The sequence below is a fragment of the Cyanistes caeruleus genome, chromosome 14, assembly GCF_971803275.1.
Source record: "Cyanistes caeruleus chromosome 14, bCyaCae1.hap1.1, whole genome shotgun sequence".
NCBI lineage: Eukaryota > Metazoa > Chordata > Aves > Passeriformes > Paridae > Cyanistes > Cyanistes caeruleus.
Window position 1 is genome coordinate 15,438,270 of NC_141714.1, and position 70,079 is coordinate 15,508,348.

Consider the following 70,079-nt stretch of genomic DNA (forward strand, 5'->3'; position numbering starts at 1 on the left):
TCCTCAAGTATCCTAAATGCCACTGATCCATCATACTGCTTATCTCTTTACTGCAGGATTTCCAGACAACTTCCTAAAATCCTAAATACTTCCCAGAGTGGATGAAAAATCCCTCCAGCATTGGCAACTTCTTCCACTCTGGCTGTTTAAGAAGGGGAGAGCAGAAAGGTGGGGTTTTGTGAGGAAACAAACATCTTAACAATGTTAACAATTCTCTTTCCTTTCCTGAGACTTCCCAAAATAAGCCCTTTCTCTTGGAATCTCATGGGATAAGGATGGTGGCCCAGACTCAGACTTGCCCCAAGATATTTGGAGTGGGCTGGGCTGTGTGACACTGGCAGGGACATCCCAGGGACAATGTCAGCTGCAGGATTTCTCCAGAAAAGCAGGACTGTGGCAGTATCTGAAATCAGGCATGGAGATTTGGGAATGCTCTGCCTGCCCTGATTAGCTGGACTCGGGCAGCCACACCTGGAATGTGCGTGGCTTCAGTCATCATCCCAGGAATGTCCCTCCTGGAAGTAAAGCACAGGAGGAAAGCAGAAGGGAGAAATAAAGAGAGGGAAGGAGGATGGAAAGCTCTTGGTGGGGATAATGAGGGCAGTGCCCCTGGATCTGGCAGGGATGAGTTTCCACGGCACAGGAGTGGGAAACCAGAGGGAAAGGGGAGGGCTGGAGGTGTCCCCCCGGTGTGAGCGGAGATGGAAAGCCTTCCAAAGCAATAAATTCTGTGTCCTGAAGGCTGACAGCCCACAGTGGTTCTGGAGCAGGTGGGTTGTGCTCTGGGAAGTGCTGGGACCCCCGGAGCAGGGTCAGCCCTGGGCTGGCAGGGTCGGTGTTTGGGTGACACAAAACCACGCGGAGGAACGGCGCTGTCAGCAGCTGCTGTGGGATGGCTTCGGATCCCTCCTCCTCTGCTTCCCCTTATTCAGAGAAGCCATTTCTGCTGCTTGCCAAGGATGTGGAATCCCTTTGCTGAATCAGCTTCTGCACAGCTCCCTTCCCCCAGTGGGGTCTGCTTCTCTGGGAGATCATCCCTTATTCTCACCTGAACCTGGGTCTGTTTGCTCCCTGGACTCAACACAGGGAATTCACAGAATCACAGAATATTCTCAGCTGAAAGTGACCCACAAGGATCAACTTTTAAGAGAATGGCTTATCCAGGGATCAAACCCACAACTTGGTGTTACCAGCACCCAGCTCCAACAGATTCCCAGCAGATGGAATCTGAGTTGTTCTCACTCTTCCAACACTGTCCCCATCTCCCCTTGGTTTTTAGGGATTGATTTTAATGCCACCCCCGCTGGCAGCTGTGAGAAGCTGCTCCATCCCAACCCATGAGGCCAACAAAGCTCCCCATTCCCTGCTTTTCGTGGGAAACTAGAGCTGGGGAACCTCCTGTGAAGGGAACTTCAGCCCTTGTCACTCAGCCCATCAAATCCTAATGCAAATAAAACTCTTTAGTGGCTGCTGAGGAAAGAGAACTGAGGGGAGTTGGGGAGATGGTTGGACACCTTCAGCATGGCCTCCAGTCAGCATTTTTTGTGATAAAGCACTTGCTCTGCTGAGATGAAGGAAAAACTCCCAGACTGAGTGCAAGGACCACGTTGAGCCCTTGTTACCCCAGACATTTGGAGAATGCTGCTGCTCTCTCACAGGGACTGATCTCTCCCCAGAAAAGGAGGTGGGAATGGAGATGGATGGCAAATCTGGGAAGGACCAAAGGCATAGACCAGAGAAAACGGATGGTTTCTGTTTTGCTGACAGGATTTCCTCTCAAAAACCCAACAGGGAGAGTTTGTGTGGCCTTTTCTGGGAAGTGGAGCTGCCACGGTGTGGGGACAGGGACAGGGCTGTCCCCAGTGCTGCAGGTCCTCTCCTCCCTAAACTGATGCACACTGGGTTTGGAGGGATCTCTGGGACAGAGGTCGGACATTGCAGGTTCCTCTGCCAAAGGAAACTTCTGGAAAGGATGTTTCAATCAAAGGACAATTCGTGAGGCCACAGCTCCAGACAAGGACCCTGAGCCATCCTTCTGCTGTGGTGAAGGACAAAGCACAAGAACTGGCCCATGTGCAATCAGCTGCTCACACTCTACATGTGGTTTTATGACAGAGAAGGCTTGAATTTGTACATTTCCAGAGTCATGATGGGATGGGCTCCACCAGGCTCTGAACACCTCTGAGTCCAGCAGTGCTGGGTGCCAGGAAAAGCATCCCAAGGTGATCAACCACCTCAGAAAAATGTTAAAACCATCATCACAAAAACTTTTGAACTCCTGACTTGAAAAGCTGCATTTCCTTGATTGTTATTTTTTTTTTTTTCATGGTTCCAACGTGTCAACCTGTGAGAACAAAGAGCCACTCTGGCTGGAGATGCTGTTCTGATAGAGCCAATTGCTGCTTCCCCTTCCTGTTTTGTACGTGGAACGAGGGCTGCAGCAGATGGGGCAGATAGGGCTGGCTTTGAGCTCTGCCTCCAGCATTTCACAAGTCCCATCACCGAGAAACCGCTCAGGGAATGCGCAGTGTCCCTTCCAGATGAAACACTCTCAGGGAAAAACAGCCTGAAAACATTTCCCCATCCCTGGTGGTTCGTTTATGTGGAGCTGGGGAAATTCTATGAATTCTCCTGGTTTTGTAGAACCAACGGGAAATCTGTATTTTATATCCAAATCTCTCCAAATTATCCATTCATCCTAATATTTTTTTCAGAATGGGGGAAACCTAAAGGTGCATTATTGACCCTCAGGCTGGAACTGCGTGTGAAGGTTCTTGCAAGTCACCAGTGACTTTAACCCTCCCAACTGGGGCTACTGTGAGCCTTCCTCACCCACAAAAGTGATATTTTAGCTGTCTGATGTTCATTTTTTGCCAGCAGAATTTTCTCATACCAAAACCCACCAGACTTCTTTGTCACTGGAAGATGAGAAAACAAACTTTGGCCCAGAAAACTCAACAGGTCAAAAGCAAATGTTCCTCATGGAGAAATTCTGCTTTAATCTTCTTTTGGAAAGTAAACTGAAAAGCCCGAAAGAGCCTGTGCAAATTGGCATTCTCTTCTGGGAAAGGGTTTGGAATAAACAATAAGTGGATTTTTGGCATCAATGTTATTTTTAAGTCTTGTAGCACTTAGAAGTTTGCTCAAATCTAAACAGAGAGGCAAATTCATGTGAATTAATGAATCATAGAATAACCAAGATTGGAAAAGAGCTCAAGGATTCCCCAAGTCCAACTGCCACTGGTGACAGCTGGAGCCTGTATTTATTTAGTGCACCTTGTGATATTAAATGGATGCTCAGGATTTGAGGATGGCCAGAGAACTATCCAGGACACAGCACACACCAAGTATTTTCTACAGAATCCCAGAAGTCATGTTCACCATCCCATGTTGGAATAAAACTGCAGCCCCTGCCAGAGGCTTTTCTAAGGAAAAATCCATCAGGATGCAGATCCTGCTTTGCATTTGAACAGCTCCATGTTAGCTGTGGAAACATCCATGCAGAAATCAGATTTTCCTTAAAAGCTATTAAGAAGAAATTCCGGGTCAATTAAACCTCCACAATCGATCTTTGATGATCAAGCACACCATGCCGTGGGATGAACCTTTCAATTATTCCCATTTTATTTTATTTGCACCTGTGCTCTCTGTTCTTATTCACAGTTTTGCCCTGGGGAGACACGGGGAACACAAGGCCAAGACCAACTTCTGCCCAGGAGAAACCTCATTTTTCAACTGCAACACATTAACCACCTGGGGAACTGGAATCATGGAATGATTTAGGTTGGAAAAGACCCTGAAGATCATTTATCCAGCCATGATCCAGCACTTCCAAGTCAAGACCATATGCCCAAGTGCCATTTTACTTCTTTTTAGGACAGTATTCCTGGATTTCTGGGCTATATTTGGGTGGTAAAATGGTCTGGACCAGGAAGATGATTCTGTTGCTGCCTGACAGGGAAAGCCTCGTGTCCAAACTGAGATCCCTTGGAGCAGCCGTGGAGCTCAGTCCTGGGCTGTTAATTCCCAAAGGAATAAAACAGGTATCAGGTGGGCCCTGCATGGATGGGGACAGTGATAAGAGCTTGGAAGGATATAATTAAAAACCAGCTAAAGTAACATGGGAAAGCCTAATCAAGCTGTTGGAGAAAGGAGAAGGCAGGATGGGACCTGGGGCTGGACACGCCCGGGTTCTTCAGCCAAGGGAAATGTCAGGGCAGCCGAGGCCAACCCAAAAATTCAACTTTGGAGCAGAAAAAATTGAAACACACAGCAGCAACAACATTCTGGCTCCCCTTCAAGGAATTCTTCGTTTCCAGCTCTTCAGGGGCAGGGTTTGCAATTGCAGCATGAGAATTGGAGACAATGACAGATCTAGAGCATCAGATATGCAAAGTGTTTGGTTAAAAACACCACAGGAAAGGGTATCAGAAACTTCCTGTTCTTTGAGCGCTCAAGTTCTCATCTTGATGGGCTTTTTGTTGTGTTGTTGTTGTTTTTTTGGTTTTTTTTCTTGTTGACCAGAAAGGAAAAATGCAAAGAGAAAGCCCCTGATGAGGGATGACTTAACCAGGCCCTTTGTGCAGAGCTGAGGGCAGATAAGGACACCCCACATACCAGGAATTTGTGAAAAGATGTTCCTACAGCACCAGTGCCCACCTCCAGCCCTCCTGCAGCTCTGCTTCTTCAGCAGATTGCAGCAGATATCACCAGAAACCTTTATGAAATCCAAGTTTTGGTTTTAATCGTTACAACCTCGCATTTCCTGAATGTCACCCGTAGATCTGCCTGAAAATAATTCACATTTTCCATCAGAGGGAGGAGTTGTGTGGTCTGAACCATCCTACAGCACCACACTCAGCTACTTTTGCTCCCATCTTTTGCTCCAAAACTTCTGTCCTAACATTTCTGCTTGGATTTCATGGCATGTGCTCTCAGGCCAGGCTGGCTATCAGCTCCTGATCAGCCCAAAAATGCTTCCTCTGGGCTCTGAATCATCCCTCAATGATATAACTGCCTGCTCTTATCTTATGTGGTGGAAATGGCTCTTTGGGTTTTTTTTAATGCTCACTGGAGAAGGTTTTACTCTTTTTCTGCCATGATTCAACTTCTCTGTGCAGCCCAGGCCCATAAAATGCCAGGAATGGGCTTTAAAATGGATTATTCACCTGGACTGGGAAAGCACAGGGGAGCAGCGATGGCAGCCAGTGGGAAAGCTGTCTTACTGAAAATGAAAATATAAATAAAATTATATCACACAAAAGATCATCTCCCTTGTGATCAGTGATGTCTCAAACAGTGCTCCAGGGGGTGGTGGAGGCTGGGGACAATCCCAGCCCAGGCTGGGGACAGTCAGGACTGGGATCAACACTCCAGAAAGGGACTCGTGAGTGTTGATCTCCAGCTCAATCCAGCTGTAATTAAATGCAGAACTTAGCAACTCAAATATTGATATATAAATATGTTATCTTGAAGATTTGTGACCATATTGAGGCTGAGTTTGGGCAATTTCAAGGCCAAAGAGGATGTGGCTGTTTCCATCCATCTGGACATCCCACAAAACACAAAAATACTGCCTGCAAAGAAAAGCTCTGATGGGGGGGATGATAAATAACTCTGATATCAGTGGAGCTTGAGTCTGTTGGAATTAAGGACTTTTTGACCCTTTCCAATGGATTTCCAAGTGCTGAGAAGCAGGGAGTTGAAGGATTCCTGTAATTGCCACCTTGTACAGCCTGGTGTTCATCACCCATTGCCAAAAAAACACCTTAAATCCCTCCCAGTGCTGCTTCTGAGCCATCATTTTGTGAGCTAGAGAGCTGCAGCTCACTCCAGTCAGTGCCACTGGTGGATTTGGCTCTTTTCCCCACTTTCTTTGACCTCCCTGAAATAATTTTTATGAGATTTCGTTTCAATTTTGCCACAGTCTGAGGACCCACAGATATAAATCACCCAGCACATCTTTGCCTGTTTAGTCTGTGTCTGTGCATCAAAACCCTGCTGGCTTTGCAAGGTCAGGCTTGGGAGTGACCTTGGACTGACTCCAACCCCAGCCCCTTCTGGGGAGAATTCAGATTTTTGTGCAAACTCTCTGTGATCTCAGAGATTTCTGGCTGACTCCAGCTCCCTGCAGACCCTACATCATCAAAATTGGCCTTTTTTGGCCCTCTGAGTCACATCAGCTCTGCTTCTGTTGAGCTTCCAGGCTGACAACTGATTTCTGCCTTATCTTATAATTAATCCATCCACACTCAAGTCACTCTATTGCTTCAAAAATCAAATTTCAGCCTCTCATCCTTGTCTTTAAATATTATAACAGAATTATAAAAGCACCAAGCAGATGTTTTCCCAGCTCCCAACCTTTCCCTGCAGGAACCACAAGCCATTAGTTCAGCTGAAGGCATGGCTTGCCTCGTTATTTATTTAGTTATGCTTTATTACCATTATTTTTCTATGCTGTGTTTTCATTCTGATTTTTCCCACAACGCTTTTTCCTGGGGCGCAGAAAGACGCCATGGAACGGGAGCATGGGTATTTGGCTTTTATTTTTGTTTTCCAGACAGATTTGGGAAGGAGCAGCTGGTGCAGCAAACTGTGTGAGCACAAGCACCTGGCTCATCCCTGCCGTGGATCAGCTCCAGAACTGCCAGGAGCAACAGGTGGCTCACAGGTCCTGTTTTCCATGTCCCACTGCTCTCTTCAAAGAGAAGGAAGAACAAATCCCAAAAAACTCCAGGAAGCTGGGAATCCTCCAGGCTTCCCTGTGCAGGTTGTGGTGGTGACCACCGGCGCTGTCCTGGGTTTGTGGGGACACAGGTGACACCACCTGCAGCTTCAGCTGGCAGGGAAAGGCAGTTTCTCCTGAAAAATCCTCATGAGAGGCCCTAAAAAACCCCACCAAGCTTGTGGCAATGCCCCATTTAACAGATGTGGTTCTCCCCCTGCCCCCAGATCTTTCATCAGCTTCAGCAGAGTTTGTGACCTGCCAAGAGATAAGGCCCGGAAATCCTGATACCAGTTTGCTCTGATGAACAGAATTTCTTTGACTAGAATTCTTCTTTGAGCAGAAACCAACATTTTCCTCTATTTCCACCCATTCTCCTGGACCACAGGAGCTAGAGATGTCCCAGCTCTTTGCCATAAAACCCCCAAACCCCAATTGGCCTTTGCCATAAAAAACCCAAACCCTAATTTGCCTTTGCAAGGAATTGAGGATTTTCATGATCCAAAAGGATTTTCCCAGGTTGGCAGCTCGGATCTCCCAAAGTTTTGCAGCAGCACACTTGAGTCACTCTCTTAATTAGGTGATTTTCTATGGAAGTTATTTTTATCCATCTTTGTGGTCCCACTAGGAAACATTTTTCTAATTCCTGTCATCTACCCAAAGCAAACACATTCACTGATATGGGAATTGCACAGAATAGCACAGAATTTGTTTCCTCTTTTATTCTTTCATGCAACAATAACACTTGAAATAGCTCCTAGGATTGTTTGTTAAAGTAATAATAAATTTTTCTTTCTGACAGCTTTGCCCCCACCAGCTGAAGATAACCAGTGTTCCTTCAGGAGAGATTTCTGGGACAGTAATTCCTCATGCACTTGTTCCAGCTCCCTGTGGAGGAAGGGTTGCTTTGTGTGATGATCAGGATGGAGATGGAACATGGCATTGGAGCTGTCCCTGGTGGTTTGGGATTCCCAGCTGGGCTCTGAGGGAGCTCTCAGAGATCCCTGCTCAGCACAGGCTTCACCTGCTCCAATCCTGCCACGCTCCAGTCATTGCTTTACTGTCCTTTTCCAATCCCAAAAGCTCCTTTGGGCTTTTCCAATGACTTTCCATTTACCCCCCACCATGGCAATGAGCGTTTGCTCTGCTCTCACTTTACAACACGGTGTAAAAGCTGGAGAAACCCTACTCCAGGTGAATTTGGATGAGCCATGGCATGACATCACTTCTGCTTGAGCCCCTCTGGGCTGGCACCTCCACCTGGGAGTGAGCCTGGCACCATGTCCTGGATCAATCCCAGCCCCACACTGCCTCTGGCTCCCTCCTGGAGGGATGGGGGAGAGCACTGGAATGGGAAAAGTGACAAAATTTGTGGCTGAGGAAAACCCTGTATGGATATAATTTCCTGCTCTGGGTCCATGGTGGGGATGGAGACAGTCCAGCCTGGATGGGCTGTGTTGGGGTGAGGGTGGGGAGGATGAATGAGTTCAGCAGAAGACAGAGGAAATCTGTGGCTTCCAGGGAAATTCCTGCCAGCCTCATCCCTAGGGATGAGCTGAGCAGTGGAATGTTGTGACTCAAAGGAAAGCACGGAGTTCAACTGGAACCAGGCTGATCTGACCAGGAGCACTCGCACCCGAGCGAGAGGCTGAGGTGAAAGCACGAGAGGAGCAGAAAGAATCCCCACGAGGGTCTGTCCGTGGCACAGCACTGGCAGAAATCCAGGAGCTCCGTGGATTTCCTGGGAGGGGTTGGAGCAGGCAGGGGCAGAGTTCTGCAGGATGGGAGCCCTGAGGAGTTGAGTGGGGCTGGGGAAGCTCAGCCCTCCCTGCACTATTCCTTAGAAGAGCTGCCAGCTGAGAACTTCTGAGCTTGTTCAAGCTATTCCCAAAATTTCAGCTAAGGACAGCAGTGGGAATTTCCACCTCAGCTCCTGGATGAAGGGCATGTCCCAAAGTGCTGTTCCATGATTATTTCCTCACTGGAAGTGGGAATTAGTGAAGGAGGAAGCCAGAACACCCTGAGATTTGCATTAAAAGTCTTGCACTGAGTCCTTCCTCCCAGTTTTATGAATCACCACCACTTCTTTATGCATTTTTTTCTGCAATCTTGATCAATTCTACACCTTAACAAAAAGGATTGTGCCATCAACCTCGTCCCTGTCTCCCTGTAAGGAAATCTTTGCTGCCAGCTCTTGAAAAGGGGCTGATGAAATCCTGTCTTATGGCTGGAATTGCTGCCCACAAGGAATAAACATTCCATTAGTAATGCTTTATCCCTCATTTGCTCTCGTTAGGAGGTAATTTCCTTTTCTACCCTGAAAATGGAGAATAATGGCGATAAAACAAGCGAGATGATGATTTCCTTTCTTGATGAGTTCTCTGAAAAGGGAAAAAGGGAAACTCATGTTCTTGAGAGAGGGGCAGGGTACACCCAGGTCACACATCCCCACCTGAGCCAGCAGGGACAAGGGCTGACCTTTGCCACTTCCTGCTTCTCCAGCATGCAGGATCTGCTGTTTTCCCATCAGGAAGGACATGGAGGTCAGCTCAGCACTTCTGGGCAGCCTCCTGCTGCTCTGCTGCCAGTGGAGCTCTGGCTGTGGCTTGGTGGCAGTGGGAGCTGTGACAGATCACTCCTACCCTCCAGACTCTGTGTCACCCAGACCCTCCTCATACCCACATTTATATTTACCTGGCTTCTCCTTCTCCGTTTTCCAGCCAGAAGAGACAATCATTCAGCTGGGTTTGACTTGGAAAAGAAGCTTCTTGAACTCTGCCAGGCAAGGGAGAGGCGGAAATGTGGAGAACTTCAAGGGGGAAACACAAAAGGTGCTGAAGAAATGCACGTTCTCTGGGGATAATAAAGATGGAAAATGATGTCAAGTCAGATGTCCAAGCAGGAGACACTTCAGGAGGAAAAACCAGGACACCTTGGGTGAAGATCTGACAGGAACTCCTCTGATTTCTCAAACAACCCAAGAGAAAATAAAACCAAGGAAAAGCATGAGAAGAGCAGCCCAGACTGAGTTCCTGAGCCTTTAGCCAGCCCAGGACGGCAGCTGGCACCATCAGGACCAGGTAACTGGATAACCACTAGGGAACAGGGATCAGAACCTGGCTTGTAGGACCAAACTGCAGAGTTACTTGCAAAGAAAATGGTCCTCCCTCAATTCCCTCAGAATCTTCAAGTGTGCCAAAAAAACCTCCTAAAAATACAAAATATTCAGCTGATGTCATTTCCCTGGGCCCAGAGCAGCTGTGGCTGCCTCGTTCCTGGAAGTGCCTAAGGCCAGGCTGCATGGGGCTTGGAGCAACCTGGGCTGGTGGAAGGTGTCCCTGCCTGGGGCTGGGACTGGAAGAGCTTTGCAATCCCTTCCAAACCACCCTGTGATTCCATTATTCTGTGGTTCTATGAGATGGCAAGGGAAGAGTGCTGTAAACCATCATGGATGAAAAGTGAAGTGCTTCAGACAGAAGAAAACTTGAATTTTCTTATGTAGAGCTGAATTCTAATTAAATTCAATTGCTGAGAGAATTAAAAAAAAAAAAAGAAAAGAAAGGAAGAGAAAGTGCTGAGCTGTAAAGGGCACTGTAATCACTGCAGGGAGCTGGGCACAGCCTTCAAACAAAGGTGTAGCACAAAATAAACAGGTTATGGAAAAATACCAGCTCCCAGCAAACAGAAATTAATTGGGAAAGCTGTGCTTGTTCTGTTTGTGGAGGCACCAGGGGGGTTCAGGGAGGAGCCACCAGCCATGGGGAGGTAAAGATAAACTGATTAACTGAGAGAGCTGATTGGAGATTCCAGCACCTTCCCCATGGCTGGTGAAACTGGGCACAGCCAGGGACAGATCCCCCATCTCAGCCTCACACCTGCCTCAAAAAAAGGAGTTTCCTGCTGTTTTCACAAGGTGGGTGGCACAGGGGAAGCTCTTACCCAAAAGGGTGGTGCCCTGGGAGATGGAGGGTTCATCTTATCTGTCCCCAAGACATTGTGAAATTTTGAGCTGCTGAGAAAAGTGTGACAGTTTGCAGAATGCTGGTTCTGTTGTATCATCGTGGCAGGAAAGGAAAATAAGCAAATACAACAGAAGTTGTGAAATAGAATAGGAGTTGTAAAAGATAATAGGAGTTGTGAAGTACAGCAGAAGTTTTAAAACAAGAAACCGCTATGGAGAGTCCCTGGCAAAACAAATCAAATACAAAAATGAATATTTACACATTAAATCCAAGCACAAATTATATTAATTGCCACCCGGCCCAATCCCTGTTTCCAAGGGCCTTCTCTGCCTCTGGGAGATGTTCCCCCCAGTGCCTCCAGGTGAGGAACCCTGGGCTTCCTTCCCTGCACCATCCTCAGGTGGGGACAGCAGTGCCAGAGCTTTGCAGCACCTGGAATTTCCACTGTTTTATCCTTCCACAGCTGTCTATGGCTTCAGGAAGCGCTGAGGGGAATGGTGGGGCTGGTGTGGGACGGGCACTGAACCCTCCTGGCTGACCAGAGACCGAGGAGGCGTCACTGCCTTCCATTCCCTGTTTCCATGGCCTGGTGGGAGGCGTGGGATGGGCACCCGGAGCCCTGTGTGCCTGGGGTGTGTGGGTTTGCTGCTCCCCATGGGGCTGTGGGATGCTCCCCTGCTCCTCACCGTGAGGAAACTTCCTGAAACAGGGAAGAGCCTGGCTCTGACCGACCCTGGAGAACAATGAGGAGCGGGAGTCCTCATTGTCAGGAACGTCAGCAGCACCAAACCTGGGTATCCCAGGCAACACCAACACAAACATCCCGGGATAGCCCAGTCCAGCCGTGCCAGGGACATCCTTGCTTTGCTCAGAGGGTTTTCTCATGGATAACCCGTGCTGGCTCCCGCAGCACCCAGACAAGTCCGGGATCACTCCCTGTAATCTGCTCCAGCCTGTGTGTGTGAGGAAGTGTCTGGGACTCCTTTCCCACTCAGGCCATCAGTTTTTCCAGACAGCTGAAAGTTAATGGGCACCATGATTCAAGTGAGTAATCCTTGTGAAACCAGCTCTGGAGGAAGTTGCCCAGCAAAACAAATCCCGTGGCCCCAGCTGTGACGTGGAGCCGAACACGGGGCGCTCTGTATAAAAACCAGGAATCATTCCAAGGGAAACTGCACATTTCAGCTCTGCTGAGACATCACACAGAGTGCAGGGATGCAGAAAACTATCCCTGGCTGCTTCTTCCAGCAAATGTAAGTATTTTTCCTTTTCAGATGAGGAATAGCACTTCATTACAGTTGGGATATTCAGAGCTAATGTGCCTTTTTAATTTGTTCTCCTCTTCTCTATGTTCTTTGACATCATTCCAGGAGGAATTTTGAAAGGAATTACCTGTTTAAGAGCAGGAGGTATTTTTGGATACCCCTTAAACTACAAGAGTGTACTTATGACAAATGAGAAGTAATTATTAACTGGAATTTGGGAAGTGTGTCAGGAGAGATTTCTGTGGAGATAAAAGGAGTAGTGCACTGAAAACACCAATTCTTGGATCAGGAAACCTTCTGTGAGCTTGAACTGAGATTTCATCTGACCAGAAACTGTCCAAGTTTCCCTGTCCATGTGCAGGAATCCTCTTGTGGGTGACCTGAACCGCAGGCCACAAGAGCTTTGAAAACTGTAAATAAATGGGTGAATCTCAGGTTTCCTCCTCCACTGAGTGTGGCCACTCTGGAAACATTCAGGAAACAGCTCCCCACTCCTGTTCCCCTACCAGGAGTGATCCCACCTGCCCAGGAGCAGGCAGAGGGAAGGGATTGCTCTCTCCTCACCGAATGTCTTTGTGGGCTGGTGGGATTTCCCGGCTGGAGGAAGCTGTGGATGCTGATCCTGGCAGTGGGAGCTCAGCTGAGCCACACAGGAGGAGTTTGTGGCTTCAGCCCCTGCCTGTGCTCTCTTCATGCACCTGCTCTTCACCCAATTTTACCTGTCTCTTACCTGTGCAGAGGCTGTGTCTGACCAGTGCCGTGCCCAGGGTGCTCTCTGGCACTGATTTGGCGACAGGAGCAGGGGCTGTGCCCCCACAGCATCCCTGGGGGGTGGGCAGCATTCCCTGCCTCCTCCTGCCACAGCCCAGCCCGTGTCCCCATGGAGGGTGGGCATTGGCAGTGCCAAAACTCTGCCAGGGGCCACCGGAGCTCTCCATGAATTGAGCTCCAGCACCTGGGAACATTTCCCAGCTCTGCTTCATTCACAAGAGCAGACGAATCCAAACAGGACTTGCAGCAAGTGCCAGGAACTGGGATGTCTCTTCCCTATCAGCCACGTGCAAGTGACTGTGTGGTGACCCATGGGGCTGCTCCTGATCCCTGCCAAGGGTGTCATCTGTTTTCTCACACTGTGCCCAGATTCCTTGGGAGGCACGAGGTCAATCCCTATCCTCCCAGGGAGATAAACATCTCAATCCCCTGAGGCGAAGGAGGAAATCAAACCTTGCCCTGCTGCATTCTGGATGCCAGTTTTAACCCCTAAATTATGGTGTGGAAGAGGCAGAGGGAGCAGGAGGGAGCCCTGGCAGCGATCCTGCCTCGAGGGGCGGCCATGGAATGAAGGGATGGATACCTCTGGTTGTCACCAGCAGGAAGGCAGCTTCCAGCCAGAAGCTCCAGTTCCTTTCCAAAGGACAGTGGTGTTCAGAAAAATGCCGGCAGCACTATGGAAAATGCTGAGGTTTCAAGAAGAGAGGATGGGAGAAACATTTTGAGCTCCTCAGGGTTCTGCCCTGAGCACTTCCTCTGGCTTCTCCGGCTGCTCCTGATTCCTAACGCTCCTCCTTGGACTCATCACCAAACCCTGGGGTAAGGTAGGACCCAAGGTCCAGGAGCTCTGAGTTGAAATGCTCCACATGGACAAGATTCATCCAGTTCTTGGATGGTGGTCCTAAAACAAACAATTATTTTTATCAAGGCGTGTAATTTATCTCCTTAAAAATATAATTAATGGAAATGGACACAGATATAGGTTGCAAGAAAAAAACAATGACAGGAGATTCTTAATGTACCTTTCAAAGGAGGAACTTGCTTGAAGATAAGAAGGTAAATCAGGATTCAGCTGTACATGTCACGGCTTGGTTCTCCTCCTCTTGGAGCTGGGGACTTGCACGAATTCCAGGCTGTGGATTCAGGGTTTGTTCCATTAGATTGGAATTGCTCTGGTGCTCTGTATCAAAACAAAGGGGTCAAACCAATCATGGAGTCATTAAGGTTGGAGAAAGATCTAAGACCATTTGCTTTTACCACAAAATGCAGAATCGTTTTTTCATTTAATCACTGTGGGAAGTGAGGGTAGGATGAGTTGACTCAGCTGAAATATGGGGAGAAATCTTTTCTTACTTCTTTCCCAAAGTAATCCTTCAGCAGTGGATCAGACACTGCAAAGACAAAGGAGAAACAGGCACATTTGAATCTCAGATGAGTCAACCTGGTACCAGTCAAGTCTTTACAAGCAATGGGAATCCCAGCCTCAAAAAACCTGGCTCCGTACCTTTCGCGGGAATCACTCGGGATTATCATTTTCCCATCATCCCAGCAAAATAAAACCCAGGTAATGACTCAAGCAACCACCCAGACCTGTTCAGTAATGCTCTGGAAATGCTCTGTAACACCAGCTCCAAGGTGCTGACATTGGGAATTCTGGGAATTTACATATGGAGATAATTGCTCAATAGGAGAGAAATGGAATTGTTACAGTCGGCTCGATCTCTGAGGATCAGCCTCCCTGAAACTTCTGCAGTGGCACCTTTTTGGGGCTGTTAGCCTCAAAACTGGTCACACACCTTAGTCAAGGCCCAAATTCTGCTGAGTTCATTCTTGCAGCTCATGAAAACCACAAAATGTGAGATCTCTGCAGAGCCCCACCTGACACATCATTCCTCGAATTCCTGAGAATGAGCCTTCCCTGGCTTTCCCATCCAGCTGTGAATGACTTCACCACAGCTTCACCTGGGCCACATTTCTTACCTTGCTCCTCCCTAAAAATGCCTCAGTGAAACAATATTGAATCTCTTCAGAAAATTCAAGCTCTGTGACACAGGCTGGTTCCCACCACGGTTGATCACCCTGCTGCAGGAGGAAGCTGGGTTCAATCAATTTGTTTTATCTGTGAGAAACCCACATTGCTCCTCCTTATCTCCTGTCTCCTATTTAGATAACAATTTCCTTGTTTATTTGTTAGAATTGAATTTGGAGATGATTTTAGTATTTTCTAAGAACTGCAGCTTATCATTTTCTGCCTCCTCCCTTTCAGGGACAGGGATAATTCACACTTACTCCCCTTCAGCACAAGGTTACACAAATTATGCTGCTACCTAAAAATATCCAGACATTTACAAACTTCATTCCTGTTTATGATATCAGTGTGTAAATCCAAGCTCAGATCCTGAGCTGGCATCATCTCCAAGCAGTTCTTGGCACCGGAATGTGGCTGTACAAGTGCAGGTCCACCACAGTTTGCCTGGAATCCATCCTGCTAATTTTATATTACATCACTGGAGGTTTTTTTAATATGTCTTCCAGGTATTCTTCCCTAACTGGCATTTCAATGGAGAGAGACCACATGAGAGATCTCAGAAGATACCTGGCACTGAAGTATATCCAATACCTCGTCCTGTCTTCCTCTAACACCGTCAGCACCCTGCTGGGGCTGCTGGGCAGCGTGTACACCATGATCCTCCTGCAGTCTGCCAACGTCTCCTCCAAGTCCACTGCAGTCTTCATTTCCAGCCTGGCCCAGGCAGACATCCTGGTTTTCCTTAGCCTTGTGTCTGAGGTGGTTTTGGGGAGTTCTGGTGGTGCTGTCTCTCCTGCAGCCTCGGCCGTGGCGCAGATCCTCCTCACGGCCAATGCCCACGTGAGCTGTGTCCTGCTCAGCTGTGTGGCCTTCGAGGCCTATCTGATCACCTTCCTGCCCTCGGAGTCACGGCCCCTACGGACAGTCAGGAACGCCAGGAGGATATCCAGGGTGATCTGGACGCTGGTGGCCGCGGAGTGTGCCCTGTTCCTCATGGATGCCCACCTGAGCGCCAGCGGCCCTTTGGGGCTCCTGTTCCGGCTCTCCAGCGTGGCCGTGGCCCTGCTCAGGTCCCTCAGCTATATCCTGGGAATTCTGCTGAGGATTACCAATGTGTACATCTACTACAAGATATTTTTCAGCATGTCTCCCAGGTCTAGACTCAAATCTAAGTAGGATGTGCTCCTTTTGGGAATGCTGGAACAACACAAGACCCCTCAACGCAATTCCAAATCATTTGGAAACTGTTTAATAACCAGGACCAAGGCTCACCAGGGAGTTTAAACCTTCCTGATTCCTGGTGTTGTTCAGCTGCTATTGAGAAGAGTTTGGGGCTGAGGAGCCCCTTGGCATTGAGACACCACAGCTGGTGTGCGTTTATTTAGACTTTATTCACCGTAGAGGTGAAACAAAAGACATTTCATAGTTGTAAATCAACCCCACTACTTTTTTTTTATATAAAAAGGGTGCTTAAAGGCTTCCTCAGGGTTCTGTTGAGCCAAAAGTTGTGTAGTTGTTTACTGAAGACAGGATCTATGTCCTGTTCCTAACTCAGGTGACCCCCAGGCTCCGCAGGTGGGATGGAGAGACAAGGTGAGCCCAAGGTGGGCTCAGGGCATCAGCCCCACCTGGAGAGTTCCTGGGACAGAGCTGGGCTGAGATGTCACACCAGAACACTCCCAGAGCTGTTCCTGGGAGGTTGTCACAGCAAAGCAGGGAACAGCTTCTCTCACATCCTTCTTCAGAAATAAAGGGGTGGGAAGCTGGAATGCAGCTGTTTGCTTCAGCCCTGGGAGAGAGAGTTTGAGAACCCCCCTGTGTGGAGGGCTCCATGTACTGCATCCAGAGGCATCTCCAGTGATTCCATGGCTGTGGGTTTACAGCCAGGGAGGGATTTGCTGGGATTAGCAGGGCTGTCCCACCTCCCCTGGCAGTGGTGTTGAAGATCACGGCCACCGATGGCCTTCTGACCACACTGGGGCTTGGGTGGATGTGTGAGAGCTGTTCCCCAGCTGGTGATTCCTGGGATTTCCTCAACACTCTGGGATTTTATCAGCAAAGCACAAAGTGCTTCAGATACCTCTGACACTGCCCAAGGCACACATGGCCATGGGAATTTCCAAATCCTCCTGACTTCACATGGGAGCTCCAGGTACAGACTGTGGTGAGGAGAGACTGAATTTCTGCCAGATGTTCTGTCATCCCCAGATGATTCTGCCATTCCCAGGTCATTCTGCCATCCCCAGATGTTCTGCCATCCCCAGATGATTTTGCCATCCTGAAATCCTTGTGCCATCCCCAGATCTTTCTGCCATCCCCAGCTCATGACTGCAGCACCAGCAGCGAGTGCTGAGTGCTGATTTTGCTTCTTAGGAGACTCAAAAGGAAGCTCTGCCAAGGGCTGGGATCAGTAAGAGCAGAGCAGAAATGTAATCAAGTCAATTAAACCCTTGGATGAGCATTCCCAAACAAAGTTGATCCTAGCAGGAAGGATGTCCTAATAATTTGATGCGCTGTGATAACCTGTTCTTGCTCCTGAAGCCTAAAGTGAGACACTCCCAGGAGAGATGAAATGTTACTTGAAGTGCTGTAATTAATAAAAATCTATTTTGTTAAAGCTTGGGTATTATTTATGTATTTTTGCTTTGGTTCTGCTAGAGAGATCTAGAGGAGATGATTACTTTGTTACAGCCCACGTTGGCAAGGTCTTTATAGTGAATATTTAGACCACATTTGACTGCTTGGTTGGCAAAGAGGGACAGAGCGAACCCAGTGACACCGGGGGATGTCCTATCTCCTCCCCTATCTCAGAAAATTCAGAGTTTTGCTGTGGTGCAGTTCCTGGCAGCCAGCCCCCATCAGCCCCAGTTCTGATCACCTTTGCAGATGGAGAGGAAACAAAACCCTGCACAGGATGATCAAACTGATAAAGGGAAGAGTTCCCCTTTCAGCAGAAAGCTGCCAGGGAAGACCCAGGGGCGGCTGGACGTTTTGCTGTGCTGTGCTGTGGGGGGAAGCCCTTCCTGCTGTCCTCCAGGCCAAGAGCTGCCCTGTGCACATCCAGCAGCGAGGGGAGGAAGTGATTTCCCAGGAGAACGAGCAGCCTTTGGCTTTTCCCTTGGCTGGTGCCTCCTCTGCACATGGAACAGCTCAGGTCAGGCTCGGTGATCTTGGAGATCCCTTCAACCTCAGTGATTCTCTGATGACCCAGTGCCCCCCCTGAAAGCAGCTGGGGTTTGTGGTGGTCAGGCTGAAAGGGAAGGAGATGCTCCACAAGGAAATTCTGGGACAGAACACTGGGCTCGGAGAGATCTGCATGGCTGGGATACCCAAAGCACTTTGCAGTCAAGGACAGACCCTCCATTCCCTTTGTTCACATCCTCATCTGGAGTTTCCAAATCCTTGAAACAGAGAGGGCTTCTCGACAGTTCAACTATTTTTATTTTTATTTTCCACTTGGATGTGATTCCATGCGTGGTTTTGACTGACTCCTGGTGGTTGATGTAGCTGCGGCTGTGGGGTCAGGTCATTCTCTGCAAAACAGCTCAGAATCTGCCTTTGCCAAGAGCTTGGAATCACAGAATCATGGGATGGTTTGGGTGGGAAAGGATCCTTGAAGGGCATCTAACCCTCCCCTTGCCACGGGCAGAGACACCTTCCGCTATCCCGGGTTGCTCCAAGCCTCGTCCAGCCATGGACACCTCCAGGGATGGGGCAGCCACAGCTTCTCCAGACCATCTGTGTTTATCTTGGAGCTATTTCCTGCACCACACCCCCCAATCCATCCTCTCCAGGACCACAAAAACCTTTTCTGGGGTGCAGGGAGAGGCACCCATCCCTGCAACAGGGAATCCCAATGTGCAGATCACAGCTGGCATGGGGCAGCTGAAGGAAGGCATTTCCCTCTCACAAGAGGTTCTCCCAGGACATCAGATTTTTGTAAACTTGGCCTCTTGGAAGAAAAGTGGTTTAGATTTCACTGCTTGTGAGTCTCAGCCAGGACTTTCATCATTGCAGCAGCACCATGTGAGCAGAAAGGTGAAATAAAAGAATATTCGGAACAGATGCGTAATGATGGCAATGAAAGGGGAATTTCTATGTCATAGGAATGACCAAAATCCCAAAATTAGAGCTGAGGTTACACAGCATGTTTACCTTACTTAATGATTTAAGCAAGAAAGGAACTTTTTCTCTTACTTTTGCTGGGAAACCTCTTTCAAAGAAAGTTTGATAATAATCCAGGGAGAAGGAAAGACTCAGACACGAAGGTATTTTTCTACAACTATGAAAACTACTGCAACTATTGTATCTAAAAATGAAAACTAATTCATTTTTAGGGGTGAGTTTTCTGAAGCATCGATAATCCAAACACTTGGATTTAGACCTCACACCAACCACAGAGCTGGCTGAATCGAGGAGATGGGTTTGCTCCCTGCAGTAAACCACGTTAGAAGATGTTGAATGTTCTTGGGAAATGTTGCTCTTTCGAGATCAAAATTCCAGAAAATTCGGGACAGTTTGGTTTCTTCTAACAGGTGCTGGCTCCTTTTTCTCGAATTCACAGCTGTTTCTCCGAATGCCATTTAAAGGAGCTCCGGGGGTGTTTAATAACGAAACCGAGCGCTCTCGAAAGCGCAGGACGGTGTTTGGCCCCGAGCTGGGAGCAGTGAGTGGCCCCGGACTCGCCATGTCCAACACGTCCCATCTGAGGGGTTTTGGCTCTTGTTCCTGTTTGCTTCATCATTCCTGGAATCGCTCCTGCCCGGGGATCGCCGCTCTCGCTTGCACTTCGTGCCCTCTGCTGGGAGAGATGGATCAAACCAGCCCGAAGGAAAACCACGCTTCGCTCCAGGCTTTGGGCAAAGGCAGGCAGGTGTGGGACAGGGGGAATGGCTTTAGGGTGAAGGACAGCAGGGTTAGGTGGGGTATCGGGAAGAAATTCTTCTCGGTGAGGGTGGTGAGGTACTGCCACAGGGTGCCCAGAGAAGATGTGGCTGCTCCATCCCTGGAAATGTCCAAGGTTGGACGGGGCTTGGAGCAGCCTGGGATAGGGGAAGGTGTCCCTGCCATGGCAGGGGTGGGGCTGGATGGGCTTTAAGGTCTCTTCCCAAGGGACCAGGAGGATCCATCTGCGATCCAACAGGAGGCAGCAGGTCACAGCCAGCTCCACATCTGGTTGCCAATCATGCCTTTCAGTGGCCACGCAATTCCCCTTTATTCCGACCTTGTTTCGGGAGCTCTCCCTTGCACGGTGCAGTTGCCAAATCCATCCCCCGGGGGCTGTTCACCCGCTCCTTGTGCTCAGGTTTGAGTCAGGACCAGGCACACGAGTCAGCCAGAGCCCTGCACTGCTCTGCAGCCTCTGCCTCAGGCTCTGGCCCTGCTGGAGGTGTCCTGGATGGATATCTCACAGCAGAGCCAGGGAAAATGGGATTGTGCGTGCAGGGCTGGCTCTGGAGGCTGCTCCTGGAGAGCTGAGCTTTGTGTTCAGGCACACAGAGCTGCGAGGATGTGACGGGGATGGACCAGGACTCTGACTGGGGGTGACACATTGAACGTTTTGATTCCTTCCTTTCCCTCACACTGACCCCCGTGTTTTCCTGAAATTAGGCTGGACAGGCATCCAAACCAGAAGCATCTGCTTCTCCTTTTGGCGGCAGCAGTGTAAATAAATTGCATTTGTGATGTTTGGATTCCATAAATCTATTGCTCTTGGCTTTTCCCTGAGCGTGCTGAGGAGCAGAGGCATGGAGTCCCGGGCTCTGATCTGTCTCCAGGCACATGGAAGTTTGTTTACAGAGCCGGGTGACCATGGGGAAGTGTGGGACTCTGCCTGTCCCTCACAGGAACTGCCATTTCCCCCAGCCCTGTGCAGAAGCAGCTCCTGGAACAGCAGCTGGAGCTCCCAGGGGCTGCGGCTCCCAGTGCCCAGTTGCCAGTGGCCACCACAGAATGGTTCTGTTGGAAAGGATTTTAAAGGTCATCTAATCCAACCCTCTCCGTGGGCAGGGACACCTTCCACTGTATCCCGGTATTCCAGTGTCCCAGGCTGCTCCAGGCCCTGTCCCTCACCTTCCCACGCAGCTCCAGCCCCATCACCCAGCGCTGCCATTCCCCAGCCCAAGCCCTGCTGTTGCCACGGTGGGGAGCCAGAATCCTTTGGGAAGGGTTTTGTCTGTCCAGCACGGCCCTGCCCCCAGAGTGGGCTAAATCCCTCCTGGAATTTAGAAATGATGACCTGGGGCACCCGACCTCTTGCCAGCTCCAGGCTGAGTTTGTTCCTGTTTGCTGCAAACCTGAGTTTGGGTGGACAAACCAGCACCTCACTGCTTTAAAACTCAGAGCAGATGCATCACCGCAGGAGGTACCAAACAATTATTTAAAACTGCTTTTAGATAATTTCTTTTTTCTTGTATTTTTTAAAACAGGGGAGTAGGAATATTTATTCTCTCAACTTCCCTGAGTGAGCCATGAAAACTCTCCAGCTTCTCCCTCAAGGATTTTTAGTGGGCATGAGAACACTGAAAAAAGGCATTTTCCTTGTAAACACCGTGGTTTGCTGGAATTCACCCCAGAACAGAACCCCCACTCAAGTGAAGAGGTCACACATAAGCAGATACTTTACCATAGTTTACATTTTCAATGGAGGAAGAGGCAGAAGCACAGGAGATTTTCCTCTGCCTGCTAAACAAAACCAGGGGACGTGAATCCAGGTGGACACCGACCTCGGGGCTCCACTCAGGGCTGGTTTGGGGACCTCCAGGGCTTGGGGAACTCCAGGGTTCGCAGACCTTGATCCCACCTGGCCCCAGTTCTGCTCCTGGTTACTTTTCTTAAAATCCCCAGCACCTTTTAGACATCAGAGCCATAACCTGGTAGCTTTATTCCTGTCTCCTTTCCTTATGATGGGCTGTTTGCCCTAAATCCGAGGAAGAGGAGGAGGAGAAAAGAACAGGAGGAGGATGAACATGGGATGCAAACCCCATTTTTCCTCTGGGCTGGAAGGTGGGTTATGCTTCATACCAACCCTCTTGAGCCTGGGGCTATTTTCTGCTCAATTTTCAGTCTTGGGGCTCCAAACCTCACTGATGATCACCTACATGAGAAAATGCAGATTTGCCTGTTCTGTGGCTGACCCAAGATGCAGGAGAAGCTCAGCCCCAGGAGCACACAGGTGCTGCAGTGTAGAGAGGTGTTATTCCAAGGGTGAGCTTTGCCCAAGGAGATAAATCAAAAAGAATGAGGAGAAGCATCGAAAGGAGAGGGATTTTCTGTGAAAAAAGGGTTTTTCTCCGAGGAGGCTGCAGTGGGAGTGAGAGGGAGGAGGCATCAGGAGCCTCGTGGAGCTGCTGGCCTTGGATCCAGGCAAAATCGGCTCCTCACTGAGGTCAAAAGTTGTATTTGCTTTTGAGAAAAGCCTCGGAGCTGCAGCTCCTTAATCCAAGAACAACAACCCCGCGTGTCCCGGGGAGGAGGGAGGAGGGAGAGCATTTCAGGCTGAAAATGGGATGGAATAACTGCAAACCCCCACTCGTGCAACCCCTCCTCCCAGCGGGGTGAAGCTGCCAGGACCTGCCGTGCCAGGGCTGAGACATTCTCATGCCAAGCGGTGCCAAAAGCCAAGGAACCGGGGATTTCTGACACCAGGGCTGGATGCTTGACCACAGGGAGCTGCTCTCCCAGGAATCCCAGTGCTCCAGAGGTGGATCCTGGGCTCAAAGGCTGAACCCCAGCTTGGGATCTGATTGATCCAAGTGCTCAGAGGAAGGGCTGGGAAGCAGCTTAAAATTCATCCCCTAGAAAGGTGGGAAAACACCTCAAATTGGAACTACAGAATGATTTCAGCCTCCTTTCAGATTCCTGAGAAATTTCAGGCTCATCCTGCTCTTTCCCCCATCTTCCCTTGTGTGGAAGGCAGCTGACATTACTCCTTTAATTATTTGGGTGTGAAAGAGTCAATAACCTGTTTTATAGTGATTTTTGAATTCAGTTATCTGCACATTTCATTGGCAAGGCAGGAGGCACAGAAAGCAGCTGAGAGAAGGAAGGCATTTCTGAATACCTACATGGACAGAGCAGAGATGAAAAGCAGATGTTGGAGGCAGCTGTGTAAAACAAATATTGAGGGGGCCAGAGAAGAGATCATAAAGAAATAATATCCCCACTAATGCCTCCCCAGAACCATCTCTACTGCTGGTTAGAGCAGGTTTTTAGGCAGACAGGTTTTTATCCAGTCAGGTTTTGGGGCAGTCAGGTTTTTATCCAGTCAGGTTTTTGCCTTTTACCACCTTTTGCCTCTCTCCTAAAGTGGTGCCAGTTTGTTGTAGCCACATTTATACCCCAAAACTGCTAAGAGCCCCAGAAAGCATCACTCCAACCTCCTCTGGGGATGATGAGTGATGGCTCCACCTGCTAAATCTGGGGAATTTCACCCTCTCCCCTCACTCTTCTCTCCTCACTCCATGGAATGTGAATTACGGCCTCCCTAAATTTTCATTAAGGACAAGGAAATGAAAGAAATTCATCCAAATTTCTACCCTCTTCTTTCCTGGGGAAAAGGGGGAAAAAGCCACAAAGGAGGAAAGAAGGGATTAATTAGTTGCAAAAGAAAAGATCTTTGTTTTCTCGACAAAGCAAGCCATGTTTTGCAACCTTTTTCATTAAATCCCTCAAGATTATTTGCTGTTGTTATTTAATTATGAACAGATCCCTCCAGGCAGCCCTTCCCTGCCTCATCAGAGGCCACTCTGGTGGTGACAGTGGCAGATGTCAGACCCACACCATGTCCTGCCCTTCTCCTCTGCTCGGTGCTCTTCTCACTGTCACAGGGTCAGCCAGAAATGTCCACACGTGGCAGAAAATTGTCCCCACGCTGTCCCCACAGCCACTGGCCCATTGGGATGGGGCACGTTGCCATCTAAAGCCCAGCCCAGATTCCTGGGATCATTTAAGCTGGAAAATCCCTCTGAGATTATGAGATCCAACCATTCCCTCAGCCCTGACCCAAGTCCCTGAGTGCCATGATTTAACGTGGGTGTTAAACCCCTCAGGGATGGGGACTCCACCTCTGCCCTGGGCAGCTCTGCCAATGCCTGAGCAGCTTTTTCTTCATGGAAAAACCAAGGGGAATGAAGCCCAGCCCAGCCCTGTAACAGGGATAATGCCCAGTGCTTCCAGAGACTTTGGACTTTCACTGTAAATCACCTGCAGAAATCAAAATCAGGGCCTGGAAGGAAATAAAAATGACTGGTTTGAGTCAAGTTAATTTATTTTCTGACTGATAATTCTCCCTTGCTCTCACAAAAGGAGCACAAATGTCTCACCTGTTCATAATCCACCTTTGGAAAGTTCTATTCTCTCCCTCTTCTGAGCAAATCAGCACTCCCAATCAGACCAATCATAAATTCATCCTTTGAGCATTTTTTATCAATCTCCACACTCAGTCCAGAGAACAGGCCTGGTGCAAACTCCAGCCTCCTTTAGGCTCCCTCAGCTCCTTCCTCAAGGAAAGTGATGGTGAAAAGGTGTTACAGAAAGATCTTAATTCCATTTTTCCCAGGATAAAATTGAGAAAAGATAAAACCAAGCTGTGGGAAGATCCAGGCTTGCTCAGGCAATTATTATTCCACTGTAGATTAGGGCCTGACCCAAACCACCAAGGAGCTCTTGCCCTGCCTGGGAGAGGCTTTCACTGCAAAATGATTCCCCACAACTGGATGTGAAGAAAGGAAAAATCCACTTTTTTCTCTCAGTTTGTCCCATTTTCCTTCCCCAGCCCTGTGGATGTTTGTGGAGAGGGAATGTGCCCCAAGCAGGAGGGGCCATCAGGCCTTCCCCTGCTTCATCCAGGTCCATCTAAAGCCTGATGATGGTTTCAGCCCAGATTTAACACAAAGCACAGCAATAAAACCATTCTCCACTAATAAATAAAACCTGTAATAACCAGAGTTCTGCTGCAGAGATTAAATACTTTAAATTAAATTAAATACTGCTGCTGGTGATTAAATACATGCCAAGACGCTTGGTCCTACTCAATGTAAATGAAACTTTAGTCAAGTTCCCGAGTCACAAAAATGCTTGTCAAGGCAGGTTTCCCTTTGACACAACTGCTGAAGATGACACATTTCCTTGTCTGCAAGAACTCTCCAAGGAGAAAACTTCAGGCAATGAAAATAGTTTGGCATTTCACCAAGTATTTAAAATATTTAACAATGACCTTGAGAATTAGACAAGGATCCAGTTAAAACCCTGGTTTAAGGAAAAAAAAAAAAAGGACAAAAATATGTTTCCTTGCAGAATCTGGTCCTGGTGTGTGTTTACTGCAGAGCTTATCTCAGCTATGCTCTGGACACAATGAAAATGAGCTTAAAAACAAAGGAAAAGGAAACCAGTTTAACTCCTTGTTTTAGGAATACCCTGTCACCCAGGGAATTAATTGAATTTCCAGAATACCTGATCACTTCCTTCCAAAGAATCAAACAGTTGCTCAGAACAAGGAGTGGGGCTAAATCTTATGCTGATACAGAAATGGGATTTTTTTTTATTCATGGAAAGGATCTTTGTGACTCGTTGCTGGCCCAGTAAATGAGCCGTGGGTCTGCCTTGGACAAGCCCACTCCAGGCAATCCCAAGGGAATATTCCAAAGGCATCAGCTCCTGCACTTTGTGGATGAGGGCAGATCATGTGGAAGAGCCCAAAGATCAGAGCAGAGCTCTCTGGTGGGTCCATTTCTCTGCCATTTATTATTTCTAAACATAACTACAACCTCAGCCCATTTTAAGGCTGATTTTACACAAAGAGTGGAACTTAAGAGATGTGTGCTGACCTGGGTGCTGCTGGGATGTGTTGTCTTGGTGGTAAAACTGCTCCTTTCCTCTTTAATCAACCTGAAAAACAAGCCCTGGAGCAACAGGTGCTTCTTCTGCCTGGGTTTTGTGGTCCAACAGACAGGAAAAGGGGTTTTTGGTGGGGAGATCCCCCAAATTAGTCCTCACACACCTGTGTGTCTCTGTACAACGTGTCCCCCTTTTGTGCTGAGAAGCTGGGTCACCTCTTCTTCCCATGCTATGGGGTCCTACCAGATTTCCTTGAATTTCTTAGCAGGTGCATCCTTGGAGGGAGAACCCCCACAACATTCCCAGGTGGTGAAGCTGTGCTTGGTTAAACTCCAAGGAAATGGGGGTGGAAATGGGAGGTGGAAAGCTCAGAACAGGGAGAGAGGATGGATGGGATGGCCCTGGGAACTCTTTGCTTTAATCTCTGCTACAATTTCTATGGATTATTAACTGAAAACTCCCAACTTCTTTCCCAGAAATGCAGGAATTAGAAAGGGAAACAGAACCGTTTCATTTTGCCACCACATGAACGTTTGCTTCAGTCTCTGCGTTTAGGCTTAGCTTTTCACACTGAGAGGATTTTCCCCAGCTCCCAATCACTCAGTGCTGCTCTTTCCATAAATCAATGGATTTAGGAAATGCCCAAAAGCTCCCAGACTTCCAGCCACAAGGAAAGATAAACCAAATCATTTCAGTTATATTATAACTGCCACAAAATGCCCTTTGTGTGTTTAGAGGACGAGTGGCACCTGGGGACACAGCTTAGTGGTGGCCTTGGCAGTGCTGGGTTAAAGACAGAAATTAAAGAATTAATTAAAGAAACCCCTGAACCCGACAATGTCTTTTTTATTATCTTGAGGCTGTAGGAAACCACATCATGGATCAACACTCCAAGTATTATTCAAACAAAGATCAAAACAAGCACTCCAGACCTAAAGAGCACATCCAAAGTTATGCAAACAATCCTGAGGAGATCCAGCCATGCCAGCAGCCCTTCCAGGGGGCTGTTCTTCAGCTGAGAAGGGTTTGGAGTAAGCTGGGTCAAAAGAAGGTAGAGAAGGAGAAAGATTGGTAGAACTTAACCAAAATCTGGAACTTCGTGAGATCCACCCAAACTCCCAGCAGGATTTGTCACCATCTTCATAATTCCATATTTTCAATCTTACAAGGCCAGGTTGGACAGGGCTTGGAGCAACCTGGGACAGTGGAAGGTGTCCCTGGCTATGGCAGGAGGTGGAACAAGATGAGCTTCAAGTTCCCTTCCAACCCAAACCATTCTGTGATTCCATGATTCTTTATTTCCTTTAATTTTCACAAAACAGACGCGTGCCCTGCATTTATTTTTGCCCATATGTGCATTATTTTTTAGCTCACTGGGTGTGTTAATGGTTACTGTTGTCAATAACATGGTTTCCAAACAATTTCTGGATGACTTTGTGAACTGGCTGCCAGCTGGACAGAACGTGGAGCTGAGCTCCAACTTTCTAGTAAATGTTTGTCAAAGAAAATGAGATTTCTTAACAGACATGGAAAGTTTTTCTAAGATTTTCATTGATTTTCCCCTCTATCCTCAGTTTTGGCATTTGACATGGCTCCACCAGGACTTGCTGATGGATGGCAGGACACAGAGGGACACAAGGACGTGCTCAAGATGAAACCCACCTCAGGCATTGCTCAGCAAAGGAGAAGCAACACAAGGACCGAACGTAGCAGGCAAAGACTGAGCTTATCTTGCTTGTTAAAGCCACACATTTATCACCAGGAGAAAATCAGAAATTCCCTGCTCCAGGGTTGTGGGGAGGAGCTGGTGCTCTCCCTGCAGCTGGCAAATCCAGCAGGTCCAACGTGCCAAACACGTCCCCCTCGTGCTGGGAGATAAAGCTCACGTTGAGGGAGCACAAACAACAAGGAACAGCCGCACGAGGCTCTGTTAATCACTTCCATGTGCCCTTTATTAGCTGGGAAGGCTGAAAGGGAGGGAGAGCTCAAGCAGGACGAGACTGATTCAGACTTTTCAGCAGCAACACTATGGATCTTTATTAAATCTGGAGTGTGTGAGCTGGGCTGGCACCTGCTCTGCTGCCGTGGGCGGGATGAGCATCCATGTGCCAGAGGAGGATGCAGGAATCATCCCCAGCCCTGGAGTATAATCAGAGGGGGACACCTACAGCCACCCAACATTTGAGAGCTCTCTGCCTCCAGAAAGCTGTCCCTTCTCCCAGCCAAGCTGCTGTGCTCCGGCACGGCTCCGCCACATCCATCATTCCTGCAGGGACCCAACACCAGGACAGCAGCAACTGGGAACAGCTCAGTGAGGCCAAAGCAGCCCGTTGCTGGTTGTCAGTGCAGCTCTGCCCTGCACAGTGACGTGCAAGCACAAGGCAGTGCTCACTTCCAGCTATTCCAGCAATTTATCCCTTAGGAAAAACGCACCACCCGAAAAACCACCGGCGTTTGCTGCAGCTGCGGGGCCGGCTCTGCGAAGAGCGCTATGGCTCTGCCTAAATATTTGGGTTTCTGCTCTCTCCATGCTTCCATCAGCCTGCTAATCACCCTGTAAAAATAGGAATTCCTCCTTTAAGGAGATAATGAAGTGACCCTGAGCAGCTGCAGGGAATCAGACACAGCAAAGACACCCAGAGCTCAGAGGCAGCTGCCCAGTGTTCCTGCTTCCCACCAAGATCTTTCCTCCATGTGAAGCAGAAGAAAAGGTGAATGAAGATCTAAAACAAGAAATGCCCATTTGCTGTTTCCTGATTTAATTGAACATTGGTTTGGCACAGTCCAACCTGACTGAGGGATTTAGGTGAACTCCTCATCTTCTCTGCTGGGAAGCGATTGGTTCCTGTATTTCAGGTAAAAATCTCCTGTGGCAGCATGGCACATGTGAGGTTATGGAGTCATGGGATGGTTTGGATGTGGGGTGATCTGAAAAATTATCCATTTCCAACCCCCTGCCATGGGCAGGGACACCTTCCCCTATCCCAGGCTGCTCCAAGCCCCATCCAGCCTGGCCTTGGACACTTCCAGGGATCCAGGGCCAGGCACAGCTTCTCTGTGCCAGGGAAACAGAGAAATTCTTCCCAATATCTAACTTATATCTCACTTTCTTCATCCTAAAGACATTCCCCCATGTCCTGTCCATCCAGGGCCTTGCCTTGAGCTCCCCTGGAGCCCCTTCACACCCTGGAAGGAAGGTTGTTCATACATTTATTTATTTAGGGGGAGATAAATCTGTGAAACCAAGATACACATTTGCATTAAAGAAGCCTCCAAGCTGAACTTGCAGGAATAGTTAAAGAGTTGCACAACCACATTGTATGAAAAGCAGGAGAACACATTTGCAGTGACCCTCAGGAGACAGAGTTTGGCAAAGCACTCAGTGCTCTTGGTGAAATAAAACATGCCCTGCAATTCTTTTTATTGACTATATCAAGTGTAATATTCAATGGTCTTCAGAGGCAGAAAGCTGCTCTGCTGCTTTTGGATTAAAATGAATTGATCTGACTTTAAATTAAGAGCAGATGACTTGTGGGAATGTTTATTCCCATATATTCGGCTTTGGATTATTTTTTGTTCTTTAAAAGTGTTAGAGCTGAAGGGAGGATTCCCTGGAGCTACAGGTAGTCAACAAAACCCATCATAACCAACATCCAGCTTGGCCATCCCATGGCAGCAGCACTCCAGCCCCCAAAATTTAGAAGTGCAGCCTTGAAAACAAGCAGATGCTCAACTTCTGCCGAGGGTTGGGTGTGCCTGAGCACGTGCTGGAATGTTTTGCTGACTCTGAGCCCAAGTCCTGCTCTGGCAGAGGTCAGGTATTTATAGCACAGGTGAGTCCCACCCCTGGCTGATCCAGCACTTCCCAAAATCCTGGCTGACCCAGGAGCTGCCAAGAGCAGCAGGAGCTCCTCAGGCTGGGATGAGGGAGCCAGGGCTGTGTCCTGCTCATCCACACCCTGCTGCAGGTCCCCGGGGTTGGAAGGGACCTTCCAGACCACCTCATTCCAGCTCCCTGCAGTGGGCAGGGAATCTTCAACCTGACCAGGGTGATTTGAACCCCTGATCCATGGCCTGGATTTTCACTGGAGCAAGGTCAGGGAATGGTGTCCCCCACCATTCCACCACCTCCTGCCTCAGTCATTCCCAAATTACCCCACATGGCTGCAGACCTGCACCTGCCCATCTCAGGCTGCTCTGAATCCCATCCCAGCAGCATCAGGCTTAGGGATGCTCCTGTGGTGCCACAGCTACACCTGGCTCCAGCCCTTCCTTAGCCAAATTCCTGCCTGACCACATCCAGGGACTGAAATAACCCAGCAGGACTCCCTGGCAGCTCAGCAGGGAGGGTTTTACACTCATTCCACTGCCTGTTGTGCAAGCTGGAACTTCTGCACTTGCAGGGACAAGAAAGTGACATCTCCCACCACTCCTGGCCCCAGGGATCAGGAATTACTGAGCATCCACATGACACTGTGGGGCCAATCCACCTTTCACAGAACCAGTGAGGTTGGAAAAGCCCTCCAGGATCACCGAGGCCAAGCTGTGACTGATCCCCACCTTGTCACCAGCCCGGGGAACTGAGCGCCACATCCAGGCCTTCCTTGGACACCTCCAGGGATGGGCACTCCAAACCTCCCTGGGCAGCCCCTTCCAATGCCTGACCACCCTTTCCACTGAGAAATTCCTCCTTTCCAACCTGAATCTCCCCTTTTTCTCAGGCAACAGCAATTTATGGAATTGAAGCCGAGGTAGCACCTCTTGGCTACCCTGCGTGTCCTGCTCATCCACGGGCTCCAGGCTGCTCCTGGCAGCTCTGTGACACCTGGACACCCCCACCACTAAGCCAGGAGAGTCACCAAGGGCTATTTATTGTCACAAAGGCAGCTGTGGGCTGCAGGTGGGTGAGGACACTCGTGGTTGAGGACAGCAGCACAGCCTGTTCTCTCTCCTGGCATTCCGTGCCTGCCCGCACGGTTTGTGCTCCCTGCCCTCGGCACGGCGGCTGGAAAAGCAACCAAAGGCCAGGCAGGAAGAGCTCCTGCTCTCCATGGCAACATCCAACAAACTCTGGGAGCTGGGGAGGCTGCCAGAGCTCCGTGGGCTCCAATGGTTTGCAGGACGTGACCTGGGCTCCTGGGTGAGTTCCAGGGGTGCCCACAGCTCGTCCTGCCTGGATGAGGGCTGGACAGAGTCCCTCAGTGCAGGAACAGAGCAGGGCTGGCACAGAACAGCCTCCCCTGCTTCGTTACCCATCAGTTAATTAGCACAGGGTGGTGCTCCAGCTGCAGCACTGCTGGGGGGGCACAGGAACACCTGGCAGGGCCGGGACCCCATCATGGAACTGGGAATATCTGGGGAGTTTGTTTTCTAACACGAGGCTGTTTGCAAATGCAAACATGCAAATGAACACACATCTCCCAGGAATCAGAGAATCACGGATCACTAAGGTTGGAATCCCATCTAATCACTAAGGTTGGAATCTCTAAGATCATCGAGTCCACCTGTTAATCTGAAACTGCCACTTTGCTACTAAACCATGTTCCAAAGTGCCACACCCACGTACTTTTTGAACTCTTATGGAGATGGTGACTCCCTGATCAGCCTATTCCATGAAGAAATTTTCCCTAACATCCAAATTAAACCTTCCCTGACACGACTTGAGGCCGTTCCCTCTCCTCCTGTTCCCTGGGAGCAGAGCCCGATCCCCCCGGCTGTCCCCTCCTGTCAGGGACTTGTGCAGAGCCAGAAGGTCCCTCCTGAGCCTCCTTTTCTCCAGGCTCAGCCCCTTTTCCAGCTCCCTCAGCCCCTCCTGGTGCTCCAGCCCCTTCCCAGCTCCATTCCCTTCCCTGGACTCACTCCAGCTCCTCAATGTCTTTCTCATCATGAGGGGCCCTGACACTGCTGAGAGCCTGTAAAAATGTGTTAAATTACCTGTCTTCCACTAATATAAAAAGCCAGGAAAAAAAGCTCCTGGAGAAGTCTAAGTTTACCTGAAAATCAAGCCAAACAGGTTTTTCTCCCTTTTTCTGTGTGCTGCTGTCATGAAACGAGTTTGAATGTGGAGGTATCAAGTTCGCAGCAGTTTAAATGTTAAACGTGGCCTGGAAAAGCAGAGCTTTCTAAAAGCTTTCATTGAGCCTTGTTTCCCCCTGTGCCGTCTCCCCTCTTGTGGCACGGGAGGCCTTCCACAAATGCTCCATTCATGGGGACCCTGGCCACCAGAGCCCCTAAAATTGTTGGGCCAGCCCCAGTGGCTCGGCCTCATTAAAGGGTTTGTGTTTGGGGACGTGCTGTGGGTGCTTTCATCTCCCAGACTCTGCTCAGGTTATTTTTACCCATCAGGTTGGAGGCTGAGCCTTTGCCCGGCCACTTCTCCGTGCCCTGGGTGTTTGTGGAGCTCAGCCCAGAGCCAGAGCAGCCTCAGTGCTTAAAACAGCTCCAGAACACTCCCAGATTAAGGGAGGCTCACCCAAATAAATAAACCCAAAGGGGCATGGGCTGAGGGTAAGCCTGGGGACAAAGGGCAGCCAGCAGCTCATCTGCTCCTGGTTGTGCCATGGGGAGCTCTGGTGGGCAGAGATTTTGCTGTATTTGTGTTCCACGGCTCCTTCCGTAGGGTTTTTATCTCATTTGTACTGGTTTGTGTAGGATTCCCTTCTGGTTCTTCCCCAGGAATTTCTCCCTGGGAGAAAAGGGAGCAGAAACTTCCTTTCTCCCTTCCCATTTTCCAACCTCCCTTCAGAAAACAGGCACACAGGCATTGTCCTCTGTGCTTCTGCCAGGCTGAAAACAGCTCTGCCTGCAGCTGGGAATTACATCCCACTTCCCCAGAGTCTCCTCAGCCCAGCTCTGCTCCCTGAAGATGCTTTTCCCTGGATTCTGGCCCTGAAGCTGCACCAGGCTCGGTGCCAGATGATTTTTATTTTGCCTGTGGATCTCTGGAACAAAGACAAGCCACGTGCCAGGAGCACAGGGTGAGGTTTTCCAGGTGAGGAGCTGGATCCAGCCAGGCTGCTGCCAATGATTCCCTGGGGCTACAGGGATCCTGAACGTGCTCCTTGTTTTTAATGTGTTCAAATATCTCCTGGGGTGACACAAACAGTCACTGAAATCAGCAGGGAGGGCTGGGATCCACATCTCAAACCTCTTTTGCTCTGCACTCTACAGGTCAGTGGTAACAGCTCCCAGATTTCGTTCAAAATGTCATTTTCTCAACTTGACCCAAGAATCTGCATTAATGTCACTTGAGGAACCCTTTGACACCTGTCAAGTTAAACAAACCTCTGAACTGGAGTAACTCTTTCTTTACAAAGACTTAGCAAGGTTTACGAGCTCTGTTTTTCATCCTGTGCACCCAAAGAGAGCGCAGGATAGAAAACTATATGAACAAAATACACAGAAAATACATTTTCTGGTGCAAAAATATGGCAGACAGCTGAAACTGTGGCATTTCTGAACTTTGGAGAGTTCTGTTTGCAGCCTAAATCGATTCCATTTCTCTCTCAGACACCAAGGTAGGACACAAATTCTAAATGACACTTTGTGAAGTCGTTGCCTTTGGTAGAAACAATATGTACAAAACACCAAAATGGTCTCAAACCCTCATTTGTGTCAAAGCAGCTCTGTAAAACACAACTATTTTTTATAAAACCTCCCTCATCCTTTACCAAGGGGGAGTCCTACCACACCTGAGCTCTTGCCCAGGCTGTGCAAACCTGATAATCGAAGCTCCAACCCCAATTTTTCAGTGAAAGGTGTGTGGGGAACTGTTGGTTTGAATCCCAAACAGCACAAAGGCTTTCCAGTTGTCCTTACCCAGCTAATCCATGGATGTGGGTGTGGATTAAAGTGACACCATCCCCTGGCAGGGACAAGGGACACACAGCAAGCCAGGGAGCCTTTGGGAGTTATCCCAAACTTTGGGAACACAAATATCCACCTGCCAATGCCAAGGTTCGAGCTCTGGTTGTGACAGCTCCAGGATGTGCTCCTTGTGCAAAGCTTTCCCTCAGAATAGAACAAAGTGAATCCCAAGGAATATTCAGGTGTCTCACCAGAGAAAATACACGAAAATTAATATAAAATACTTTTACAGTCAGGTTTCCCCTTGTTTTCCTTAATCCAACACAGAAATCTCCAAGGAAATAAATTTCTTGGAGTGAACATTTCAGAAAAGTTAATATAAAATATCCAGCAGTTCTTCCAGGTTCCCCTGGCATTTTCCACAGCTTCTGTTAAGACATCCACAAGTCTTTTTCTGGGGGCTGAGTGTAAAAATGCTGCTTGTGCCTGTTCCCCCCACAGTAAATTTGGTCCAAACAGTAAATTGGGATTCCCTGCTGGATCCTGCCCTGGGTGGAGGAAGGGCCTCGTGGGGTACCTGGCTGTCCCCTGCACGTGGGATGACAAACACGGCAATGACGTCTGGATCGGGAAAAAGAAAACATCAGGAAATATCAGAGAGCAGCAGCTGGTAAATCCATACGTAGGAAAACAAACAAGGCCGAGCTTTGATTGTCCAAGTTCACAGCGGAGGTTGCTTTACCTTGGCAGAGCCACATCCACGACTTTCGGCTCGGAATTCCTTCGGCAGAGCTAAGCAAAACCATGTGTTCTCCTGGAACCAGGGGAAAGTTTAACTCCAGCACTGGGCAAAGCAGGGCTGGAGAAAAGGAGGCTCAGGAGGGACCTTCTGGCTCTGCACAAGTCCCTGACAGGAGGGGACAGCTGGGGGATCGGGCTCTGCTCCCAGGGAACAGGGACAGGAGGAGAGGGAACGGCCTCAGGGGAGGTGCAGGTTGGACAGCAGCAGGAATTTCTCCATGGAAAGGGTTCTGAAGCATTGGAAGGGGCTGCCCAGGGAGGTGTTGGAGTCCCCATCCCTGGAGGTGCTCAAGGATCAGCTGGAGGTGGCACTCGGTGCTCTGGGCTGGTGACAAGTGGGGATGAGGCACGGCTGGGGTTTGATGGCCTTGGAGGGCTTTTCCAACCTCAGGGACTCTGAATTTCTGAAAGGTTCAGTAGGATTCTGGAAAAGGGTAGGAGCTGTGTTTTGGGAAAGCTAAAAGGAACAAAAAGAAGGAAAATAATGTTTACAGAGGAGGTGTAACAACAACTTGACAGGGAAGGGAGAGGCTCTGGCAACTCCTGCTGGTCAGAAAAATGTGGGATCAAAGCAGCGCTTAGGGAGGATCTGCTCCTTTACAAAGTGCTCCAAGGAACCACGCTCAGGGAAACTGATAGTGCTGAGCTCTCTGACCAGGGACCTGCCGTGTATCCGTGCTATTTAAAGATGTGTCAGGGTTAGGATAAATATAGGATCTGCTCAGAATGGTCTGAAAAGTCACCTTGAGTTCTCATGGGAATATTAATTGTGAGCTTCAGCTGAGTGCAGTCACAGCCAGAGCTCCCAAGGGAAAATCTCTCTGTAGTGCGGTGGAAAACTGCCCTGCACGGGCTGGGGCTGGAGCTGGGGCTGGGGCTGGGGCTGGGGCTGGGGCTGGGGCTGGGGCTGGGCTGGGGCTGGGGCTGGGGCTGGGGCTGGGGCTGGGCTGGGGCTGGGGCTGGAGCTGGGGCTGGGGCTGGGCTGGGGCTGGGGCTGGGGCTGGGGCTGGAGCCGGCCCAGCACACAGGAACATCTCAAGCACTGGTCCCACTTCCCTGCACCTCTCCCAGGGAACACAGTGCTGGGACAAAGGCCACTCATGGTCCTTTTGCAGGAGATGGGGTGACAACCCCAAGGACCTGAACAAATTCCAAATTCCAATTTCTCTCTCCCTGAATTCCTCTGGTGCTTCCCTTTGGGCATCCTGGGTTCTGCTTCCTGTCCTGAATCTCAGTGCAGCCCAAGCCTGATCCCCCAGGCTGCTGAGGAAGCTGCTGGAAGGTGCAGAATGTGGGAGCTCATTGTATCCCAGCCCTGCCAGGAAACTCCATCTGCAGCTCCTGAGGAGCTCCTGGGATCTGCCTTCAGCTCTGCCCTCAGCACTGACAGGGGTCAGCACATCCCAACCTGCTCCAAACCCACCTTGAGTCCAACTGGGGACCCACCACAGCCTCTTGGAGCTCACCAGGCACTTCCCTGACCTTCCCAACCCTCCCCAGCACAGGCAGGCCCAGGGTGGAGAAGTCTGGAATTGGGCCATTTGGCTTTTTGGCTGCATAAGGTCAATCCAAGCCTTTTCCAACAGATCCAGAATTGCTCCATCAAAGCCTCAGCAAACCCCTGGCCATGGCTGTGTCACTGTCCAGCTGAAAACGGGGGCAATCCCCCCAGATTTCTTCTTGCTGAGCAGATCTGTGGCTGTGACAGGGAAAGGGATGGATGAAAGGATCCTCAAGCCCAGGTGACACTCTCCAGGGCAGCAGGTCCCATGGAAGCTGGGCTGCAGGTGCTGCTATAAACAAGGAAAACATCCTATTATCTCCCATTCCACGGCCAGTTTGGCTTGGGGGAGTCCAGCATGATTAATAATTCCTGAAACTGCATTGCTAGAAACAAGAAACCAGCAGGAAAGGCTTCAATCAGACTCTGTAAAACTAGAGGGGTTGATTTGCTTCAGGCTACTCACTTCAGTTGATACAACCACTATTAAATGTTGAGTAAAATCCTTGCTTTACGTAAATCCTTTCCCAGAGGAAAGGCAAGACAGTGAAGGAGGGAAGACAGGAACCCAGGAGAGAATCCTGGATTGGCTCCAAGTCACAGGAGGAGCAGTTGTCCTTCCCTGGTCACTTAGTGCTGATAAAATGGGAAGCCCATAAATTATGAGTGAGGGTCTCACATTTCATGGAGAGCTGTTCCTCGGAGTGGGGATGTGTGGGAAATTAGAATAAGGATCTTTTTCACTTTTGTTCACTGGAAAGCACTCTGGGAAGGGTTCAGCTGTGGGCTGGAGAGTCACTAGATGGTCACTTTGTGCATAAATCAGTGATTGCCTGGGGTGGTGCCTTTTCAGGGCTACCTAAAAGCTGAGGCCAGACAAAAATAAGGGAATGAAACGTGGGTATATTTATTGGAGGGCCTTCAGGTACATTTCAGGCAGCTTAAACCCCCCCAGGGGCTGCACCCAAAAAATGGGTGACGGGTCACGGGTTTTCATACTTTTATAAGTTTGGTCCATTTGCATTTTGGGGGTAAATCTTCCAATTCCAGCTTCAGGTAATGAAATCATTTACCCCAAGTTTGCTCTCCCCAACTCACTTTTATTTACATTTCTCAGGCCTGCGGCAGTGAGGTGTCCTTGATTCCCAGGCCTGGAGAGGAATTGTTGTGTCTGACCAAAATGGGAAAGCAGCAGCTCACACAGTGTGTGGAGTTCAGAGTCACCCACTAAAGAATTGCAGAATTACAAACAAATTAAAAATATAAAAGGTAAACTCCCAAAGACACCGCCTGAACAGAGAGCTGGCTGGATAAAGGGATGCACAAACAGCGACACCAAGGTGGCAGTAACTCGTTTTGGTTCAGTTTGGTTAAGTTTGGAGTATAAAAACCCTCAGTTTGTTACAATAAACCATCTTGGGAACAACAAGGAGATCTGTGTGCCTTTGCTCCCCATTGCTACAGGGCTGTGATGGGGCAGCTGCGCCTTCCCCAGGCTTGGAAGGACATCAGGAGTCAACAGAGGAAAGGTAAAAGGAAAAATAATAAAGGAATTGCCCTGTCAGGGTTGCTTTCCCCTTTAAAACAAAACTCTGGTAACAAAGGGAAGGGTTATACAAGGAATTCCATCCTTATCTAGGGAGCTCCTGGACAGGGAGGCCTTTCCCTGGCATGGTGATGCTCTTCTTCCCTCAAGAGTCAAAATGCTTTTAACGAAGCTGTTTTATTTGGTTTAGCTCCTGGATTTCTTTGCTTGGTGCTCTATTTCCAAGCTGGTGGTGCTGAAGGAATGCCCATCTCCTGTCAGGACATCCTGTGGGACACCAGTCAGCCTGGGCAGGAATTCTGGGTCACAAACTACGAGTTTTGGGATGAATCTGAACTTCAGGCTGGACTCCTGGTGCTTATTATAGTTCTTATTAAACAGTGCTTATTAAATTATTCTTATTACAGTGCTTATTAAACACTTCCAGTGTTTATTACAGGCTGGAGAGGGGAGGGTCAGGAGGAAGAAGGTCAGGTCCTGGTGTGCCAGGGTTGAGGGGGGTGTGAGGGTTCCCTGATGGGCATTTTGGGGCCGTTCCCATAGAAATGCTTATCTGCATCTTCCAGAGATATGGAGCAAACCCAAAGCAGACAGCCCAGACTGCTTTGCCAAAAGCTTAATTGCAATTAGTGAGTCTGAGGGGAGGCCAAAGTCCCAGCAACAACTGGAGAGCGGGGGTGAAGCAGTGGTGGCATAGCACAAATAAACCTGCTTGGATCTGCATAGCACCAGGAGTTTGAGCACCAGCAGAGCTCCAGCTGGGCAAGATTAGCTCTGCTAATGAGCTTTGCTAACACAAGTCCTACAAAGAGGCACAATTTGGGCATTTGACCCCGGCTGGGCACAATCACAGAGCTCCAAACTGCCTCGTTTTGGGGTTAAGAGACAGAATCCCAGACTGCTTCAGGTGGGAAGGACCTTAAAGCTCATCCAGTCCCAGCCCTTGGCATCATCAGGGAGACATTGCACTGTCCCAGGTTGTTCCAACCTGCCCTTGGGCACTTCCAGCTTCTCGGAGCAATCTGTGCCAGGGCCTCCCCACCTCCCTCCTTTGCAAGGAATCTTCAACCTGTGACTCAAACCCGGGCACTTAAAGACATTATTAACATTATTAACACAACAGCAATGCTCTGCTGCCCAAGGATTGAGAATTCCCCAGGCCCGTGCTGAAGGATTTCTCTCCATGACACTCACACCATGGTTTTGTCTGGTTTTCCATTATTCAGCCCTTGTGGCTTTTACCACTTCCCTTGGGAGCCTCCAGCGAAGCCCAATCTCTGCATTGTTCCAAACATTTCCTGATATTCAGCTGCTTCTTCCTTCTATTCATGCCCAGCAGAATTGTGCTCCTGCTTGGCTGTGCCCTCGATTGTTTGGGGTGCTCCCAGACCTTTTAAACTGGGAGTTTTTGCTGTCAGAACACAGAATAAATTCCCTGATTTCACATGTCCTTGGGATTTGTTGAAATTTAACCTCCCTCCGTGCTCCTGCCCAGGAACAGCAGCCAGCCCTGGGCTTGTTCTCTGTTGGTGTCTTCTCCCTACATTTCTGCCCTGTGGTGGCTCTTCCCACCAGTCTGGCTCTCCACCCTTCCCATTTCTTTTGGTGAAACTCATTTTCCTCCAGGAAAACACCAGGACTTGCTGATGTTGTGTTCCAGCCATCCACAGCCTCATCCCAGGGAAGCTGTGAGGGATGAAACGTGGATATGGGACCTCTGCAGGCACTGACAGCTTGGCTTGAGAGGGACCCTGAGGATCACCCAATTCCAGCCCCTCTGCCATGGGCAGCATCACCTTCCAGCCCACTATCACTGCCTAAACACCAGGCTCCAGCATTCTGGAATAGCAGCCACCAGGATTCAGAGAAAAACCAATAAACCAACTCTCCTTCTCCTGATTTTCACTGAGATTCCGCTCTGCAGGGTGGGAAGAAGGAGGGAAGTGTTTGGGTGTCCCTTTGGGCCCATGTCACAGCTTGGGAATCAGCTCTGCCCAGCTGGAGTGGGCGGGCTGGGCTGGAAAACACCTGCTCCCTTTTCCAGGGATAAGATTTCGGAGTAGCTGGATCCTCCTGTCAAAACAACAGTGTCCATTCCCACCAGGATCTGTCCCAGCAGAACTGGGGATCTGTCCCTTTCAGCCAGGGAAAAAGAGCCAGCAAACCCAGATCCCACAGAAAACACAGACATGGTGAGTTCCTGACCTCATTCTGGAGAGGAGAATAACCAGGAATTTCTTCCCTGGATGCAATTTCTGCAGGGAGACACCATGGGCTTGACCTGGCTGTGTTTGGAATTCTGGGAAAGATGAGGAATGAGTGGGGAGTCTGCAAAATTAATCCCTTCTCCATCAACAAGTGAAATTAAAGGCTCTGAAACTGCTTAGACAACCTTGGAAGAGGCAGATTAAATTCCTGTAGGACATGGAAAGCAAAGGAGCTGGAAAATGGGAGAGGACATCCGGATAGATGACTCTCCTGGCTTATTGGGGATAAAATGAAAGCAAAGGTTGAGGACAAAATGTGAGGTTTGAAGACGTATTCAGGTCCAGGCCTTGGTGCCACCAGAGGTTTGGATTTGCCTGACCCAGCAAACAGCACAAATTTTTATTTTACCTTTTCCCCAATTTCAGCAGCTCATGATCCTGCCTTTGCATAAGTGCATTAAATACAGAAACATTTGGAAAAGAAATATCCTGGCATCTGTTGGCAAAAAGTTCTCTTGGATAGCAAAGTAATGGAACGTTAAGTGCTGATAAATAAACAAACTGAGATTTTTAAATGAGGCCTTTTTAAAATTGCAAGGGGGCGGCTTCAAATGAGCACTTGCCTTCTGTTTTTCTTCTTTGCCATCTCTCTACAGCACTTAAAATGACTTAAAAATTCTTCTAAATGCTTATTAAAAAAAAACCCAAACTGAAAAGATGATGCTTTGCACTTCCATTTCATTCCAAGGGGATTTTTGGTTGCTGTCTTATAAGACTTTTCAAGAAAGGTTTCGAATGGAAGCCCTGACAGACCATGGAACATTAGGAATTTCGCAGCGTTAATGAGCTCCTGAAGGGCTGGAGAATCACAGAATTGTGGAGTGGTTTGGGCTGAAGGGAATTAAAACTCACCCAGTTCCACCCCCTGCCATGGGTATAGGGACACCTTCCACTATCCCAGGTTGCTCCAAGCCCTGTCCAACCTGGTTCTGCTCAGGAATTTTCCTTTATAATCTTTTCTTTCCTTTATAATCTTTTCTTTCCTTTATAATCTTTTCCAGCACCAGCCATGGTTTCTGTAAAGTGATGTTTTTTCTCTTTTCCCCCAGGAAAGTGCCACTATTTTGATCTTTTCCTTTAGTTTTCCTGGAGAAAACCCTCAATGAAACACCTCTGTTCAAACACAATTAAACCTGTTGGTTTAATCACCCCAATAATGACCCTTTGTGGTCACCCAGACACTGAACATCGTTCCACAGGAGCTGTGGTCCCAAAGCTGATTCTTTAGAAGTGTGAGACTTTTAGAAGCTGAGAATGGGACAGGATGTTACGAATGCATTGCAGACAGGCAAAAAATTCCAAATACAACAGTTTGAGGCACAAAGGTCTTTTGGGCTCACGGGGGTTCTGCTTTCCCCAGGGTTCCTAAATCACTCAGATGCCACCAAGCCACCCCTGGATGCTCCATTTGTGCCACAGCAGCCTGCTCATGGATTCTATGGATCCAAAACCTTGCAATATTTAAGGTCCAAATGACAAATAGGTTCTGCTGGTGCAGGAAAGAAGAGGAAGGAAAGGAGCAATAAAGGAACAAAGTTAATGCCTTGATCATTTATATTCCAGTGGCCTTCAAATGCCAGCTGGATTTGGGTTCTGCTCTTTGGCTCCTTGGAGGGTTCCTAAGTGCCCTGAAGTAGGAAAATTGGCACAAGAAAGAAATTGACTGAAAATACTCAGCAGGTTTGACAGCAGAAGAATTAAGTGTTAATCACCGGGAAATGCAATATGCTCATTTTCTGGGCAAAATTATCCCATAAATTCAGGTGTTCCTGCCTGGCTGAAATCAATGGGAATTTCTCATCGCAGTTCCAAAGCCGCTCCAGCACTGACACAACCAGAGACAGCCCAAAAATGTCATTTCCATGGGGTTTCTGTGCACGGGCAGCCAATTCTGCACAGAGGGGGTAAAACTTCTGCTCCAAAACATTGTGCCTTCTCAGCAGCCACCCTTTCCAATAAGATAACAGCCCCGTTTCTCTTGTTTTCCAAAATAACTCCAGATTATTGATGTCCTGCCAATGTTTTAACAAGGAGAGTTCACTAAATCCCACCCTGTCCCAAGTCTAGGACGAACACCATGGGATCAGGGTGGGGACACCAAATGGGTTGTGCAGAGATGAAGAGCCCAGGAGTCTGTTCCTTGTTTTTCCATTTTAAAGCAAACACTTTTCTGTAACTGGAACCAAGAAGAGAAGGAGCCTCCTCCTTTATTCGTGTTTGGCAAATAAACCTCTCTTAAGGGCACTGTGTTGGAAATGTTTGTACTTTATTTATTTAAAAAAAAAACCAAAACAGAGTGGGTTGATAGCACAACATTTGGCCTATTTATGAGGAGAAGGATAAAGGCATCCACGTATTCCTTTGAGTGTCTTGGAGGGCAGCAGGAATATATTGCTCTGGGGATGTTTTCTTTCTCATCAATATCAAAAAATTTATGTTCAATAGGGAAAAAGTTGGAATTTTAGGGGGTTTTTTTTGTGTGATCTCTACAGGTCAGAGAACAGCACTGTGGCTCAACCTACAGATTGCACTTTCCCAGCTTCTAGTTTTGGCTGTAGCAGAAAAAATGTTCCTCATAAAGGAAAAATACCCTAAACCAAGTGGTGGCTGAATAACCTGCTCACTACAACTTTGGATTTAATGGCAACCACGGATGGATACAAAGCTGGAATCACTGGGGTGGTTTGGAAGGATGAACTCCACAAAGGGCATAAATCCCATTCCCAATCTCCTGTAACATTTTAAGGAGTTTTCTACGAGACCTTGAAGTTCCCAACAGCTGAAGACTTTTTGTCAAGAGAGTTCAATTAAACCAGTAACTCCGGAGAGAAAGCAAACATCCCAGCCAGGCACAGCTGCCTGGGTCCCTTCCAGCAGCAGCAAAGTTGGCACAATCACCACATTCTGCCTAAATTCTGTAAGAGGCACAGAAGTTTTGGGTTAAGATTTATTCTCTGTTTAATCCTTAAGGGGCCATCAGCCTCCTCTCTAATGGCTTTGCCCAGCCCAGGCAGTTTTGAAGCTCAGACTCAAGATGTTAATCTGCGAAAACGTTTCAATGAGCTCATCCTAATCTGTGTCAGAACACCCAGCTCCCGACATCCTTCTTTCCCTAAAAAAAAGCTTTCGAATGCCGCGGTGTGGATCAATGGGTTCCCACTGAGAGCTCTCAGCCTCGCATGAGAATGGCTGTGAAAAGCAGCCGCATCTCGCCAGGGATCAGCATTTCCATGCAGCCGCCTGAAAATGCCCACGAGCCACGAAACTGGGTTTCTCTATGAGTTTACTGGTGATACCGGCGGCTTTTCCATCCTGAGCCTCCCGCCAGCCCCACGCTCAGTGACAGCGATGCCTTTGGCCCCACGTTTTTCTGCCTCTGTTTTTCCCAAACAAATAATAAATGGACCTTTGCCCATGGGGAGCAGGAAACATCTGCCCCGCCGCCGCTCTCGCTCCGAATCCTCGCTGCTGTTTTTGTGTTTGGTTGAAGGGAGAGCTCGCAGGGGCTGAGCCCGGGCTGCCCGGAGCTGCTGGGCTGTTACATGAGATGCTCAGGAAGTTATTTGCATGGAGGGGATGGATAAAAGCCCGTGGCAGCCGCCGGCTGCGCTGCAGAGGCGACTCCGCCGCGGTGGCCACCGGCCCAAGGAATTACATCCATCCCAGCTTCACAATGAGTTGTTTACTGGCCTTGCCTGCCTGTGGGAAGAGCCAAGGAGAGCGGAGGAAGAGGAGAGACAAACACAATGCGAGCGAGACGCGTTAGGGGGGAGGCTGGGCTTGAGCAGCAGCCCCGGCATTTCAGCCCCGTGGAAGCAGAGAGGGCTGAAAAGGGAATAAAATGAACCATCCGCCGCCTTGCTGCTGCTGCCAGAAGAGCCTGGTCCCCACCTGAAGGGCTGAGATCGAAGGTAAGAGGGGAAGAGAAGCAGATTTTTAGGCAGAGGGCAGATTCACAGCGCGGCTCCCCGGCAGACACAGCCACGCTTCTCGCCGAGTATTTGTAATTATGGCCCTGGAAAAGGAAAGCTGAGCGCTTTTCCAGCAGGAATCCAGAGCTTTCAGGGCAAGAGCTCAGACTGTTCCAGTCAGCTCCTCTGAGAAGATTTAAAACAAAACAACAACCCCCAGCCTAACAAACAGCGCCTTTCTAAATCTGCCTAGGGAGATATTTGATATTTTATTTTCGCCGCCAACTTTGCAGCTTCCTAATCTTACCCGGCGCTTTCCCGATTCTCAGCTCCCCTCTCTGCTCCTCACTTTTTTTTTTTTTTTTATTTTTTCTTTTTTTTTTTAATTGGAAGGCGAAACAATCCCTGCCGCGGGAAGGAAAACCCGAGTTTTGAGGAGCTTTTCCCTGCTCGTTCCCATCGGGCACGCTCTCCCAGGCTGGGTCCCCCGGCTGATTGCTCGGGAAATCCGCGTTGCTCATTGTCGGGCTGTCCTTAAGCTGCTGATTCCGAACTGGGAGAGGCTCTGGAAGGGAATCCATGGATAGAGCCCCGCGAGAGGGACCCAGCGGAGAGCCGGGGCGGGGCGGGCTCCGGCGCTAATAACACATCCCTGCCCAATGGAAAGCGTTTCCTATGGAGACCCCCAGGAGTTCCCCCTGCCCACAGCCCCTGCCCAGACATTGGGCCCATTCTTGCGTCCCGTTTTCCCAAGACGCGATGGCAGCAGCGCTCGGCAGCCCCGATCCCGCTCGGAACAAAGGCCGGGCAGCTGCCACCCAGCGCGGAGTTTGAGGATGAGCGGCTGAACTTGGACAAAGTGGGATTTTTCCGCGTGGGAATAAGGCGGCTGGTGTCCCAGGGACACAAAGGATCGCTGCGGGCTGTCAGGGAGGGATCCCGTGGAAGCACCGAGCCGTGGGAATGGTGGAGGTCCCGGTAAGTCCCCCCCGCTTCCCGAGGCAGGAAAAGCGGGCGGATTCCGTGGCAGCTCCGGCTGGGGGCTCTGGAAGGCTCGGATGGATGTGGGGGATGAATCCAGCCGGGTCTCGCTGGAGATCAGCGGTGTTTTCCCTGCTCTGGCAACTCCCCTTCCTCCAGCTCCAGCCCTGCCGTGCCTGGGGCTGCTTAAAGGGAGAAAGATGAGCTCCAAGTTTTGGGAAAGTGATTCCCGTGTGAGCTGCTCCTCCAGATTGCATGGAAATGGTTCTAATCCCACCCGAATTCTCCGTTCCCATCGAGATTCTCGCCGTGGCACTGCAGGTGACAAGTTTAGGAGTTTTCCGTCCTGTTGTTTGTTGTGTGTTTGTGAAAAAGATCCCTTGGTTACAGCTTTCTTTTGTACTTGAAGTCAGTGTCACAAGGACGCTTTAGGCTTCAAATGGGTTGGATGGAAATGTGGCATTCACTTTAGTTTAATGGAGGGCTGGTTCTCACAAACCTTACCAAAAAAATTAGGAATTAAGTTATAAATATTATACTGAAAACCTTAAAATATTGATTTATCACTTCGGCTAAAATCTACTCCTTTCAAACTGCAAAAGTCAATGAGAAAAATCCACAGACAGCTCTGAAAAAAACGGGTGTCTGAAGTAAAACGAACCATGAACAACATAATTTAAAGATTTGTCTGTTTGGAAGAGAGAGGATTTTACACAATAAAAGCACATGGCAGAAAAATTTGCAGGAAAAGTTTGGAGGTTTTAATGACATTCCCAAATCATTGTTTGAGAGGAGACAATTGTGTGTGGTTTTTGTATTGCTGCCCTATAGGGACAGAACAGTCAAATCCAGAGGATGGGAAGTGCAAAGTTCACAGCTCGGTGATAAGGACATTCCCCCCTTGTAGTACTTTTCCATCTTCTTGCCCTTAGGAGCATTCCCTAGAAACAAAACAGGCAGGAAACCTTGGTTCTTTGGGGAGTTCAAAGCCTCTGCATTTTAAAATAAAGTCCTGAAACATATAGGAGGGAGGAAGGAGATGGGAGAGGAGGCTGAACAAACATTTCACTGGAATCCTTTGAGGCTAAAAATGAGAATCCTCCTCAACTGATGAAAATCAATGTCTTCCAAACTCTGGGCTCAGGAGCTCAGCTCCACACGGACAAACACAACAAAGTGTGAATCCCAGTTCCCCACTCACCTCCATTTAGGGCATTGCAATGAGGCACAGAACTGCAGAGCTGCACCTGGGGATGCTGAGGAGCAGGGATGGAAAGGTCCCCTGGGCAGGGAGAGGATGCTCTCCCAGCTGGGAGATGGATCAGTCCTCTTGGCTGGAGCACAAGAGCAGGAATTAAAGCAGTTTTATCCAGTCCTGGGGACAGGGTGCACCGCTGGAGGGGACGTGGCAAAGCAATTTGGGATCCTGTCACTGTGGCACTTGGAGCCATCTGAAGGGATGCCATGTCCATGATCCATCCGTGCCAGCTGCCCCTCGCCCTGCTTGGAGCGTATTTGGGATTTGGGGCTCTATTTCCCAATCTCTGAGCGTTACTGGTCAGGGCTGTGTGGCTCAAACGGAGTTCCCAGTGCTCCAGGACCCCAAAGGAGCCGGCAGGGAGCTGTCCCCACGGGCTGGGCTGGGTGGGGATGGCTCCTGGAGCACCCAGCCACCTTCAGCGGGTCTTTCCAGGTCAAGCGTGCGTGCAGAGCCTCACTCCGCTCCTCCACACTAAATTGCTCCTCCTCCCTAAATAAGGATCCGATTTAGTCCCGGGGAAGGGGAGCCACCGCTTTCCACAGAAGGGAAATTCTCTCCCTGAAAAGAGGAGCTCTTTATTCCCAGAGCAGACAGTGGCTCTGCAAGGCTTCCTCCTGCACCAGCTCCCACTTCAGCCCCATAAAAGGGGTAAAGATCCACCCTGCTCCGGAGCCAGACCAGCCTGAGCTGACCCTGGCTGCAGGAAAATTTGCTGGATTATTTGTAATGGGTTTGGTTGGTAGAAAAAGGAAGATCTCTTTATCCTGGCAAGTGAAATGAAGGGACATTCATCAGTCCCTGAGACAAAGGTGTGTTCTGGCAGCAGAGCAGATCCTTTCTCTGCTCAAAACATGAGCTCATCAGGCTGTGAGACCCTGTGATGCTCTAAACACACAGCCACAACAGACCTCTTCTTTTTCTCTGATAGAATCCCCATTTTCCTTTCTTGAACCTGCAGACAACTCACCTTCTTCCTCCCCAGCATGTGTTTTACAGATGGATATAACCATATTTAGCAGGAAAAGCAGCATCCAGCCCTTGCACGATGCCAAAATGTCATTGCCCTCATCTCATCATTAGAAATCAAATTTCTGAGAAGCTTCACTGCAGAAGCATTGCTGGCTGAGATCGGATATTTCTGCGTTGTGGAGTAATTTCTTAGTTATTTTAACTTTACAGTTATTTTAACTTAGTTATTTTAACTTTACAGGAAAAAGCCAGGTTGGACAAGGCTTAGGGGTGGAAGGTGTCTCTGCCCATGGCAGGGATTGAACAGGATGAGCTTTAAGTTCCCTTCCAACCCAAACCATCCTGGGATTCTACAGTCCTCAAAATTTCCCCTTTTCCCCTCAGGATAAAGCCATTTAAGAGAATAATATTAGATCAAGCCCCTGCAGTAAATAAATGGAAGGCACAGATCCCTCAAGGACCCGAAGGAATCCAGGCAGCCCCTGCAGCCAGGCCACCTTGCCCAGGTGAAATTGGTGTTTGTGCTGCTGTGCTGGTGCAAGGCAAGGGAAAAAACAGTGTGATTTCTGGATAATCCGAGGAGAAAGCTCAGCTCTCCCGTTTCAGCAAAGGGAATTCAGAGGATCCAGCCCAGCAGGGTGAGGATGGGGTGACAGGAGGGCTCCACGTGGCTCAGAGGAGCTGAGGAAAGGCAACAAGGAGCCAAAAAAGCCATGGAATGGCCAAGGAACCACGGGAAATTGTGTCAGGGAAAGCGAAGAAAGGCAGCTTGTTGGGCAGGCTGCTGACTGGGAACCTTTTGGAGCTGTGAGCAAATAAACCCAGGCCTGTTGTTGGAGTCCCCAGTGGCTCAGGGAAACAGGAGTCTCTTATTTTTTTATGTTGTTTTTTTTTCTTAGCCACACTTTGTAATGAACCAGAGCTACATCAAGGACGCAGCAACCTCTACCGCAAACATTATTCCTGGGTGAAATCAACTTTGCTTTTCAGCACTTCATCAGCTTTTCTTTGCATCTAAACCTTCTCTATTGAATCCAGCACTGCCATTACCCAGCAATTCCCCCTCGGTGCCAGTCCTGGGGCTCCAAACAAGCAGCATTCCCGCACCCAAGGCCGAGCAAAAAGCCGCTCTTACAAGTGTTAAATAATGCAAACTTCGCCCAGAAGTTTGGGGTGAATTCCATGGTTTCCTGGCTGCGGCCCAGCCCCTCTGGAGGCTGCTGGGGATGGGGAAAAGCAGAGCACGCCAAGGGTTAAAGGGTGATGTAAATGGAGAGAGACATTCTCAGTGCAAACAAAAGGAGAGTCATGCCCTGAGGATCAGTGGCTGAATATGGGGTAAGGCAGTTCGCGATTCTCTTCTGAAGGAAACATTTTAATTAGCTCAATCCAAAACAGATATAGCCCAGAGAAGGCACCACGAGCAGGAAATGCTTTGTAAGTCTCAGAGGACAGTGAGGAGACAACGGCGATGCTGAGCAATTAAAAACACAGGAAAAAAAAGGGGGGGAAAAAGGAGAGCGCCTTTAGGATTCGGGCTGAGCGGCTCAGGTTTCCTTCCCTGCTCCATCCTGGAGAAGAATTCCTTTGGGTCCTTCGTGCACGACAGAAAGGAGCTGCTGAACTTGGAGGGGTCCCCAGGAGCCAAAGGCAGCTCAGGGCAGGGGACAGGAGCTCCCACCTCACCCAGAGCATCCCTGCTCCTGGCCGGGGAGAGGCGATGCCTCCTCAAGCTGCCCCATCTTTGGGGTTTTTTTGTCTCACAGAGGGTTTGAAAGCTGCCAAAGCCGAGTGAAGGGAGGAACTCCCGGCCCCACCTTCCCGCAGGTACAGAGGCGATGTCGCACCCGCAGCAAGGGCCGGGGAGTGTCAGCTCCGGTGGCACTGAGCACAATAAGTGTCAAAGCCATGAATAAGAGCCTTCCTGCCCTGTTTTTTAGGCTAATCACCCGCAAACGTCCCCTTTCCCCGGCATACCGGCCGGGCATTCACTCCGATAAACTGGGAAAGAATGGCCCTTTGAAGCTCCACAAACCTCCACGGACTTCAAAGTCCCACTCCTGTCTGCTCCTTTCCCACTGTTCTCCGATACATCACTTAGGATTAGGAAATGAAAGAGATTAAAGCGTTTCTCCTTCCCAGCGCTTCGGATCGTCAATGGAGCTTTGTTTACAGGCAGCTGCTCCGCTTCCCACCCTCTAATCCCAGCCTTTCCTTGCTCCTACAGCACACGAGGTTATTGGGAATGTGCGAGGAGCTCCGGGGAGGATGGAGCACTCACAGACACTCAGCCAACCCCAAAACTGCTAGCCCAAGCCATTTCCCATCCCTACACCTTTCTCTGGAGAAGGCAGATCCAGCATCACTTATTCCAGCTGCTCCAGCTTTCCATAAACCCACACTGCTGGCACTGGGGAAACAGAGGCAGCATCAGCTCCTGTCCTGGCAGTCTCCAAGAGGGAAAAATCAAACACCAGATTGCCCCAAACTGGAGGTTTGTCCTTAAAGCTGTTGCCAGTTCACACTCTCAGAGTTGCCTGTGACCAAAACCAGCTTTTACTGAAAAAAGAAAGTAGAAGTAAGAGAAAATTCCATTGCAGGAATGGAGATATTTAGTATTTCAGGTAGAAAAAGTGGATTTTTAATTTTTTTTTTTTTTTAATGATTTGGATTTTATCTATTCAAACAATTGCAGTTTAATCTTATTTTATCTATAGTCACCGGTCTGGAAGAACCCAAGTCCTACAGATTTACACAGAATTATCATCTCTGCGAAAATCTGCCAAAACCCCAAACATCTCCCCACACAAACCCCTTATTTGAGCCTTCTGCCGAATTAAAGGGGAACAAAGGAAGGAAATAAACCCCAAGAAGTTGCAGAGGTGAGTTAGTTGTAAAGCTGTAACCCTGGGCTCCGCTGTGGAGTAAGTTACACATCCCACAGGTGTTGTAGCAATGGGGTGAGGAGCAGGGAGCTGCAAACCCTGGAGTGAATGGAATTTTTGCCAGGAGAAGGCAGAAATAAAGCTCTTGCTGTGCCCTAGGAAAATCCCTATTTATTTCCAAGGTCGAGGGCTCAGACCCCATCAAAACACAAGGCCTGGTGCCACAACCCAGAGAAACTTCCCCAAAGCCCAGTGTCCCACAGGTTTTGGCTTCTCTACCTATAAACCTTTGTTTCTCAAGATTTAAGAGACAACCTGAGTACACACCATGATAATCCAGCGAAGATCCTTCAGCTTTGGGAGGTTTTCCCACCAGGGCTGTGCCAGACCTCCCAAACCCAGAGTTCAGTTGTTCAGATGAACACACAGGGCTGTCCTTCACATCCAGACTGATAAAGTTCCACTCACCTGACATCTCACACGACTAAAAGAAAATGTGATGATGCCAAAAATGCCAGCCCCAAACTTCACGCTGGTTTTTCTGACCTCAGTTTGCTGCACATGTGGAGAAGGGGATTGGTGTGGGGCAGGAAGAATGGGGCTGGTTTTAAGTTTGTTTTTTTCCCTGCAGTAATTCCTGTTCTAACAAACAGCTGCTCTGGATGGAGCTGCAGTCTGGCAGTTTGGAGGTGTCTTGGGGCGCTGGGAGGAGGAAATACAGGAATTGTAAACAGGATACTTAGGCACCATAGGAAGTAACACCAAGTTTTCCTCTCTTTTCAGTCTATGGAGGATGGGATTTTTCTACTATAAAAGAGCAAAGCCTGGAGCAGCTCTGCTGAATCTCACTCTGAATTATTGAAATGGGTTTTTGTGAGGGATGGCTGCTGGAGATTTGCTGGTAGCATCCCTGCTAGGAGAGAGAATATTCTGAATTTTCTCACAACTAAACAGGTTTATTCCATTACATTCCTCCCCTCTTGGACTGACCCCCCATTTAAATACAGGATTTAAAGCTTTGCCCTGCCTGAAATACAGAGAAAACTACTTTCTCATCCTCTATTTACTTACCTTTTAAAAATATTTTGTTTCACTTTTTCCCAGCAAGGTGAGAGCAGTGGTGACTGTGATGTCCATGAAGAGCATCCCACTGCTTTCATCCATAGTGCAAAAGAAGGAAAGGGAATTTTTACACTCGGAAAACTCAATCTGTGGACTCATCCTACAGAATTTAAAGCACATGGCTGGGTTTCAAAGCCACTTGTCAGCTTGTTTAAACACCTCAGGGTTCCATAGGTAAACAAGCCAGGCTGTATTTTAAAGCCCATAAGTTAACTAGACAATTGCTGGCAGGCAATTCCCAGAGATTAGACGCTGGATAAAACGGGATTTGACCTTGGGCTGTCTGGAGCAGAGCAGGGAGAAAAGAGTCAGGTGATGGAGCACCTTTTTTATTATGTGAGGAGTATCTGGGTCAGGCTGCTGGCAACGAGCACTTGCTCAGGAGCAAAGGTGAGAGTTCCAAAGGCACCTTTCAAACCTGAGTCTTGAGGAGCTGCCAAAATCCAGGCCGGGTTGGAAAGTGAGGTTTCCACTGGGCTCCCAGGCTGGGTGAGGTTTCAGAGTGCACCCAATCCCTCTGAGACCTCCCCAGCAGGACCCAGAGTGCAGCCTGGAGCAGGAAAGTGTGGCACACCTGGGGTTCACAGCCCCAGGGAATCACATTCCAGCATCAACACAAACTCCTGATGGGGATAACAGGGAGTGTCTGCACTGGGACAGAGCTCCAAGCCAAGCATTTAATGCTTTAGGCTGAGAGTTAAGCCAAGGCTCAGCTAGTCCTGTTGGAGCTCATGTGAGCATTCCAGTCCAAACCAGGCAAGACCTTTCCTTTTTTCCTTCCACCACAGATCCGAAGAGAGTTCCAATCCCACATTTGAGATTTTACTCCTGTCCTTCTCATAAATTTAAATATTTGATATAGTTTTTTTTAGCTTGTTTTCCAATAAAGCTCATTTAACCACGATTTTAGTGGGAAAAACCTCCACAGGAGAGACCTCCAAGATCCAATTCATCTTTTTGGATGTCCAAAGGATGACATCATCTGGGAAGGGAGATTTGGGCATCCTCCTTTCCTGCTACTTTGCCAGGTGCAAAGGTGAGGTGCTGCCTGCTCCCAGGGTCACAGCAGCAGTTTTTGGGAAGTCTGTGGTTCCCCAGGCATTCCCAGGTGAGGAAATTTCCCTTTTTACCTGGGCAAAGCCGTGGCTATTCCAGCTTTCCCAACCCTTGCCATTTTACCAGCAATGCTGACAGCTTGCATGCGAGAACTCCCAGGAGGAAAACATACAGAAAACATCTGATTTTGATCATTTGCATCCCAAATTGTCTCGAACCCATGCTTTGTTTTCCATTTTATTTGTTTATATGTTGCCATCACAACCTTTAACACCACTCAGTGACAGGTTTGGAGCTGAAACTCCTCTGTCAGGGGATCACTCTGGAAAGGATCCCACTCTTCACAAGGGTTTCACCTCCAAATTACTCCCAGTTGTAACTCCTAAATTTCTTAGATGACAAGAAGATTCCAAACTAGTTCATATTTGGTTGGCTGGAATTTGTAAGGAAAAGGTCTTTCCCTTCATGACCCAACTTTGCTCCACATTTCTGAGAAGTGCTGAGCTCATGATCCAACTCACAAACCCTCCTTGCTCCAATGAGGAGACTTTCCAAGGGATTATTCTCACAGGCATTAAAAATATTTAAAATAGCCAGGAGGGATGATGTGGGGAGTTGAGGAAGCACCTATGTCCAAGTAAAAATATGCTCACTTCAACTCTACACGTCTCCAAAGCTTGTTGAGTTGGGACAAAGTCCTACAAGAGTGTAGTCCATGAGATTTCCCAAATTTCACATTCCAAACCCCGACAAAGAGTAGGAATGAAAAGCAGCTGTTGGTCCAGCTTGGAGGAATCTTTCTCAGGAAAGTTTTACACTTGCGAAAAATATTCCTTTTGGAAGTAATACCATATTTGCAGACATTTTTAAGCAGGGAGAAAAAAGCAAACATGGTTTTGGGAAGTGTTTTTGATAAATATTTCTGAGGTACAACAGTTTTCCACTTTGGAAAACATGTGTAAGGATGCTCCTATTTTCAATTAGAAAAAAAGGCAAAGCAGCTCCTCATTATCATGGATTTTGGTTTTGTTGGGTTTTTTTTGGTTTTTTTTTACATTAAAAAAAGTTGAAAATCCATAGAACTTGCCTTTGTGCACAGTTTTAAGCAAACACTATAATTTTCAGCTATTCTTCTGTTACAGGTTTAGGGGAAAAATTCAGATTTTTTTCTGTTACATTTCTTTCCAAATGTACCGAGCCAATTCCATCCCAGATTTTAAAGAAAAACCTTTCCAAGGGGGAAGCTGGAATTATCATGGAATGGTTTGGGTTGGAAGGGACCTTAAAACCCCTCTTGTTCCAACCCCTGCCATGGGACAGGGACATCTTCCACAGACTGGGTTGCTCAGAACTATCACTCTCCTTCAAACACAAGGATGAGGGAGTGATGAAAGGAAAGGCCAAATTCACTAAATTCCATCTTCAACTGTGAAAAACACCAATAATAGTGGAATTTTTAAAGTCTTGCTTGAAAACTAGTTCCTGCTCTTGTTAGCACATCCATTAATTTGGGAATTCCTCTTGCACAGCCGCTTTGGGGGACTGGTTCAAGACTGATGGCATTTCTCTCTGTCTCTCTCTCCTTTAGGATGAAAAGATCCGTGAGGGAGATGCGGTAGGAAGGAGTCCAGCCACCTCCCTGGAATGTGTTCCTTTGGGAAGGGACGAGCTCCCTGCCTTATTTTATGGATGTCACTGAAGTAGACTTTGAAGGCCTTTGGAAGCCCATCCCAGACTTGGCATGGGAAACCACAGCAACAACCATACCTGCCTGACAGATGATTCCTTCAAGTACAACCTGTACGGGGCCGTGTACAGCGTGGTCTTCATCCTCGGCTTGATCACAAACTGCGCCTCCCTCTTCGTTTTCCTCTTCCGGATGAAGATGCGGAGCGAGACGGCCATTTTCATGACCAACCTGGCGGTTTCAGACTTGCTTTTTGTCTTCACTTTGCCCTTCAAGATTTTTTACAACTTCAACAGGCACTGGCCCTTTGGGGACTCCCTGTGCAAGATCTCGGGCACGGCGTTCCTCACCAACATTTACGGGAGCATGTTGTTCCTCACCTGCATCAGCGTGGATCGCTTCCTGGCCATCGTGTATCCCTTCCGCTCCCGCACCATCCGCACCAGGAGGAATTCCGCCATCGTCTGCGCCGGCGTTTGGATCCTGGTCCTCAGCGGCGGAATTTCGGCCTCGCTGTTCTCCACGACCAACGTGTCCAACACCAGCACCACCTGTTTCGAAGGGTTCTCCAAAAGGATCTGGAAAACCTACCTGTCCAAGATCACCATATTTATTGAGGTGGTGGGATTCATCATCCCTCTGCTGCTCAACCTCACGTGCTCCTCACTGGTCCTCCGGACTTTACGGAAGCCGGCCACCCTGTCCCAGATTGGGACCAACAAGGAGAAAGTGCTGAAGATGATCATCGTGCACGTGGCCATTTTCGTCGTGTGCTTTGTCCCCTACAACTCCATCCTGTTCCTGTACGCGCTCGTGCGCTCCCAGGCCATCGCCAACTGCTCCCTGGAGAGGTTTGCCAGGACCATGTATCCCATCACGTTGTGCATCGCCACCCTCAACTGCTGCTTCGACCCCTTCATCTACTACTTCACCTCCGAGTCCTTCCAGAAGTCCTTCAACATCAAAACCCAGATCAAGATGGATTCTCTTTTCAAGACAGAGATGCCGCTCACAAAGACGGCGCTACCAGCGCCGCAAGATGAGGTCAGTGACCAGGCCATCACCAACGGAGGAGATCCCACATCTGAATCCCATTTCTAGGGAGATGTTTACACAGGGAGTTATCCCCCATTAACTCCTGATTAGCACCACGTGGCAAAGAGCAGTTCCAGAAAACGGGGGTTCACACGTGGGGTTAACGAAGAAAAGCTGCTGGGGACGACAGATCCTCGCACTGGGATGGTCCCGTCACATTCCGCAGGTGAACACGAAGGATGAAAACCCCAATGGATCTCCCTTGGGAGATTATGGATAGGCTACAACACATGCATCAACTCAGGAGGGAACAGAACAGCTTCTTTAGCCAGGAGATGCCAACATTTGGCATTTCTCCCCCTCAGCAGTTGACATGGGACCAGTTGGGAAACTAGAAAATTTCATTTCCTTAGAGATTCCTGCCAATGTTTCCTTCTGGAGGTGCATCCTCATCCTCATATGTTAACTCAGTAACTTCCCACAATATGTATGTTTGCTTACAAAGGCATAATAAAAGCTTGTGGCTTTTCCTTACTCCACTGCCAGAGTGTAGAGCCTGGTTATCCTACAGACTGGAATTTACAGAGAGGTTTGAAGTGTAAATAATTGTTTAGCAATTAGGCAAAAGAGTTGCTTGGTGACAGAAAAGATAATAAGAAAAAAAAAAGAGAATTATTACTACAGTTTTGAAATATGAAGTTTCATTTTTATCAGATTAAGCTGTCATTTAATTTATTTGATTGTTTTTCATGCCACATCTGGGGAGGAGTAAAGACCTCATTAATGATCTTTTGCACCTGGGCTTTTATATCCCAGGGGATTTTATGACTATTTCTGGGAAGGGCTGGACTGTAAAGTCAGCTGGAGAAGGGCCTGAAACCCCAGAGTTTTTCCAAGGGCAAAGCTCCCATACAGAAGCTGAAGGCCCTGGAGTGCTGATCCCACTGAAATATGGACAAGTGGTGTCAGAGCACCCAATCAAGGCATGGTCTGTGATTGTTTAATGGGTTTTTAGCGCCTCAAAGTAACTCAAAAAACAATTTGCTGCACTCTTTGCTTAGCTGGTTACAGCAATATTGTCTTGTTTTCCAATTAATTTATTACCTTTCCTTTTATAAATTACAGAAATATATGGAAAATTAATTATTTGTATGTGTTGCATTTTACCACCTGGTTCCTTTCTCCTGCTCTTGGCTTGTGTTTGAAGCTCTATAGCCCTTCCTAGGCTGGTTCATTCTCAAGTGTAAGACACAGAAATGAGGAGAACAATTTAATTTGAAAAAATATAAAGTTACAACTTGTTAGCTCAGCAATCTACATTACCATGGTAAAGCTACTTCTAGGACTATATTGCCAAAAAAAGAGACAAATTATAAATTGAACAGATGTTTTCCACTTAACTCTATTTTAAGTCTCTCTGATGAAGCCTCGTGAGATACGAGAGCAACACCTCAAATGTGATCATTTAAAGCAACAGAGGTTTAAGTGTGAGAAGAATTCAGCTGTAAAATGTTAATGCTTCCAAGGGAATATTTATTTAGCACTGTATTCACTTTGAATAAAGAAGTCAGTGGCTAACCAAGGTTGAGAGACCCCAAAAATGATTCTATTTCAGCCCTAAAATGTCACTTATTGGAGAAAAGCATATGATCAACTCATTATACACAGAGAGCGTGAGAGCAGCCAAAATATTCAATTTCAGCTCTGTGTTACGGCAATCTTTACTGGAAATTTGCACACAGGACTGGCCTGGGAGGCTTTTCTGTAGATTAAACTCTCAGACAACTGCGCTTTGGAGCAGAAAAATGTGAAAACAGGGAGAGATCATTGGAAAAAGTTGGTGGAATGAGGTCAGTGTAGGACAAGGGACAGGCGCTGACAGGGAATTTGTCAGCAGCTGGGAGAGTTTTACCTCCAGCCCCAGGGATGAGCTGGGCTTTAGGAAGGAGCAATATTTGCCATTTTACCAGAGGTGGTTTCAGGCAGTGCTCTGTCCCTTTTCCTGCTGGACCTAAACTCTTCACAGGGAATTTGCAAATCCATATTTCCTTTGGCTGATCAGCCCGTCTCGACCCTTGCCGTGAAATGTGTGTATTTCAGAGAAGCTGTTCCCGTAACTTCAGATCAAAAGGCAAAGTGAGGGTTTTGCCAGGCTTCCCTACAGGCAGAGTTCTCCCCATGGAGCAAATCCTTCATCCCAGGGCAGAGAGGAGGGTTGGGGAACCATCAGCAGCTCTGACACACCCCAAACTCTGTGAGAAAACCCCATCCTAAAACCTGCCAGGAACTGGACTTAACGAGACACAAGCTGCATTTTTAGGGATGAGAGAGGGAAGGGAAAAAGAGCAGGAAGAATTCACTAACAAACTTCATTTCTAGGGGTGGGAGATGGAGGGAATGAGACTGAGAAAGAGTCACTGAAAAACTGAGGGTGCATTTAAAACCACAGAATATCCCGAGCTGGAAGTCACCCACAAGGATCATCTAAGTCCAACTCCTGGCTCTGCACAGGACAGCCTCAAGAATCCCAACTCTGTGCCTAAAAGCACATCTTCCTGTTTGCAAGGAAAACATCTGGACCATAAGAAAGTGCTCATCTCTGAGGCAAACCCCTGATTAATTCAGATTTACAGAGATGAGAAACCTGTTTACGCTCAGCTTGTTCTCAGCAGACAACATCCAACTGCCAGCTTGGAAATCTTATTTTAAAGCTGCTGGTTTACACTTGCAAAGCAAGAAGAGATTCCAGAGTTTGTGGGGTTTGGGAGTTTTGTGGAACAGGGCTGTTCTCATGGCTGGTGGCTGCAGAATCTCTCATTTCCAGAGTTCTGAGACACCTTCTGCTCTGGATGTGCTCCACAGACCTTCCTCTGGTTAAATCCAAGGGAAGAAAGAAAAACCCAGGCTAGAAACCACTGTCTGGGCTTCTGAAGGAAATGGTAAAAGAGAGGAGAGAAACTGGACAAGCTCCAGGCTCCACATCCATGGCCTGCCTGTAATTCCAGCATAATGGGTGTCTTTTTGGGATCCAAACCAGTGCCAATGCTTACAAATTTCTGTTTGCACTTTTATGGGGCAAGAGCTGTGGTGGATATTCTCACATAAAATGTAATCCTATCATCCTGTGCCAAAATGCCAACTGAAAAGATCCATTATTTTGTAATTTAAGACCTCATAAATTATATGGAGGTCACATGATGACTGACACTCACATCTGCTGGGACAGGTCTTGACTAATCTGCTTTTTTCTAGGTCAGGTACACCGAGTACACACTCCATGGTTTTTGGATAAATAACCAATTATGCATTCAGAGAGAGGAAAAGTCATTTTTCAGATGTCAGCAAAGCCAAACTGGGAGGAGAGGGTGGCAGAAAAGTGGATTTCCAGTTTTTCTGGCTGAGGGGCAGCTGAGTGTTCCTCCCCCCGACACAAGGCTGCTGTCAGCAAAGACAATGCCACAACTTCAAGTTTAAAAACAAGATCAAATTAATTAAAAGTCACTGCCTCTAGCTGAGGCAGGACCCAGAGATCCTAAACAAACATTAATAATGGATTTTCTTGCTCCCAACCCTGTTCCCTTTCCCCAGTCCTCCCACATTCATTCACCAGCTTTGCAGACCATTGCCCAGCTGGAAGAGCTGCAGCTCCAAAGGGCTCCTGAGCCCTCTGCCCTGCCCAAACCCAGCCTGGGGTGCCCACACCTGGTGAAATTCGGTGCCTACAACAGGGAGAATCAGGACTTTGTCCCACAGCCCCAGGGAAGCTCCTCTTGGTGCCACCATGGGTGAAAGGTGCCAAGTCTTATGTAAATCTTGGATAAATCTTGTGAAAATCTCCACCAGCTTTGCACAATCGGTACAAACTACCCAGAGTCACACCTACGAACCACAAGGGCAAGGAGGCAGCACAAATCACGTTTAAAAGTCATGGACTGGCTCTTGGAATGGCCAGAGGAATGGAAAGTTCCTGTGCTGCACATACACATCAGCCAGGCAGGCTTTGCTCCTCCTATCCCTGCTCCCTGCAGGGATCCAGCCTTGAAATCCCTCTAACCCTGGGAAGATTTCTTGGCTTTTCTCCCCAACGTTCTGCATGGATGAGGGAGGGAGGCTCTGCTCCCGACCCAGCAAAAATACACAGATGACCCAGGAGGAATTTCCCTGTTCCAGAGAGATCCAGCACCTCTGATAACCTCCTCAAAAGCTGTGTCCCTTCAGAGCTCCCCCATGGCATTCCCAGTGGGAAGGTTTGCTGTCCACAGGCAGGAAATTGTCCTGTGAAATTGTCCCTTGGTGTGACCTGCTGGCCACAGGGAGCCCTCGGGAGCTCGGGGTAACCCCAAGGCTTTGCTGTGTCCAGAGAGCTCTCGGGGCAGGATTTGGGGACAGGAACTAAGCAGCCCTCAAGCCCCTAAGCAGGTTTTGGTGCTCAGCATTAACTGAAGAAAGAGGCAGAGTTGTTCTCCATGGATTAGCAGCCCAAGCCTTGTTTCTCCTGTAATTCCAGGAAAGCTGTAATTTCTATTTCTGAATGCTGACCCCAGGCTGACCCCAGAGCTCTGGATCTGAGCTGTGTGCACCCTGTGACACTGCAAGGACCATAAACCACCCCTAGAATCATGGAATTTAGGTTGGAAAGACCTCCAAGACCATCAAGTCCAACCATCAACCCAGCCCCACCACAAACCCATGTTCCCAGGGGCTACATCCACACATTTTCTGGGATGGGCACTCCACCACTTTGCTGTTTCAATGCTTGACAACCCTTTCTGTGAAGAATTTTTCCTGATATCAAATCTAAACCTCCCCTGGTACAACTTGAGGCCATTCCCTCTCATCCTGTTGTGATATTGTACATATCTCCCGTATCTCCCTGAAATTCTGTGCCATGGAGATGCCACTTGGAGAAAATTAGGTCTGTGGGAGGTTAAACAAGTGAGGAGGATCTACCCAAAACATCTTTGCTTTCCACAAGAATGGTCAAAGCTCCTTTTCTCTGGGTACAGATTCCAACCACGGGAATATTCTCCCTTTCCTGTTTATTCTGCCAGGATCTGGGTATGTCTTAAGGTGATGTGAAATCCCTGGAAGTGTCCAAGGCCAGACTGGACAGGGCTTGGAGCAACCTGGGATAGTGGGAGGTGTCCCTGCCCATGGTCTTTAAGGCCAATTCCAACCCAAACCATTCCATGATTTAAGACAGTGATTTTGAGCCCTGCAAAATGTGCGCATTTCACAGCAAAACATGGAGCTATTCCTGTTTTTTCTCCTCTGGAAAACATCACTTCACTCAAAACTAACATTTAACACTGCTGGCTGTTCCTGACTTTAATTCTTAACTTTAATTTCCATGCAAAACACCAGGACATTCACACCCCTGAACCACTGGGACAAGCAAGGAGTGGGGTGGTTTCTTTTTGGGATCACTTGGCATATGTTTTCCAAGAAAACTGTCCAGTTCCTAAGAAAACCCTGGGCTGGCTTTTCCCTGCCTGAGGGATTTGAGCAATGTAAATATTGTATAGAAGTGACCAACTCCCATGTTTTGCACTGTTTGCTCTTTTCTGTATCTCTGTGGATGCGTGTGGATAATGAAAAAGGAAAGTTTTTTCCGGAAAAACAGAACGTGTGAGTGTGCTCATTTACCCTGACTTACATAAATACACAATGTTAGCTGGAATAATATTTAAATTTCACTTTCTCTGTAGCCCTCTCAAATCCTGAGTACATCCAGCACACACAGAGATTTTCCTGGAAACCCTCAGCATGGAAACCAGTCATTCCTTTTTCTTGGTTTGTACAAATCCTCCCATTTCTTCCATCATTAACCCAAATCACCTCTGCACTCATGGAATACTTTCTCAGAACTCATTCCCTAGATCACTTCTAAGACCACAACAGAAAAAAAAACAAATCAGTTGCACTGAACCTATTTTAATTTATATTTCCCCAAGTTCCCATCTTTTCCTTCACAGTATGACACATTGCTAGCAGAATAAAATTAACCTTAAAAATATCTTTTGACCACTGGAATGGCTGTGCTGCTTCCAGAGCTGGCCCTGTGTGTTATCCCTGGAAGTGCCATGGAATAAAAGCCCTCTCAGCACCAGGGAGGTTTGAAATCTTACTCAGGGAGTCTGAGAACCTCGTGGACGACCCTGAATTAGCAGCAGATCCCCAGGGGAGGTGTTATTTTATGTCCTAAATCAACATGAGCTGCATTAGGGAGCTGAGGAAAGCGCTGTGGAAGAGGCGTCTCAGATCTCCTGCTGCACAGAGTCTTGAGAAATAATTTACAAATTTTACATAGGTCACACAAAGAAAAAGAATTAACCTGTTGGAATAGTGGCATCGTGGCTTTATCAACATTCTAAATTCTGTCTGCTCTGCCCATTACACACTGAAAACCTGGACTAAAGAAAACCCCCCAAAACAAGGCCTGGTATAAACCCAGGCCACAATCCAGCAAGGCCAGGTGTTGATTAAGCAGCTCCAGGGAATATTTTGTTATTTCTAACACGATCAGCATCACTCAGAGCTCGAGGTGACACCAGAGCTGAGATTTGCTCACACAACCACAGAGCATCAGAACCCAAATTTCCAGCACATGGGCAAAAAGTCCTCTTAAAACCAAGATTAAACCAAGCCAGGAACTACCTGACAGGCCCAGGAAGGGATTTGAGACCTTGCTTAATTTTCAGGTTTGGGCAGGAGAAAGGTTCAGATTTATTAAAGGATAATTTTCAGTCTGAAGTCCAACAATCACATCCTGGAATACCTGGAGGAGGAATTTTCTCTTTCTGTCTTAGGGCTGCTGTTTTCCCCCTGGCACAGGGACAGCTGGAGGCCACAGACAGGGCCCCAAAGGATCCCACTGAAATTCCAGCACTCACCTCCAGATTTTGCATTGCAAATGATTTAATTTGAAAAGCTTCTTCCCTCAGGGTTCCTCAGGAGAATAATTTGGCTTTTTCCAGCCCCGTTCCCTCTTGTGAGAGATGACATGGATGATGGAACCATCCCAAACCAAGGGAAAGGAGAATATTGGGGAAATTTGTCATAGTTTAGGCACAAAAATGTCTTTTTGGCAGTTTTGATTCCCATCATTTCCCTTCTATTACCTCACCATTCCAAACTGGCAGAGCAGTGGGGGATCACAGGTAGGACTGAGGATGGGGAGATACCTGTAAAACACTGTCCTGCCACAGCCACTCCCTCCCAAATGTTTATCCTACAATTCCCCCTTTAAACACAGCTCCTTCATTGATACTTTCTAAATCCAGGGCTCACAGGACATTTGTTCCTCTCTCTTTTGAGGGGGGGAAGATTTGGGGAGGCTGCTGCCTTTTCTCCTCCCCACATCCCCCTGTGGCTCCCCCATTGCCTTGAGCTGTATTACACCTGCTTGGAGAGCACATTATCCCCCAGATCTGGACAAAATAAATTAAAATGAAATAGAACTCTGATTTCCACCACCTCCCCCAGAATGAGGTTTATTTTTTTCCTGGATCTTTTAGCCAGGTTCCTGGGAACACCCTTACCCCACCCAGCCCTGTGATGCCACAGAAGGTGCCCAGGGAGGGAGGACAAGGGGAACTTCTGAGCCAACTTTGCAGCCTCACAGAGCTCCTCTCCAGGACAAACAGCAGGGCCGTGGTGAAGGTGGACTTTTATTTCCACTTGAAGTTTTAGAAACAGCTCCTGAACATTGAGCTGACACCACCAGCCCTGAAAGCCACCTCATCCTTAGAGACTCACAGTTTAAATCAGAATTGAAGGGTGATTCCCACATAATTTGACCTCTTACTCCCATTTCTTTTTCATTAGCTGAACCTGTTTGGGTTTGCACTCCAGCTCTCACAACTGCAGAGTTCTTTCTGCCAATAGAGCAGCCTGCCCTTGGGGAAGAAATGGAAAATACTGCTAAAAACATCCTTTAGTTATTGGGAGCCAGCAGCTGAGGAGGGACAGTTATCTCCAGATTCCTGTTAGACAAAACAGGGCAGACTGTGGGGATCAGTCATGAGGCAAAGTGGGAAAAAATGATCAGGATAACCCCTGTCCAGCAGTGGGGATAAGTGCCTGAATTCCTGAGAAGTCCTTGACTTGCCACAGCCTTGAGCCAGACTGGGACTGATGATAAAACTGCAGAGCATTTTGGGTGTTCAGGGATTTTAAATCACACATGAATTTGTCTGTTACCAAAACTTCACCAGAAACGCTCCATGGTTTTCCCCTCCCTGTGGATGATGGCCTGGGAGCACATCCTTGCTGCACTCCAAACTCCCACTGCACACAGTGCTGGAAGAGCCAAAAGGGCAGAAAGGGAGGCAGGAAGGAGTCCAAGATAACTCCATGTGCATCTCTGGGAACTAATTCATGGAATTCTAGAAGGAGTAGCTTGTGCTACAAAGGAGAGTGAGGATTTGGGGCCACGGTTTATGCTCGTGCTCTTGGCAGTGCTGGGTTAAGGGTTGGACTCGATCTCAGATGTCTTTTCCAACCTAAACAATTCCATGATTTGGAAGGAAGGAGGCTGAGAGAGAAGAGGGAGGCTGTGTGTCAGAATTAGATCATAAATTTCCCCAAATAACTCACGAACCTGAATCTTCCACAGGGGTCACCTCCCCTTGCCAAGCTGGCCAGGTGCCCGGCAGCTCACACCTGAACCTGATCCTGCCTCAGCACAGCTCCAGCTTTAATAAATCCAGGGATTTCTGGCCAGGGAGCAGGGCTGAGCTCACACAGCCCTGTTGTTTCCATTCGGGGCTTGGCTCACACCTGGCCAGACTCAAGTCGAGCAGCCCCAACATCTGCAGGAGCCCCCAAAACCTCAGGTGCTTTTCAAACACTGCAGCGGGGTTTTTGATTACAAACAGGACTTTTTTTTATCAAAAAAAGCTGGGAACTTGTTCTGCAAACAGTTCTATTGTCTTAAACTGGAGGTTTTATCACCAACATCTGAAGCTGGAGGAGGGAAAAAACCCCAGCCCGTTGCCAAAGCCATTCCCCCTCTCCTGTGAGTCACAGGTTTGACCCAGCCCGGTGGGACAGGAGCCATCTGACAACAATGGGAGTCTGGCACTTTGCATCCCGGAGTTCAGCGAGCTCACGGGCCCTAAAAATAAACCCTGCTAAGCTGCTGAAGCTGTATTTTCCTACCAAATTTCCTGCTGAGCCCATCCAACCATCATTTGACCACATGGATAGACCTCCTTGGTTATAGGCAGGGAGATTTAATTAGGAAGGAAGGAAGCAGGGAATTCCTGTTTGGGGTTTTTTTTGGGGGAAGAACAAATGAGACACAAAGAATTATGAGCAATGGACAATTTTTCCTGGCACTGGAGCTGCTGCAGAGTAAAGGATGCTGTGAAACATCTCCTTCCTCCTCAGGGGTCTCTCTCTCCTTCCTTCCCTTCCTCCAGCACGGTTTAAATAAAGAAACATCTGCAGAAACTCCCCAACAGAGGAGCCCTAATCAGGGAAAGATAAATATGAGTATCTGGGATGTGTATGGAGGTGTAGGATGCCAAGGGGCTCTGCGGGAATTGGGTGGCAAGCCACTTGAGCTGCAGATTAGAGCTGGCAGGGATTCCATGGAGCCTGGCCCCTGAGAAACGTGCTGCAGGACAGCCAGCTATGGGAATATTCACAGCAAGGGACACACTGAAGTACCACGGCTCAAAAAGGACATCTTGGTACAGGGGGAATGCTAGGAGTGGATCTAAATTATGGAGAGGTGGAAAAAATCCTGACTAGGCAGAGAAACCTGGGGTGTGTGGAGTGGACAAGAGCTGGGATTACCCTCGAGTTCAGGATCTCATCTCACACCTGGGAGCTCTCAGAAGCAGCTCTGTGCAATCTTTACATCTCTGTCTGTATTTAAGGAGAATCCAAGAGTTTCCAGTCTGACAGGAGCTGTTAAAACCCCAATCCCAGCCAAAGGTGCTCCCTGGATGCTTTACAGGAGCCAGGTTGGACAGGCCTTGGAGCAGCCTGGGCTGTGGAAGGAGTCCCTGCCCATGGGATGGGATGGGCTTTAAGTCCCCAATAATCTCATCCTATAAGGGGAACACATCCTCTGCTCCATGTGGATGTGCCTAATGCTTCCCACCACGGGAGCAGCAGCCTGTGCACTCTCCCTGATTCCTGCAGAGCTCTTTGAGCACTGTCTCACCCTTACAGGTGACCTTTATCTGCTCACAGAGATCACCCCCAGAGCTCTCCCTGCTCCAAACAGGAAATCCCAGTCAGCACCACCAGCCTTGGAGCAAACAGGGACTTTTCCAGCAGCAGGATTTTCACACCTCTCCTGGGCTGCTCTTTCCCCCTCTGCTCTTCTGCTCAGTATTTCGGGGGCAAAATGGGAGATTTAAAGCACTTCCCCATAAAAGCAGCTCAGTTTCACAGCTCCAGCAGGAAGATTTCCTCTGCTGAGGCTGAACAGGCACTTGCTGCTGGAGCAGGGGGAGACCAATGGCTTCAACAGGATCTATTTTTCCTGGCTTTGTCTCACTTGACTGCTCCAGAAAGCAACCTAAGGGCTCTAGGCAAGGAGCAGAGATCAAATTTACTTCCTCTCCTTGCAGGGTTTGAAGTGAAGGATCCTATTCCACAGCCCTCTCTTAGGAAAACATATCAAGCATATTTTTCCTCCTTCCCCCACCCTGCCTCCCCTTTTTTTTTTCATTTTTTGCAATAAGCTCTGGATAAAGCCCAGAGCCAGGGCCTGGTGTCTGTCTGCATCAGTGACACACACTGCATGAGCTGGGCCTGTCCCAGTTTGAAGGATGCAATCCCAGGAAGAATTCAGCTCATTTTTGTGCTCTGGGGGAAGCCTGCAGGCACCTCCTGGAGCTGGTGAAAGCTGTGGCTCAGCTTTGTAACACTCTCTTAAGCCAGACCTAAGGGGGGTTTATCACATCCAGGAAGATTGGGCAGCTCAAGGTCACATCTTGCTCTGCATGGAACAGCAGAGCCCAACTCCAGTCTCACACCGGGGGGAAGAATGCTCCCACCTCAGCTATTTCACTGTTTTTTCCATAATTTCATTCTTCCCAAACCTCCACCTGCCCAGGTATTTTTGTAACACTGGAGCTCAGCATCCTGACATTCCACATTGGCTAAAATCAAGTGGCTGCCACTTAATTCCTCAGGAAAAAAAAAAAAAAACAACAAGAAAAAGCTGGTGGTGAGTGCAGATTTCTGACCCTGAAAAAGGAAGGAAGCTCCATCCTCACATGAAAATCAACATTTTAACTGAGGAAACCCAGAATAAATTGAATCACAAAGGGATGCAAATAATTCAGGGGTTGAACTGTGTGTTGGCCAGCAAACCCCAGTGCTGTTTTGGAGACCATCCTAAGATAAAGGCTGTTTATTCCCAGCTCCATAGCGACCAAAAATCACTTTTGTGAGCTCTGCTTGTCCTGCAGCCAGCCTGGTGTCTCCAGCAGGAAATCAGGGGAGGAATTTTGATTACAAGTGATCACTGCTGAAGATGTGTATTCAGATAAAAAAGACTTTTCATCCAGTTCCCTTTGTTTCTTGATTCATAGTCAAACTCTAATCCTAGGGCAAGTTGGAATTCCCATAGCAACTCTTTTTAAGCAGGAAAAAAACTGTCAAAGGGGAAAGGGCATTATTTAAATACCTGATTACTGACTTCTGCAGCAAAGCTGCTGCCAAACACCCAAGAACAACTTCTTTTTAAGCTTGGGCTAAAAGTAAAAACCCTTCTAAGGTGAAAATCCAATGTGAAAATCCTTCCTTTTAGGAGTTGCAAATTCCTGGTCTGCTCCCACTGCCTGAATATCCACACATCACTTAACACTTGTGCTTCCTAATGCAAGAAGAGAAATGGAAATGGGAATCCTTCTGGTGAAGATGCAGGGCAAGAGAGCAAAAGAGGATTTATTTTCAAGGGAATCCTGCAGAAATACTTTAATTAATCTCCACTGCTGTAGCCCCTGATGTTAAAGCAGTTATTTTTTTTGTAGTCACACTGACTGACAGAGGAAAGGCCAGGGCAGGTTGCTGACAAAAACCTGATTTCCCTTTAAATAACCTAGATTTTCTCTGCTAATTGGAGGACTGGAATTTGTACTGATTGTTTAGAAATGCACAGAAAAGAAGGAAACCAGCCCACAGGGCTGCCCAGATTCGTTTGGTTTTGACCTCAGCCCAGCAGTGGCCTCAGCTCAGGGCTGTGCCACAGGACAGATGTGACACCAGGACAGCCTTCAGAGGCTGTGCAGACCCTCCTGAAGCCATTCCCAAATCCAGAGGGATGGAGCAGCCTTGGGGAGCTCTGCTGAGTGGCCCTGAGCTGTCACAGGCCCCAGCCCTTCCCCACATTCTGAGTTTCTCCCAAACCACGGGAATGACGCTGACAATTTTTCCTTTAAACATCAACAACCCCCCAGACAGGGAGCTGTACAACCAAACCAGAAATCCTGAGCCTGCAGGTTCCTGCATTTTGGACACCTGGAGCACCAAACCACCCCTGCACAGGGGTTTGCATGGACACAGTGGTGACAATGTTGTTCTCCCCCTCCAAAAACGCAGCTGGAGTCAAGGCCAGCAGTGGGAAGGAGGCTGTGAACATCCAGCTGTGCCTTGGGCCACTTTGGGTGGCTACTGATCCAACCACAATCTTCAGCCTGCCTGGCCTTGAGACACCAAAACAGCGCTGCCACGTTGGATTTGGTGTTGGAGATCAAGACAAAAGCTCTGAAATTATTTCAAAAGAGCGAAAATTTGATTTCTAGGAATTCTCAGTGTTTCTCCTCAGGCTTTGATGCTCTGGTGCACATTTCAAGTGAGAACTGAGATTAAAATAGCTGGTACAGGGCTCAGGGATGGCTCAACATACTCTGGTGTCCCTCCACCAGCTCTCTGATGTCACTGGATGGCTCAGGAGACACCACAAGAAACAGAAATGCAAATTATCCCATCTCAGATAAGACTCTGGAACAAGAACCATCTTTTCTTCCAGCTCCTGTGAACAAACGTGGCACCCCCAAAAGGGGGTTTTGCATGCTCAGCAAGGGGCTCTGGCTCCTCACCTGGGATCCAAGGGCAGGAGTGGGATGTGATCAGGGATCTTTGGGCAGATGATGCTTCAGCAGGGCTGGAGAGTCATTCCAGCACTTCCTGGGATGGAACACCATCATCAGGAACCTTTTAAAGGTATGGGCAGCCCTGGTTCTGCCTTTTCTGCACCCACCTGCCCCTGAAAATCCACCTGGATATTGCCTGGCACCTGCTGCTCCCCAAGCTTCTCCTCAACCTATCCCGAGCATGGTGCTACCAGTTAAATGTGATACCCTGTGGGAAAATCAGAGGTGGGATCAGCTGAGATGGGCTGAAGGCTCTACCTAATTAAAAAACAGAGGAGACATTTCAAATTCCTTCTGTGATCCCAAGGGAATGGAGGATGCAAGGAATAACGGATAGAGATGAAAAGAGGATATGCAGACAACTGAGGGAAAGACATGAAGGGGTAAAAATAAAGAGATAAAACAAAAGGAAACCTCTAAGAGCTAGAGAGAAGAACAGAGCTAAAGGACAAATATAAGAGGGCAGAAGAGGAAGGTGATGTAGGACAGATAGGGAAGAAAAACCCTAAACAAAGCATAGAATGCAAAATAAGTTAAACCAGCATGAATCACTTTGCCATAGTCAGCCCATCTATCACACGCTGAAACTGCCTGTCCCAGGCACCAAGCAAAGGGCAGAGGCTCTGAGGTCCAGAAGCACTGATGATATCACCTCCTACACATGCATTTCTCAGCCCAAAAAGCACCCACACCCCACAGCCCATCCTGTTCCCTGCTGCAGAAATGACTGTGCTGGGGTAACGAGGCAGGAATTAAAAATACGGCAGCGCCTGTGCCAAAAACTCAGCAAAGTGCAGCTGCTTTTGGGGGGATATTGGGCTAAAGGGGCAGGCAAACACCTCCCACCACTGCCTGCCACAGACACAATTCCTAAATAATCACCAGGCACGAGGCAGTGAGGGCCTGGCACGGCTCTGCTGAGCACAACTCTACTGAGCTGCCACTACTACAGGTTTACAACACCCCTCCTCATTGATCTGAGAGCCCAGACTCCACAGAGCAGAATGCTGGGGAAGGCAACTGCTGATTTACTCTGAGTTGCTCTGAAGTTGCTCAAGGCCCTTGAGGCAGCTCCTTTGCTCAGCAGCATCCCCAGATCCCATTTTCTGCGTGATCTTTTTCCTGGAGACTTTCTGGGCCTGGTTCCTGTGCAGCCCCACAGCTCCAAACTCCTCAGGATCCATCAGCATCCAGACCTCCAGGATCCATCAGCATCCAGACCTCCAGGATCCATCAGCATCCAGATCTCCAGGATCCATCAGCATCCAAATCTCCAGGATCCATCAGCATCCAGACCTCCAGGATCCATCAGCATCCAGACCTCCAGGATCCATCAGCATCCAGATCTCCAGGGTCCATCAGCATCCAGATCTCTCCAGGATCCATCAGGAGAGCTCTGAGAGCCGAGGATGAGCACCCTGCTCCCACCCAAACCTCATCTCCCTGCAGCTCTCCGAGACTCAGCCGCATCCAGGGCGGTGTTTCCAGGGAGAAGGGGCTGCTCCCTAACCCCAGATCCTGCCAGTCCCCCTCTCCAAGGATTTTCTCCCACTTCCTGCTCAGCAGAACTTCAGGAGGTGACAAGTCATAATTCCACTGCTTGGAGATTCTGATTTCCCCCCTCTCTCCTGTGTGTGCTGTAGGGGAGGGGTGCACCACCCTACACTTGGAAAATGGGGATTTTTCAGGGATATGTTCTGTGTTTTGCTGCAAACCAAGCTCCTAATCTCTAAAGAGCAGCATATTTAACTCACAGATTATAGAGTGAAACAAGAAATTAACATTAAACCTTAGAAACCAGGGCTGAGACCCCTTTTAGCAATGCCAGAAAGGAGGTTTTGGCGAGTTTCAATCGATATTTTTTCCCACCCAGGGGCCTGGAAGGTGGCCAGGGCTCTGTGGGAGTACTGGGGTTTTGTTTGCCTCAATTCCCAGCAGGCACAAGTGCCTTGTCCCCTGTCCTGCTCCTCCTGCTGCAGGAATTCTGTGTCAATAAACTCCACAGGCTGAGAGGGACTGGCAGCTCTGCTCTGACTGTCATTAGGACTTGGGCCTCATTAATTAACCTTTTCAGGGTGCAAAGTGCTGAGCTGAGAGCTGGATTCCAACATCTTGGGGTTTTCAGGACTCTCCCCAAGACAGGCACAAATCTCTTCTCCTATTCCCAAAGGACAGTTCTCAAAACCTGTCCTGATATTTGCTTTTTTAAGGCGTTTTTTGTAAAAGTCTGACCCCTGAAGGTGCTAAAGGATGCTCCTCAATTTAACCCGTGTCATGATGTGGGTTCTGAGCACAAGGAGAGCTTCTTCCAGTGATAAATCATTCCATCCACACCATCAGTTCTTCCCTGAGGTTTAGAAAAGCAGGAATATGCTCCTTACAGAGTTTCTTTTCCCACTCTTTTCCTAGAAAACATTATTTATTCACAATTAGGTAAATATGTGCATTCAAGGACAAAAATCTCATTTTTAAGCCTTGAGTTTCACAGTCTTTTTGCCTCTCATTTCAATCACCTTGAAAGGGCAAATCCAAGGTGCTCCCAA

The 70,079-nt window shown here is 48.4% G+C and overlaps 2 protein-coding genes and 2 long non-coding RNA genes across 8 annotated transcripts; 3 read left to right on the forward strand and 1 right to left on the reverse strand.

The window, feature by feature from the left end:
• Positions 1-7,431: 7,431 nt before the first annotated feature.
• Positions 7,432-9,504, reverse strand: LOC111928586 (uncharacterized). The gene is made up of 2 exons (XR_002864202.2): positions 9,419-9,504; positions 7,432-7,612 (listed from the first exon to the last, which is right to left on the reverse strand). It is a non-coding gene; the product is annotated as an uncharacterized LOC111928586 (long non-coding RNA).
• Positions 9,505-10,634: 1,130 nt separating this feature from the next.
• LOC111928585 (uncharacterized) lies at positions 10,635-17,368 on the forward strand. Of its 2 annotated transcripts, XM_086850431.1 has the most exons (3): positions 10,635-11,939; positions 12,057-13,541; positions 15,258-17,368. In XM_086850431.1, the coding sequence occupies exons 2-3, from the start codon at positions 13,399-13,401 to the stop codon at positions 15,925-15,927; spliced, it is 813 nt and encodes a 270-aa protein (XP_086706557.1). In that variant the 5' UTR covers positions 10,635-11,939; positions 12,057-13,398; the 3' UTR covers positions 15,928-17,368. The 2 variants fall into 2 exon arrangements, with proteins under 2 accessions (XP_086706557.1, XP_023781711.2); XM_023925943.2 differs by lacking the exon at positions 12,057-13,541 and having other exon boundaries at positions 11,498-11,939.
• Positions 17,369-30,666: 13,298 nt separating this feature from the next.
• LOC111928584 (uncharacterized) lies at positions 30,667-38,948 on the forward strand. Of its 2 annotated transcripts, none has more exons than XR_002864200.2 (3): positions 30,667-30,727; positions 37,160-37,224; positions 38,868-38,948. It is a non-coding gene; the product is annotated as an uncharacterized LOC111928584 (long non-coding RNA). The 2 variants fall into 2 exon arrangements; XR_015276396.1 differs by lacking the exon at positions 38,868-38,948 and adding an exon at positions 37,432-37,467.
• Positions 38,949-41,859: 2,911 nt separating this feature from the next.
• On the forward strand, positions 41,860-55,558 carry LPAR4 (lysophosphatidic acid receptor 4). 3 transcript variants are annotated; one of them, XM_023925942.2, is made up of 3 exons: positions 43,117-43,419; positions 43,813-44,397; positions 53,282-55,558. In XM_023925942.2, the coding sequence occupies exon 3, from the start codon at positions 53,435-53,437 to the stop codon at positions 54,479-54,481; it is 1,047 nt and encodes a 348-aa protein (XP_023781710.2). In that variant the 5' UTR covers positions 43,117-43,419; positions 43,813-44,397; positions 53,282-53,434; the 3' UTR covers positions 54,482-55,558. The 3 variants fall into 3 exon arrangements, with proteins under 3 accessions (XP_023781709.2, XP_023781710.2, XP_086706545.1); XM_023925941.2 differs by lacking the exon at positions 43,813-44,397 and having other exon boundaries at positions 41,860-43,419; XM_086850419.1 differs by lacking the exons at positions 43,117-43,419; positions 43,813-44,397 and adding an exon at positions 49,348-49,512.
• Positions 55,559-70,079: the final 14,521 nt, after the last annotated feature.

Coding starts and splice junctions, on each gene's coding strand:
- LOC111928585 (XM_086850431.1), top strand. CDS start 13,399: ATGGAAAATGCTGAGGTTTCAAGAAGAGAGGATGGGAGAAACATTTTG. Junction 13,542..15,257: donor ACTCATCACCAAACCCTGGG/GTAAGGTAGGAC, acceptor TATGTCTTCCAG/GTATTCTTCCCTAACTGGCA.
- LPAR4 (XM_023925941.2), top strand. CDS start 53,435: ATGGGAAACCACAGCAACAACCATACCTGCCTGACAGATGATTCCTTC.